The sequence below is a fragment of the Euleptes europaea genome, chromosome 21 (genome assembly GCF_029931775.1).
Source record: "Euleptes europaea isolate rEulEur1 chromosome 21, rEulEur1.hap1, whole genome shotgun sequence".
NCBI classification, from domain to species: Eukaryota; Metazoa; Chordata; class Lepidosauria; order Squamata; family Sphaerodactylidae; genus Euleptes; species Euleptes europaea.
The window spans coordinates 10,163,332-10,233,132 of NC_079332.1; the positions used below are offsets into that span (position 1 = coordinate 10,163,332).

Genomic DNA, 69,801 nt, shown 5'->3' on the forward strand with positions numbered 1-69,801 from the left:
GCGTTCTAGTATTATGGGAGAGGGAGAAAAGCTTCTCCCTGCCCACTCTCTCCAAACCATGCTTAATTTTATAGACCTCGATCATGTCTCCCTTTAACAGTTAAGTGCATGAAGCCAGTACAATTTTTAGGGATGAGGAGATCTCTCTCTTCCTTCTGTTCCTTTACTATTGAGTAAGTCTGCCTTTCTATCTACTACCCTTTAAACCTGAAGTTAGCTAGGAGGGTGGTTACAATTAACTGCGGAACTGGCCCACACACCGTTTGCCACAGGTTTACCAACATCCGAGAGGCCGCACTGGATCAGACCACTGGGCCATCTAGTCCAGCGTCTTGTTTCTCATGCTGGCCAACCAAGATGTCCCTCGAAAAGCCTACCAGCAGGGACCCAGTGGCCACCAAAGACTCCACCGTTGCGTCCCCCAATCAATGGTTTTCCGAGGGTTACTGCCTCTCTACATGGAGGCTCCACTTCACCAATACGGCTAACAGTCACTGATAGACCTATCCTACTTACTGGCAGTCTTTGAGCAGCGGCTGGACGAACGCTCCTCAGGGATGCTGTAGGCTGATCCTGCATTGAGCAGGGGGGTTGGACTAGATGGCCTCTATGGACACTTCCTACTCTATGATTCTATTGTCGACCGTTTCCCCAGCACTGGTATTCAGGGGCAGAGCACAGATGGAATAGCTGCAGATTTTCACTGGGGGCAAAAGCTTCGCTCTTTCTCCCTTCTTTCACTTTACAGTAGCCGTGTGCTTTACAGTTGCTGTCTGTTCTCGAATCAGTGGAGTCTGGTGAAGGGAGATGAGTCCAACCGAGAAGGCCATACCCAAGGCCAGCCAGGGAGTATCCTGACCACCATGAGCCCAGCACATGAGCCAGCGTGGTGTAGTGGTTAAGAGCGGTGGTTTGGAGTGGTGGACTCTGATCTGGAGAACTGGGTTTGATTCCCCCACATGAGCAGCGGAGGCTAATCTAGTGAACTGGATTTGTTTCTCCACTCCTACACACGAAGCCAGCTGGGTGACCTTGGGCTAGTCACAGCTCTGATAGAGCTCTCTCCGCCCCACCTACCTCACGGGGTGTCTGTTGTGGGGAGGGGAAGGGAAGGTGACTGTAAGCCGGTTTGATTCTGCCTTAAGTGGAAGAGAAAGTCGGCATATAAAAACTAACTGTTCTTCTTCTTCTTCCTCTGGGTACACAACGCACCACACCGGGATCATCTCTCTTCCTCCCCCAAACCTGTGTCCAAGACTGGCGAGAGCCAACATGGGCAACCCCACATATACCCCACATCCAAACCTACTGTCATTACTAAACAAATCACCTGGCTTCCTGAGGCCATGGATCTATAATCGCAAAAGCCTCAGCGTGTCCATCTGTCCATCTATGGCAGCCATAGCACACCAGAAAATAAAGCGAAGAGTCTTTAAACAGGCTGCCGCCTGGTTCATTTCTGCCTCTTTCCCAGCCCCTGAGCACTATGCAGCTACCCTGTCGAGATATCTGAGTCCTTCTACTTCACCAAGCCAAGTCTGAATGTGTGTGTGTGTAAAGTGCCGTCAAGTCGCAGCCAACTTATGGCGACCCCTTTTTGGGGTTTTCATAGCAAGAGACTAACAGAGGTGGTTTGCCAGTGCCTTCCTCTGACCAGCAACCCTGGTCTTCCTCAGTGGTCTCCCATCCAAATACTAACCAGGGCCGACCCTGCTTAGCTTCTGAGATCTGGCGAGATCAGGCTAGCCCGGGCCATCAAGGTCAGAGCTCAAGCCTGACTACCTAACTGTTATTCTCCTGCGGTAGAAAAGAGCCGGAGTCCAGAAGCACCTTAAAGACTCACAAAATTTACAGCGGGGCACGGGCGCTGTCATGAGTCACAGCTCCCTTCTTCGGATAACTGTGACTCACGAAAGCTCGTAACCCTGCCATAAATTTTTGTGCGTCTTTACGGTGCTGCTGGACTCTGGCTCTTTTCTACTGCTGCAGACAGACTAACACGGCCACCCATCGCAATCTGCTATTTTCCTGGTAGTTTCCCCTGTTTCTCCGTTGCTTCCCCAAGCCCTGTTGGAGGCAACGATGGAGTTTTCCTGCATTGGACTTTACTCTCCCCACCCACCCTGATTCCACAGCCTCTCATTGGCTGATGCCACTTAATATCTGCCTCCTCCCTGTGTGGGCAGTGGTATGCCAGGGGGGGGTCAATGCAGAGCTGCGCTGGAGGCCGTCCGTCACAGGGGTGACGGGCGGAAAGGGAAGGAACCACCGTCACCTTTTGCTGCACCCTCAGGCCCGCCCGTCTGAGCAGATCCCACTGTCAGAACAACCCAGAAGAACAGTCACCCCAAAAGACGGCTCCTCTCGCAGGTTCTCGGCTGACTCCTAACCAACGAGAAGGCAAGCCTGACAAGGTTATTTGTTCAAGCTCCTGTTTTCCCTTTCCCTGCTGCTTGATGTTGCAATGGAGGTAAATCCCCGGCTGAGAGCCCTTTATCTGAGTCAATAGGCAGGCCTGCAAAGAAACGCTTCTGGTTAAGCTCAAGACGGACGCACAAGGCTGGTCTTTGTCCCAATATACAATTCTGCTAGTGCCTAAACTTTGCTCACCCGCCTGCTCAACCCCATTATAATAGCTCAAAGGTTCACCAAAAAAATTGAGATTTAGGGTTCCCTGAGGGCCGGGATGGAGGGAGCTTGTCTGACCCCGTTCCATACCAAATGCAATCTTTTTTTATAAAAGAAAGAAACATGCAAAAACATTAATGCTAGGAGTGATCCTTGCTTCCATTCTCCCTTCTCTTTTTTTTCAGTATTGCATGGCTGATCTCAGAAACACTGGAACCCCCCACCCCAGGACTCTCTTAAACTTTCTAACAAATACCCTGAAAAACTTTTCTGTGTCAAGTGCCGTCGTCGCAGCCGACTGATGGCAAGCCCAGAGATGCACAGAGGTGGTTTGCCAGCGTGGTGTAGTGGTTTAAGAGCAGTGGTTTGGAGCGGTGGACTCTGATCTGGAGAGCCGGGTTTGATTCCCCCTACTCCTCCACATGAGCGGCGGAGGCTAATCTGGTGAACTGGATTCGTTTTCCCGCTCCTACACACAAAGCCAACTGGGCGACCTTGGGCTAGTTATACTGTCTCAGCCCCACCTGTCTCTCAGGGTGTCTCCCTTAAGTGGTAGAGAAAGTCGGCATATAAAAACCAACTCTTCTTCTTCTTCCTCTTCCTCTGCACAACAACCCTGGCATTCCTCAGTGGTCTCCCATCCAAATACTAACCCTGCTTACCTTTCTGAGATCTGATGGCCTGGAAAACTTACTCTGCATGAAAACACAGCAAAACAGAATCAGAGTATGCGTTCAAGAGAATCTGTGTGATGGCTTGCCCACTAGTACACCCTCGGAAAACAGTACAAGCAGATACAAGGGATGAGCGGATGTCCCTGAGTTTGTTTCTTTTCATTTATGATTTGTTTATTTCAAAATTCTGTGCGGTACCCCTTGAGAGACCTCCTAGGGGTAGTTCACAAAGTCAACACAATGCAAAAACACCTACATAAAATGAGCAATACGAACACACGCCATGAAAAATAGTCCAGAGTCCATCGAAGCATAAAAACTGCCTGGAAACAAACAGGCTGTGTGGTGCAGCGGTTAGAAGGTTGGATGACCGGGAAGACCCAGGTTCAAATCCACACCTGCCATGTCACTCCCTAGGCGACATTGGGCCAGTCGCTTTCTCTCAGCCTTCCTAGCAGGGGTGCTGTGAGGATATAATGAGGGAGGGGAGATGTCTGTTCACCTCTCCTGAGTTCTTTGGAAGAACAGTAGGATAAAAACCCCCACAACCTTAAACTGAACCTTGGAAGCCAAGGCCAACCCTTGAGAACAGGTATAATATAGCCACGCATTCCATGTCATAATTAAATCTTTAAAATTTGTTACAGAGGAACTACGCCGATCAAAGTTTTCAAATTGTCTTACGAGCTAGCGCCATGAAGACTCTCTTAAAATTCTTCTGGACTCTGCCGTCCCCTCGCCTGCTCCTCCGCCACCAAGCCAAGAGATGCTCCACCTCTTCGATTGTCTCATACTATGAAGCTATAAACCGGAATGAACAGGAAGTGCCCGAATATTTCAATTTTGCAAGCGATGTTTTGGACCAATGGTCTCAAATGGAAAAGGTACGACGCTTCTTTTGCTTTGGGGAAGCTGCAACTTTGCTGATAGGAAACTGGTTGCGTATGCGATTTTGTCGGGTTGCCAGTCCCCTGGTGGGAATGGGAGATTCCCCACCCCACCTTCCGTTTCCTGCCCACGTGGAGGAGTGGGGAAACAAATCCAGTTCACCCGATTAGCCTCCGCCGCTCAGGTGGAAGAGTGGGGAATCAAACCCGGTTCTCCAGATCAGAGTCCAACGCTCTTAACCACGACACCACGCTGGCTCTCAGAGCTTCCAGTGGTTCCGATATGGGCTTGTCCCCACATGTGGCATTACCCCATTGCTGATGGCCACGCACCCCATGTTTCACCCCTCCCCCTTGTTTTCCTGCCGGTTGCTGGCCCTGGCAACCCAATAGATTTATCATCTATAGACCTCAGCCCGCATGGAGCACTGGACTCTGATCTGGAGAACCGGGTTCGACTCCCCACTCCTCCACATGAGCGGCGGAGGCTAATCGGGTGGACTGGATTTGTTCCCCCACTCTTACACACGAAGCCAGCTGGGTGACCTTGGGCTAGTCACAGCTCTCCTAGCCCCACCTACCTCCCAGGGTGTCTGTTGTGGGGAGGGGAAGGGAAGGTGATTGTAAGCCGGTTTGATTCTCCCTTAAAGGGCAGAGAAAGTCGGCATATAAAAACCAATTCTTCTTCTTCTTCTTGCTGTCCCTATTACAAAATCCAATCAGATGCACACAACACTGTTCCTTGGTCATGCTCTTTAAAAATAAAAACCTGGCCAACCATCTTATTTTCTGGACTTCTTGAATTGTCCACTAGGATGGAGAAAAGCCTCAGAACGCAGCCTTCTGGTGGGTCAGCGATCAGAAGGAAGAGGTGAAATGGAGCTTCGAGGAGTTGGGAGTCCTGTCCAGGAAAGCCGCCAATCTACTGACCGGCCCGTGCGGCTTGCAAAGAGGAGACAGAATTATCACGGCTTTGCCTCGGGTCCCGGAGTGGTGGTTGCTGACCGTGGCTTGCATGCGGGCAGGTGAGCGAGTGAGAGAAATCTCCCCCACTGTCAAATCTCAAGAGCTGGAAGGCCTGGATTCCCACACGCACACACCCGGAGGCAATTCCTACACACCTTCAATGGGTTTATATGCACTTTAAGGGGCAAAGGACACACGGGCATCCAAAGTATGCGCTACCAACCCCCAAAAATGTTTCACAAATGAAAAGCTGCACTGTGGAGGCTGTGATTTCGAGTGGAGAAATGGAGGCCAGACTAACCACTTTTCTATTCCGCACCTCTACAAACAAGACTGCTGCTTCCCCCACCCATGCACATTTGCAAGGGTCATTATACAAGAGTAAGTATTCCATTTGGAGAAAGAAGCTTGGACTAAGAAGGGGGATTAGGAGCAGAGGCCAGATTGCGAGGCACGGGGTAAAGCATCTTCTCGCGACTACTATTTCCACTCAAAATCACAGCATCTTACGGCTGCTTCAAACAAAAACCTCAAGTCTTGTGACGTCACCGTAATGTGCCCTGCAGCTCTTCCACCAGTAGAGAAGAAGAAGAAGAGTTGGTTTTTATTTGCCGACTTTCTCTACCACTTAAGGAAGACTCAAACTGGCTTACAACCACCTTCCCTTCCCCTCCCCACAACAGACACCCTGTGAGGTAGGTGAGGCTGAGAGAGCTGTGACTAGCCCAAGGTCACCCAGCTGGCTTCATGTGTAGAAGTGAGGAAACCAACCTGGTTCTCCAGATGAGCCTCCGCTCCTCATGTGGAGGAGTGGGGAATCAGACCCGGTTCTCCAGATCAGAGTCCACCGCTCCAAACCACCGCTTTTAACCACTACACCACACTGGCTACACACCCACCAAACTGCTCAGCTTGGCACTCAAGTCAGGTGCCAAACAATGATGGTGACTGGAACTGACCAGGGATTGGGCCCACAAGCAATGGCAGCTCACAAGAACGATATGTCCGCCTCTCAAATGTGTTTGCCAGACTTCGGTGACATGTGTGACGTCGACACACATGAACACATGAATCTGCCTTCTACTGAATCAGACCCACAGTCCATCAAAGTCAGTATTGTCTACTCAGACCGGCAGCAGCTCTCCAGGGTCTCAGGCAGGGGCATTATACATCACCTCCTTGCCTAGTCCCTTTAACTGGAGATGCTTGGGATTGAACCTGGGACCTTCTGCATGCCAAGCAGATGCTCTACCACTGAGCCACAGCCCCTCCCCTGACACAGAATCTCCTTGACTTCAATCGGGGACACAGTATGATAATCCCCTCCAGTTAGCCAACTACTGGCAACTGACGGTTTAGATTTAGAGATCCACGGAAAGTAAGCCCCCCCGCCCCCCCCAATTAACACCAGCCACTTAAGTTTTGAAGGGAGAAGGAGAAAGCCCTGCGCACAGCCACCATATCTCAGAGACTGCACATCTGGCTCTTGGCTCACTTTACCCCCTCCCTCTATTCCAGGCATCGTCCTCATTCCAGGGACGTCCCAACTGACAGCTAAGGACCTTTCCTACAGGCTCCAGGCTTCTAAAGCCAAATGCATCGCGGTCACCGACTCGCTGGCTCCCGCCGTGGACTTGGTCGCGCCCGAATGCAGCTTTCTGAAAACCAAACTTCTTGTGTCCGAAGGCAGCAGAGAGGGGTGGCTGACCTTCGAGGACCTCTTCCAGTAGGTATTGCCACAGCAATGGGCAGAGATACAGGCCACAAACCCATCATCTCAATGTTGTTTGGAGGAGGGGGTTGAGGACCGGTCATAAGCACCGCCCCCCCGACCTGTATGGTCCAGGCTATACATGTTGAGATGGAAAGGTTAAATTCCCTTCCCTCCCCCCTCCCTCCCCCTGCTGTTGCCCTTTAAGAAATGCTAGGAACATCATAGATCTCCTGGCTTCTTATTCGGGTTTGGCCTTAGATGATTTTAAAGAAGGGTTCAGATGCATAGATACATACATTGGGAGCATGTCTTATTAACAGCCATGTTAGCTAAATGGAGCCTCCAAATCTAGATGCAGTATATCTCTCAGTGTCAGACCTCAGAAGCTGAGCAGGGTCAGCCCTGGTAAGTGGATGGGAGACCTCCGAGGAACACCAGGGTTGCTATACAGAGGAAAGCAACGGCGAACCACCTCTGTTCGTCTTTGGCCTCGAAAACCCTACTGGGTTGCCATAAGTTGGCTGCGACTTGGCTGCCAATGTGGGGGGGGGGGAGAATGGCCAACCACAAAATGGCTGTCATGGGGGGGGGTCGGGGCCAATCAAATAATGCTGGGAACGTCCAAGCCCAACTTCTGTGGTGGAGGCCTCTGTTTCCAAATGAATGATCCATATTTCTACTCCGCCTTTCTTTGCTCCAGCAAACGCAAGACTTATTTTAAGACAGAGGTTTTAAAGGGAACAAACCCACCCCCCCAAAGGCAGCCTGATGAAAACTTCGCCAATGTGGAATCATAGAATCATAGAGTTGGAAGGGACCACCAGGGACATCTAGTCCAACCCCCTGCACAATGCAGGAAATTCACAACTACCTTCCCCCCCCCACACCCCCAGTGATCCCTACTCCATGCCCAGAAGATGGCCAAGATGCCCTCCCTCTCATCATTTGCCTAAGGTCATAGAATCAGCATTGCTGACAGATGGCCATCTAGCCTCTGCTTAAAAACCTCCAGGGAAGGAGAGGTGGCAGATACATAGCAATGCCTACATGTGCTTGATTTTAAGAGCAGCGCCCGCCAAGCACGACTGCGTCAAAACCAAGAGCCGAGAACCCATGCTCATCTACTTCACAAGCGGAAGCACGGGAGCTCCCAAAATGGTCGAGCATTCGCACTGCAGTTACGGCATCGGCTTCACGGCCACTGGCAGGTAAGGTCCACAGCGAATGGTGCAGACATTTGTCACGGATTTAGGCTTGCCAGGTCTTTCCTGGCCACCAGCAGGGGATGGGCGGGGGGAAGGATTACCAGATCCAGATTGGGAAACTCCTGGAGATTTGTGGATGGAGCCTGGGGGGGGAGCAAGGACCTCAATGCCACAGGGTCCACCCTCCAAAGTATCCATTTTCTCCAGGGGGAGCTGATCTCTGTGGTCTGGAGATGAGCTGCCATTCCTGGGAGTCCCCAGGGCCCACCTGGATGCTGGCATCCCTATATGGATTGGGGAGATAGACTGACATGAAAGAGTGTGGGTCAGAAAGACCAGATGGGATCGAAAGCACTGTGCATGATTTATAAAGCAGAGTTAAGCAATTGCCATTTCAGTGACGTGATGCTCACATGAACACATGAAGCTGCCTTCTACTGAATCAGACCCTTGGTCCATCAAAGTCAGTATTGTCTACTCTGACCGGCAGCGACTCTCCAGGGTCTCAGGCTCTCCAGGGTCTTTCACATCATCTACTTGCCTGGTCCCTTTAACTGGAGATGCCGGGGGTTGAACAGGGGACCCTTCTGCATGCCAAGCAGATGCTCTACCACTGAGCCACGGCCCCTCCCCTGAACTAAGTAAAGCCATGAACACATGAAGCCACCTTATACTGAATCCATGGTCAATCAAGGTCAGTACTGTCTACTCAGTCTGGCAGCGGCTCTCCAGGGTCTCAGGCAGGGGTCTTTCCCATCACCTACCTGCCTAGTCCCTTTCACTGGAGATGTCGGGGATTGAACCTGGGGCCTTCTGCATGCCAGGCAGAGGCTCTTCCATTGAGCCACGGCCCCTCCCCAATGAGTACACTCATCAATGAGTACACCTTTCTACCTTGTACCCACCCTTCTTTCCCGGGGTTCCTCCCAGAGCCTCCTGCAGCCCGGCTCTGAAATGTGACTCCAGATACCCTTCTTTTTCCCTGTACAGGCACTGGATGAAACTGACCCCCTCAGCCGTCTTCTGGAACACGTCTGACACGGGGTGGGTGAAGTCCGCCTGGAGCAGTGTCTTCGCCCCCTGGATGAACGGGTCGTGCGTCTTTGTCCATCATTTGCTGCAATTTGAACCTGCTGTCATACTGGATGTAAGGACAACGGTTCAGACCGAGGGCATGTGCTAGTGAAGCGCAGAGCGATTGTGGAGCTCCCTGCCCCAGGATGTGGTGATGGCTGCCACCTTGGAAGGCCTTAAGAGGGGACTGGACATGTCCATGGAGGAGCGGGCTATCCATGGCTACTAGTAAACATGACTACTAGTCATGATGCAGACCTATTCTGTCCAGGATCAGATGAGCATGCCTATTCTATTAGGTGCCGTGGAACACAGGCAGGAGAATGCTGCTGCAGTCACCTTGCTTGTGGGCTTCCTAGAGGCACCTGGTTGGCCACTGTGTGAACAGACTGCTGGACTCGATGGACCTTGGTCTGATCCACCAGGGCTGTTCTTATGTGGTGATGGCTGCCAACTTGGAAGGCTTGATGAGGGGAGTGGACATGTTCATGGAGGAGAGGGCTATCTATGGCTACGAGTCAAAACGGATACTAGTCATGATGCATACCTACCGGTATTCTCTCCAGTATCAGAGGAGCATGCCTATGATATTAGGTGCTGTGGAACACAGGCAGGAGAATACTGCTGCAGTCGTCTTGTTTGGGGGCTTCCTAGAGGCACCTGGCTGGCCACTGTGTGAACAGACTGCTGGACTTGATGGGCCTTGGTCTGATCCAGCAGGGCCTTTCTTATATTCTTATACTCTTGAAAAGCAAGGACCATGACCAGTCTCTCTACCCTTGGAGAGCTTGGAGAGCTACAGACACTCAGTAAACCATCGATCTGATTCACTATCAGGCAGCTTCAACTGCATTACCAAAGCAGACTCTGATACCAGCTCCCTATGGTTGGATCCCGGTAGAAAACCTTTTCCGAGTCTCTTGGTCCTCAGTCTATTTCAGGCCTGGGATGCACCCAGTTAAAAGCCGCCCATGCCTCATGCTCAGCAAATGCACAGCTGCAAAGCTGCATGGTGGCCCTTGCATGATGCTGACGTTTGTGTTTCCCCCTGTCATACAGACCCTGTCAAGGTATCCGATTACCACTTTCTGCACGGCTCCGACAGCGTACCGTATGCTGGTTCAGCATGATAGCAACAGGTACCGTATTTCATAGAATCATAGAGTTGGAAGGGGCCCCCAGGGTCATCTAGTCCAACCCTCTGCACAATGCGGGGAATTCACAACTACCTCCCCCTCCCACCCACCCCAGTGACCCCTACTCCATGCCCAGAAGATGGTCAAGATGCCCTCCCTCTCATGAACTCCCTGTCATAGAATCAGCATTGCTAACAGATGGCCATCTAACTTAAAAACCTTCAGTTTAGTCCAATGCAACATGAAGTCCCGTCCCCCCATGTACAAGGAGGAGTCTTACGTTTGTCTACCCTCCAAAAAAAGGGGGGAGTCTTGCATTTGTATACCAGATACCATTATGTCAAGTCTTATTATTTCGGGGGAGCAGCGTAATGATTTTTGGGAGGGTCATCTTACCTTCGGGGTTGCCTTCCTTTCAGGTGGATACAGCAGTTTTCATTGGGTACACCTGGGGGGTGGGGGGAATGAAAGCAAGAGAAAACTCGATACAGGAATTGAGATTTGGTGAACGTGCCCCCTAGACTATTTATGCATTTGTACTATCGCTCAAATAATTATGCCAAGGAAAGAATCTCATGCTGCCTTCCACAGAATCAGAGCTCGCTGTGATCCCATAATGCAGAAGTGATGGCATCACAACTTTCATATTGTGGCTGATGATGTTTAATGGGCACACGCCATCTCGAGCAATCTAAGAGAGATCGCCAGTCGTCAGCCAGCCTTCTGTTCTGTGGTGCTGTGGGGTTACTGACTGCCACCTTTCCCTTGCAAGCTACCGATTCAAGAGCCTCCAGCACTGCATGACGGGAGGAGAACCCCTCAACCCCGACGTCAGGGAACGCTGGAAAGCCAAGACAGGCCTGGAGATCTACGAAGGATACGGTCAAACTGAGACGGTATGTCAGCCCTCGCTCTCCCAGGGTGGGGTCGCAGGGCAGTCCCTCTGCGCTTGCCCTGTTTTGTGCAAGCTTTTAAACAGATGTTGCACATCGATGGGGCGTCTCGATACAGAGTGAGTGCACGCCACTGAGTTGACGTCTTCCAAAGTACTTGCGATTGTCAAACGGCAACCTGAGGCCTTTGGATCAGTCGCACAGGGAGAGTTTTGCGCCTCCCAGACTCACACGTCTCTTTTCCTCCTCACGATTGGGGTGGTTGGCAGAAGCAGCTGCAGCCGTTCCCTCTGGCCCGGCTTTTCTCCTCGTAAAATAGCCCCACAGAGCCACTATTGGCGCCGCTTCTGTGCGGCCATATGACTGAAGTACTCCCCCTCCATCCTACCCTCCCAACAACAGTGCGAAGTAGGGGAGGCTGAGAGAGAGAGAGAGTGATTGTGACTGGCCACCCAGTAAGCGCGGTAGAGCCTCTGCTTGGCATGCAGAAGGTCCCAGGTTCAATCCCCGGCATCTCCAGTTAAAGGGCCTGGGCAGGTAGGTGATGGGAAAGGCCTCTGCCTGAGACCCTGGAGAGCTGCTGCCAGTCTGAGTAGACAATACTGAATTTAATGGACCATGGGTCTTATTAAGTATAAGGCAGCTTCATGTGTTCATAGCTAAGGATTTGAAGCTGGGTCTCCCTTGTTTTAATCCCACCTGGGAGCATACATACTATAGGATGGGTAGCTGTGTTAGTCTGTCAACAACAGCAGAAAAGAGCCAGAGTCCAAGTAGCGCCTTAAAGACAAACAAACTTTTTGGCAGGGTATGAGCTTTCGTTATCTACAGCTCACTTCTTCAGACTGGGCAGTGGAGGAGGTGAACATATATGAAGCTGCCTTCTACTGAATCAGACCCTTGGTCCATCAAAGTCAGTATTGTCTACTCAGACTGGCAGTGGCTCTCCGGGGTCTCAGGCAGAGGTCTTTCCCATCACCTGCTTGCCTAGTCCCTTTAACTGGAGATGCCGGGGATTGAACCTGGATCCCTTCTGCATGTCAAGAAGATGCTCTACCACTGAGCCACAGCCCCTCCTCTAGGTCTGGCAGCACTCGAATCCTTCTCCACTCTAGCAGGCGTCCCGACTCTAGCAAATCTCACCAACATCTCCTAGGCCCGTGCAGAATATGTTTGCTATTGGGATATTTGCTTAATGTTCGCCCAGTCATAGAAGCGTGATATTGAGTGCAGTAAATAAATCTCCCAAGGAGTATATAATCAAAAAGTAAAACTTACATTTATTCAAGTAGAGTCTGCTCACATTCAGGGGTTGCCGCATTTGCTGTCTGTGCAGGCCATGAAACAGACGTGGAGACAAAACCAGCCCCAGCCTCCTCTTGATTGCTGGTCTCTCTTGCAGGTCACAATCTGCGGTAACGTCAAAGGGATGGAGATTAAATCGGGCTCCATGGGCAAGGCATCTCCACCGTATAATGTTCAGGTACGAGGAGACATTTCCCATACAGCCGTCAATGAAGACTGGCAGGAAAGTGCGCCATTTGTCCCGTTGCTTCCCTGTCCCTAGCAAAATGTCAAACCACTGGGACGATGGGTGTTCATGAAAGGCAGGTGCGTCTACGGTATTGCACAAAATCTCTAGGAAGTCCACGAGTAGGGCACTTTGAAGAAGAAGAGTTGGTTTTTATATGCTGACTTTCTCTACCACTTAAGGAAGAATCAAGCCGGCTTACAATCACCTTCCTTTCCCCTCCCCACAATAGACACCCTCCGAGGTAGGTGGGGCTGAGAGAGCTCCAAGAGAGCTGTGACTAGCCCAAGGACACCCAGCTGGTTTCCTGTGTAGGAGTGAGGTTCTCCAGATTAGCCTCCGCCGCTCACGTGGAGGAGTGGGGAATCAAACCTGGTTCTCCAGATTAGAGTCCACTGCTCCAAACCACCGTTCTTAGCCACTACACCACGCTGGCTCTCTTTGCATTCACTTCCAAATGTTTCTCGGTTGATCTGTCCATTTTCTTTGTGCCGCAAAGCCTAACATGAACTATTAAGAACTGAGCCAACAGACATCTACATAGTTCCCCGCTGTGGAATTCATCCCTTGGTGTGACCCTAGTGAGCAACAAAAGCCTGGGAATTGGCTGTGACATATGGTTTCCTTGGTTCCACAGAACTTAGTGGGAGCCATTAAGCACTGCCCCAGCATCCCTCAGTGTGTGTCATTGATTTTAATGCTACACATGAATGTTAAAGCATCAACACCAGTCAGTGAAAATAACATCTGCATCCATTTCCCCAGATCGTAGACGAACATGGCGACGTTCGGCCCCCAGGAGAAGAAGGGGATATTGCCATCCAAATCCATCCCAAGAGGCCATTTTGTTTCTTTTCACAGTATCTGGTAATTATAATTAAAGTGACAGCCATTTGGAGCGCGCTGCAATGAAGAGTTACTCAATTCTAAGCACACTGATTTCCACTCTGCATAAGAATCCACTTGACAGTTTCACAGGCGTTGAATTAAGGGCTGCCTCCCCACCCCCCACACACTTAAAGACAGCTTAGTCCATTAATCATACTAGTGATCGATAAAATTTGCATCAGTTGGCATTCGCATAAAAGTCAGAGTTCTGAAGAACAAGAATGTGTGTCCTGGATCCACCTATGTCGAAACAAGTCTGGCTCACTTCATCTGCAGAACTGCAAATTGCACCAAACTGCCGGTGAGGATGTAGTGCTGATGGTCACGGGACCGTAGGAAGCTGCTTTAGACAAACAGCTGGGGCATCTAGCTGGGAAACAGCTAGTGACCAGCTAGTGACCAGCAGCGACTCGCCATGGCCTCTAGCAGAGCAGGTCTCTTTCAAGACCTCCTGCAGTGCTTTAAGTGGAGATGCCAGGAATGGGCCATGGGGGTGGTCATGTGATCTACCACTGGAATCTACATCTGGCCCCATGTTTCTTGACAATATTTTTGTCCTGCCTGTCTTCCATCGTGGAACTCAGAGCTGGCATATCTAGGACACCAAAGAGACCTCCCTTTTCATCACTGACTAGCTCCAGAACTATGTAGCTTGGGGGGGGGAGGAGGGGGAGGAGGTTTTTATATGCTGCCTTTCTCTACCACTTAAGGGAGACTCAAACCGGCTTACAATCGCCTTCCCTTCCCCTCCCCACAACAGACACCCTGTGAGGTAGAGAGCTCTAACAGAGCTGTGACTTGCCCAAGGTCACCCAGCTGGCTTCGTGTGTAGGAGCGGGGAAACAAACCCAGTTCACCAGATTAGCCTCCGCCGCTCCTGCGGAGGAGTGGGGAATCAAACCCGGTTCTCCAGATCAGAATCCACCGCTCTTAACCACTACACCATGCTTGCTCTCTGATCATACCTGGCATCCAGGTAGATGCCTACTAGCATGCGGCTTCAAAAAAAAATAGAGTGCCTTGGATTTACTTGGGTGCACTATTTGCAAAACAGAAATCACCTGCTTAGAATTCTGCCCCATCTCGGTTCCTTGTCTTGCCAGGATAACCCTGAGAAAACTGCAGCCAGCCAGCGGGGAAGCTTTTATATCACCGGAGACAGAGGGATCATGGATGAAGACGGCTACTTTTGGTTTGTCGGAAGGTCGGACGACGTCATCAATTCTGCCGGGTAGGGCCCTCTTCCCGCAGATTTCTACAGATTCAACAACAAAAGGAGCGCCGTTTAGACAGCCACAAGTTGAGAGCCCACGAGGGATCTGGGGGAGGCCGATAAATGACTAAGAAATGTCCCTGTAGCACAGCGCTGCAACATTTCTGCACTTCTGGAAAACGGAACTTCCATGTTTAGAGGCAGTATACCTCTGAATATCAGTGGCCAGGAAGCAACAGGCACAGGCTTTAGCCTCTGTCCTTCTCTGCTTGTGGGCCTTCTAAGGTGCCTGGCTGGCCACCTGGGAAACAGGATGCTGGATTAGATTAACTTGCAGTCCGATCCACTAGAGCTCCTCTTATGCTCTCGAGGAGAAATGGGGCACTTCCTCAAAACACGTAGCGGGCTCCAGAAAAGGTGTCGGCAGGTGCCACGGCACCCACGGGCACCATGCTGGAGACCCCTGCTTTAAGCTATTAAGAGTTCAAGCATCCTAAAATTTCCCCTCCCATCACTATCTCCCCCATCCCAACTTTAATAAATGCTCAACTGACCTCAACTTTCTTGCGGAGGGCAACAAGCATGCTCAGTGCTTGCTGGGTTGCTTGAAGGGCCCTTTTCATTTCATTTGACCAACTAAGTTTTTGGCATCCCTAGGCCGGCCGCTACTACTACCATCTCAGAGTGGCTGCACTGATAGATATGGGGCCATCAAGTTCGCTTCTCAGGAGGACTGGTTTGCGCAGCATTTACCCAGACTGAATCTGTTCTCTCTTAGGTATCGCATCGGCCCGTTTGAGGTGGAAAGCGCCCTGATCGAACACCCGGCCGTGGCAGAATCGGCTGTCGTCAGCAGCCCAGACCCCATCAGAGGAGAGGTACAGGGACATTCAAAACATTCTTTAAACTCAGACACACCGGCATGGAACACACTGGCCATTTATGCTTGGTAATGTTTGAGTTTTTCATGCTGAACCGTCGTTCAGGAAGTGACTGTGAAGCCGGCGCATACCTGCTTCGCATTTCTTAAGAGCCCCTTTAACGCGACCTCTTGTGTTTGCTCCACCCTGCCTCGAAGAATCCCCTCAAGGAAGCATGCAAAATCACAGCCTCGCGTTAGCTAGGCAAACGGCAGTTGCTAATGGAAGGAACGAAGAAGCAGACGAGTGGGGGTCTGGAATCTCTCCTTTTGCATCGGGACCGTGAATAGGCATTTTAAAGGTCGCATTTTTAAAAAAGCTTTGAGCGAGCATCAAAATTGACCCTGCATAAATGGCCCATGAGACTGAAACGTTTGCCTTTTAATATGGAGGCTGCGAAGGCAAGGCCTCCGTTCTGGCTTGAGCTCCGCTTCCTCTAAGTCCTCCACGCCTCTCTTTTCCCATCTTCTAGGTGGTGAAAGCCTTTGTCGTTCTGTCGCCTGCTTTTCTGACACACGATCGGGAGAAACTAACCCGGGAGCTTCAGGATCACGTGAAACGAATCACTGCTCCCTACAAATATCCTCGAAAGGCAGGTATCTTCCCAGTCTAACTGGAGCACAGTCCCCCCCCCCATCTGCAAAACCAAACTGTTGCCATCAAGCTTCCTTATCAAACGAACGAGACGCGTCTTCAGCAGACAGGGCTGAGTTGGAAACATTTGGGGCCGGCTGTCTCTTCCCGCTGCTGCTGCCCTTACGTTAGGGCTGATTTCAAATTTCTCCTTCCTGTCATCTTGACCTGCAAAACTCCCTTTTCTATTTTGCATCCGAATCAAAACCCATGACTCTTCATTTTCATATTGCTCTCTTTGCATGAAGAGGAGAAGACTGAGAGGGGATATGATAACCATCTTCAAGTACTTGAAGGGCTGTCATAGAGAGGAGGGTGCCGAGTTGTTTTCTGTTGCCCCAGAAGGTCGGACCAGAACCAACGGGTTGAAATCAAATCAAAAGAGTTTCCGTCTAGACATTAGGAAGAATTTTCTAACAGTTGGAGCAGTTCCTCAGCGGAACAGGCTTCCTTGGGAGGTGGTGAGCTCTCCTTCCCTGGAGTTCTTTAAGCAGAGGCTAGATGGCCATCTGACAGCAATGCTGATTCTATGACCTTAGACAGATGATGAGAGGGAGGGCATCTTGGCCATCTTCTGGTCACTGGGGGTGCGGGGGGGGTGAGGTAGTTGTGAATTTCCTGCATTGTGCAGGGGGTTGGACTAGATGACCCAGGTGGTCCCTTCCAACTCTATGATTATATGATTTCCCCATAAAAGCTATGTGCACCCTCATTGAGAAACCAAGAATATAGTAAGAGCCGTAATGGATCCGAGCGAAGTGTCCACCAAATCCAGCATCCCGGTTTCCTACGCTGATAGACTAGGTTGCCTGGAAGGCCAACAGAGCGAGGGCATAGAGCCATCGTCTCCCCCCGCCTTCTGCACACAGAAGTTCCATATAGTCCCCATAGCTAACAGCCCCCCGAGGGACCTCTCCTCCATTAATTTGTCTCACCCTCTTTTAAAGCCAGCACAGGCCTGGTTAAGTATACATCACGTGAATTTTCTGAGCCATGGATACCGCTGACCACATTTTTGGCATGCAGGCGATGGGGTTGGATTTGCACAAGGGAGAAATTAAAGCAGGTGGGGGATTTCCAGGTTGAAGCCCCTCAGGTGAGATCTCTGAAAGCCTCCCTATTGCTGATTAGAAGCTATTTTTTCCAAAAGTCCTGCTCGCATCAAAAGAACGTTTACAAAGAACAAAGAACTAAGCTTTTCACTTCGCACATACAGGTGGAGTTTGTCCAAGAGCTGCCCAAAACCGTTGCGGGGAAAATCCAAAGGAACGTCTTACGGATCCAGGAATGGAGAAAAGCCTAGCCGTGGCTGCCCGTTTACGTACAAAGAACCTCCGTTCTAATCTGTCAACAGTTCAAAATGAGACCCACCCTCCTCCTTTACCTATTTCTGAAGAGGACTCTGGAGAACAGGGCTTTGAACAGGACTCTGGAGAAGTGGCATGGAAATAGTCTAAATAAATCAGTGCTTCTAAGTCTTCCTTTCTTACTGAGACTCATGGCGGATTACAAAATAACCCAAAAACTATGCAATAAAAACGGTATAACCTTAAACCACGACCAGTGCAACAACCGGGGTCACGCAAATCAGAACCAGCTCGCACATAGAAAAAGGGCAATCATTCTGGAGGAAAGCGCCCGCCTGACCCTGGAAGGCTTTTGCTTATAAAAGGCACTCAATTGTGCTGATGTAATAATAGAGTGACTGTTTTTTATTACAATAGATGTAAAAAATTTGGCAGAGGGCATCATTTCAGCATTAATCTGCTGATAAACAGAAAATCGCAAAACTAGACCGTAAATTTATTGCAAGTGTTCTTTTTACTTTTTGTTAATTTACAAAGTTATATTTTTCTGCCTACTTGGAGAGTCCCCCCCCCCCCCATATGCACAGAACCCCACCATGTCTGCCAGCAGCCTAATTTTGCCTCTTTCAGCCAGTTACTCTTAGCGGAGGGCTGTAAATTACAACATCGCTGATGTATTGTCACATGCCTGTTAAGAAAAGGTGACATTTAGAACCGAGGAAGCCACTGCCCTAGAGGTTTCTCCCTTTTGGAAAAGAGCAGCCCAGAGAACCCGGAGGTCTTTCTCGTTGCTCTAACCAGTCTCCATTATCGTCCTGTCATCCTTTGGCTAGCCCAGATTTCTTGACACGTTACGATGTTGCTGGAACCATCCAGGATTACGTGGTCAGCATGCTGTGTGGTCAGGAACAGCCGTGGATGTCTGTCCAGAACGCTGCCAGCTGGGGGTACTTCAACACCACCCCAAAAAACTGGAATATGGACTTGTAAGTAAGAGCCGAGAGCCAGTGTGGTGTAGTGGTTAAGGTGTCGGAGTAGGATCTGGGAAACTCAGGTTTGAATCCCCACTCTGCGTTGGATACTTGCTGGGTGACCTTGGGCCAGTCACACACTCTCAGCCCTGACCCTGGCTAGTATTTGGATGGGAGACCTCCAAGGAATACCAGGATCGTAATGCGGAGGCAGGCAATGCCTTAAGGACTTTGGTCAGAATGTACCACCAGATTTTGAGAAGCAGTTGCAATACTCTTGTCTAGAAAAATCAATGTTGACATAATACTTTTCTTTTAAGAGAAATGTGGACCTGATGTTAAGAACTTGGTCTCTTTCTGTCTGTTCTTTTTCCTTTGTACTGTAAATAGCCTCTGACCAGCCTTGATAAGTTCTAGCTGCCCTATACAATGAGGAGTATTGACTACTGTAGTACAGATTCTAAAACCTTTCTGATTTTAATATTTTTGTACATTTTTATCACTTATTAAACCCGGTGCTTGCACAGGGGACCTTTACCTTTTTTAAATCTTGTCTTCTAAAAAAGAAGAAGAAGAGTTGGTTTTTATATGCTGACTTTCTCTGCCACTTAAGGAAGACTCAAACCGGCTTACAATCACCTTCTCTTCCCCTCCCCACAGCAGACACCCTGTGGGGTAGGTGGGGCTGAGAGAGCTGTGACTAGCCCAAGGTCACCTAGCTGGCTTTGTGTGGAGGAGCGGGGAAACAAATCTAGTTCACCAGATTAGCCTCCGCCGCTCATGTGGAGGAGCGGGGAATCATACCCGGTCCTCCAGATCAGACTCCACCACTCCAAATCGCCACTCTTAACCACTACACCACGCTGGAAAGAAAGCGCCCTCCTGACCAATGCCCTCGACCACAACCCCACTGCAATCCTGTCAAATTGCAGGCTGGGTGCAACTCAGCACATTACTGCACCTCTGCCTGCGTTCACAGCTGTGCCGGATAGAGGCAATATGTCTCCACCCCTCCAGCAGTCATCAATTATCTCCAGGTTCTGCGTGCCAAAGTAATCACACCTGCGCATGAAACAGCAAAGAGGCTTGTGGTGGCTCAAAGACACAGGATGGCATTCGTTTTTGTACACCGTAGGTTTCACCTGCTCAGATGAAGGAACATTTCCCCGTGATCCTAGCCTTGTATATTTTCTAGCTAAGAACAACACAAAGTCTTATTGACTGCAATGGTGTTGTGTTTGCAATGGAGTTCAAGAACACTGCAATCCTGTGCAGAGTTACTCCAGTCTAAACCCACTGAAATCAATGGTGCAGAGTTACTCCAGTCTAAACCCACTGAAATCAATGGACTTAATCTGGAATAAGTCTCTTTGGGATTGCACTGTAAGAAAGAACAAGACTTTCCAATTATCTGGGAAAACAGGAGGCAATCGGCTACAGCATCCCTGTAGGGTCTCCACCAGCCACAGCCCTCAATTTGCAAGATCTGAACAAGGCTGTCAAAGATAGGACATTTTGGAGGACATTGATTCATAGGGTCGCCATGAGTCAGAAGCGACTTGACGGCACTTAACACACACACACACACACACACACATACACACACACACACACACACACACACACACACAGGGTCTCCACATTTAGGACGCCAATAAAATTCATGCAAAGTAAATTGGCTGGAAGAACGAGGGCTTTGTGGCGATTATTGAAGAACTGGATTCAAGCGTGGCCAACTTTGCATGAAATAATATTATGAAAACCCTCAACCAGATGCATTTGGGTAGACGTTTCAAACCCGAGTTGGCAAGGCAGGAATTTTGGTCAGAAATTGAATGGCATCAGTCGCGACCTCACCCAGAATTTGGGTTTCTTGTCTCAGGTTAAGAGCTGAGACTAGTGGCGCAATCCTATGCAGAGTCGCTCCAGTCTAAACCCACGGAAATCTCTTTAGGATCGCGCTGTAAATACTTTTGAAGCAAGAAGCCTTTAAAAGTACCTGGGGGGGAAACGATGGAGCACGACCGCCACCTGGTGGTCGAAACCGGCTACAGCATCCCTGTAGCATCGATAACATGTGTGTGCGTTAAGTGCCGTCAAGTCGCTTCCGACTCATGGCGACCCTATGAATGAAAGTCCTCCAAAATGTCCTACCTTTGACAGCCCTGCTCAGATCCTGCAAACTGAAGGCCGCTAAACATTTAGGATGGCATAAAATTCATACAAAATAAAACAGGCTGGAGGAAGGAAGGCAGCATCTCAGATCTCAGAAGCTAAGCAGGGTCGAGACTTGGAAGGGAGACCACCAAGGAGGACTCTGCAGAGGCAGGCCATGGCAAACCACCTCTGCTTCTCCACTTGCCTTGAAAGCCCCTTGCTGGGGTTGCCATACATCAGTTTTGACTTCACAGCACTTATGCATGCATTGATACAGATACACGCTCCGTGAACCTGTCTAACCGGCGTTTAAAGCTATTTTCTGGCAGCAGAAATTGTGGAACTCCCTGCCCCAGGATGGGGTGAGGGCTGCCAAATTGGAAGGCTTGAAGAGGGGAGTGGGCATGTTCATGGAGGAGAGGGTTACTCATGGCTACTAGACAAAATGAATACTAGTCATGATGCATACCCATTCTCTCCAAGATCAGAGGACCATGCCCATTATATTACGTGCTGTGGAACACAGGCAGGAGAACGTTGCTGAAGTTGTCTTGTTTGTGGCACCTGGTTGGACGGTGTGTAAACAGACTGCTGGACTTGATGGGCCTTGGTCTGCTCCAGCGTGGCTTCTCTTATGTTCTTATGTTAAGAAACAACCATCATAGACCAAGCACTTAGGAGTCAATCCTATGACTCCCTTCTACAATGTTGGATCATACATTTATTGTTATGGCCATTGGCCAGCACAAAGCAACAGAGACAATGTTGGATCCTTCTACCCCCTTCCACGAAGTCTTCCTCCAACAGAGAATCCTTCAAAGAAAGAAAGAAAGACTTTTTGCCACCAGAAGAAGATTTTCTCCACTGCAGGAAGTCTTTTCCCCATGAAGGAAGAACCTCAAGAAGATGATCACACAGGATCCAGCTTTACAGTAGGGCGTTACAGGGCCCAACCCTTCCTTTCCACAATGCTTACATATTTTTCCAGTGTATGCAATTATTATTGTCGTTGCTATTGTTATCATCAGTATTTTTATTACGAACAACGTGATTTTTACCCCAACCCTGTTTTTCGGTCCCCATAGGGCTACAAAGGCAGCGAACAACAAACATGCAAATTAAAATCTCAAAAGCCATTACATCCAACACACAAATCCGTCATTAAAACAAGTTAAACCCAGAGCTTAAAACAGGCACAAAAGAAAACAGCAGCAGTTAAAACATCGGGGAGGAAGGAGAGGCTCACTGAGGGAACGCCAAGCCTAAACAAAGGGCGAAAAAGGGAGGTTTTGCCTTGGGTTTGGCACTCTCTAAATGCACCTTTCCCCCAGCCAAATTCTCAGAACTCAACAATAAGCCCCCATGCAGAGTTCTGAGATTTCAGGTGGGGAAAATGTGCATTTAGAGAATGGCAAATCCAAGGCAAAAACTCCCATGTGTTTTCTCCCAAAGTCTCCCACAAAGTCTCCCACAGCCAGCAACAGAAGGGGACAAGCGAATCGCCCTGGGGAGAGAGTTCCAGAACTTTGGTGCCAACACCAAGAAGGCCCTCTCCCAGTTTGGCACCTTCCTCATCTCAGAAGGTGGGCACACCCAAAGCAGGCCCTCCAAAGATGACCAAAGTGTCCAGCTGCACATTAGAATACACCATGTCAAGCGGCACTTTCTTAGGCCTGTCCTGAATCTGTCGCTAATGGACATGCGACTGTTGAATGCATAGCTCGGAGGGTTTTTTCCCCAGCTCTCGGGAGGCAGGATCCTATTAGTTCCTGTTATACGCACACACCCCATAAAATGTGGGCGAAAAGGGAAGGAGAGGCAAAGTCCCGAAGGTCAAGGTACTGCTGTGTCTTACTGACCGTGTAAATTATTTGAGGATGCTGGCATGCGATGCCTTGCTCTCCTGCGTACTTTTGACCGCGGCCATCGTTCTACCAGGGCAGCATGTGCCAAGGCTCGCGCGTGCGGCGGGTCCCGTGTTTCCCCAACCGCAGCGGCAAAGCTCCTTCTTCGGAAGCCAGAATAACCGGCGGAGGAGCTTTTTCTCCAGAGGTCTTCGGCTGCCATCGCTCTAACAGGTCAGTACTGCCATCCCCACTGGCATCTCACAGGTAAAAACAGGGACATCGTGGCTGCTGAGAGACACCAGCCTTAGAGGGAGGATTGGCTACAAATCTGAGGATAACTCGATAAGAGTTGCCTATAAGATTAGAACAGCAATGACCATTCCCGAAATCTCATTGTGTGCCAGCGTGGGGAGGGGCTGTGGCTCAGTGGTAGAGCATCTGCTTGACACGCAGAAGGGTCCCAGGTTTGATTCCTGGCGTCTCCAGTTAAAGGGACTAGGCGAGGAGGTGATGTGAAATACCTCTGCCGGAGACCCTGGAGAGCCGCCGCCGGTCTGAGTAGACAATACTGACTTTGATGGACCGAGGGTCTGATTCAGTAGAAGGCAGCTTCATGTGTTGTGTTCATCCTCTAATAATTTACATTGTGTGCAGTTCTGGAGGCCTCATTTAAAAAAGGATGTGGACAGAATGGAGCGGGTGCAGAGGAGAGCGAAGAGGATGATCAGGGGCCTGGAGACCAAGCCCTACAAGGAAAGTCTGAGGGAGTTGGGAATGTTTAGTCTGGTCTGGAAAAGAGGAGGTCGAGGGGGGACATGATTGCTCTTTTTGAGTATTTGAAGGACTGTCAGAGGAGGGTAGGGAGCTGTTCCTGTTGGCAGCAGAGGATTGGACTGCAATAATGGGTTTAAAATGCCGGAGGAAAGGTACCAGCTGGATATTAGGAAAAGGTTTTTTACAGTAATTGTTCGACAGTGGAATCGGCTACCTAGGGAGGTGGGGAGCTCCCCCTCACTGGCAGTCTTTAAGCAGAGGCTGGACAAACACTTATCAGGGATGCTCTAGGCCAGTGATGGCGAACCTTTTAGAGACCGAGTGCCCAAACTGCAACCAAAAACCCACTTATTTATTGCCGAGTGCTAATGTGGCAATGTAACCTGAATACCACCCCCAGAGGGGGCCCAGAGGGAGAGGCTAGGGTTGCCAAGTTCCTCTTCACCATGAGTGGGAGGTTTTTGGGGTGGCGCCTGAGGAGGATGGGGTTTGGGGAAGGACTTCAGTGCCATAGAGTCCAATTGCCAAAGTGGCAATTTTTTCCAGGGGAAATGATCTCTATTGGTTGGAGATCACCTGTAATAGCAGATCTCCAGCTAGTACCTGGAGATTGGCAACTAGTTCCTTAGTCTTTTCTCTCTACATATCAAGACAAATGGAAAGGTGTTTGGAGGATGGCTTGTGGGCACTTCAAAGGTGGAATAGGACTGCACGCCCCTCCGCCCGCACAGTCCCAGAGGGTGCCGGAGAAGCCGCTGGAGGGAAAGAAGGAAGGAAGGAAGGAAAGAAGGGAAGGGAGGGGAAAAGGGAAGGAAGGGAGGGAGAGAAATAAAGAAAAAGAGAGAGAAAGGGAGAAAGAAATGGAGCAAGGGAGAGAAAGAAAAGGACAGAGGGAGACAGAAAAAGAAAGAGGCCATTTATGCATGGGAGGTTTTGCCTTGGATTTGCCACTCGGTGGGGCGCGGCGGCAGGCTTGTGAGAGGCGAGCAGGGTGGGGCAGAGGGCGCCTCCTTCGCACCCACCGACCAGCCATGCCCCTCCGCCCGCACAGGCCCAGAGGGCGCCGGAGAAGCCGCCGGCCATGCCGAGTGTGAGCGCTCGGCTTCTGTTCCCCGCTCTCCCACCCGCCTGGCTGGCCGCGCACGCTCCAGCGGCGGCAATGGCGGCAGCTTCTGTGGGAGAGTCCGGGGGCCACAGCCAATGATGTCGGATGTTCCCCACCCCTGGGCTACAGCCTCCCCCATCCGGGGTGGGGCAGAGCCGGAAAGGCCAGCGGCTTGGAGGAACCGTGCGTGCCGGCAGAAAGGGCTACGCGTGCCGGAAGTGGCACCCGTGCCATAGGTTCGCCAACACGGCTCTAGGCTGATCCTGCATTGAGCAGGGGGTTGGACTAGATGGCCTCTTTGGCCCCTTCCAATTCTATCATTCTATGATTCTATGATCACAGACACTTCCTTTGGCATTTCACTGTTTGCCCTGTTAAGCCTGTGGGTACATCACCAAGGAAGGTGTTTTCTGCACACTCCGTGCAAGGCCCTTTCTGTAAAACTGGGGCGCTTACCAAACACGTGCATGCATTTACAGTGGTTTGATCAGACAACCTAAGTTGGTATGTGGATTGCTCTATTGATAAAACAAATAAACAGATGGTGGAATATAGAATAAGCTGCCTTATACTGAAGCAGACCATCGGTCTATCGAGGGCAGTATTGCCTCTTCAAGCAACTCTCCACGGTCTCAGGCAGAGGTCTTTCACATCACTTATTACCAGACTTTTTAACTGGAGACGCCAAGGATTGAACCTGGGACCTTCTGCAGGCAAAGCAGATGTTCTACCACTGAGCCACAGCTCCTCCCCAGGTATTGTCAGAACTAATGCCTCTGTTCTTGCAACAATACAGGCAATTACTGGGGGGTGGGGGAGGAGAAAAGGGAAAAGAAGCATATAGTGTACCACGTATATAAAAGAATTCCCAAAATATTCTCTACAAGCTAAACAGGGGCAGTGATTTACAAGGACCAGCACTAGAAATGGCTTTAAACAAATAAACGATCTCATGAGAATCAGACATCTGGTTACTTGTAGACATATGACAAAATAATTTCTCCTTCCCTTCAATAAGTGTTCCTAGATGATTTTGCTTACCTTGGTGCCGAGATCTAACTGTTCTACCATGAAGACTTTACTGAGATCAGCGATCCTCACATCCTTCGGGAGAATTCAGCCGCTTCCTGGGTCGCTCCACGGACACCGTCGGCTGCTCAGCGCTCCGATTTCTGCCAAGTCCGGGGTCCTAAGCAGCGGGGGGCAGCAACTGCCGGAGTACTTCAACTATGCAAGTGACGTGCTGGATAAATGGTCGCAAATGGAAAAGGTAGAACTGCTCTCCTTCTACAGCAGATCACTTGTAATAGCAGGAGATCTCCCACCTGGATTTTGCCCACCCTAGGTGTCACTGAAAGCAGTTGGGTTATCATTTGCATCCTAGCCGCGCTAAGATATCACGACCCTGTAATCAATAAAGTTGAGGCTCGATTCTCCTCGGCACAGTGTTATCTATGTCGTCGCCATTCCCTTCCCCCAGCGGCTGGTCCAGGCACAATGGCACGGAAGGCACTGGTGTACAAGACAGGTTGCGAGCCCTTGGATGAGGGTTAGGCATGGTATGGAAAGAGTGGACAGGGAGAAGCTTTTCTCCCCCTCTCATAATACTAGAACGTGGGGTCATCTGCTGAAGCTGGAGGGTGAGAAATTCAAAATAGATAAAAGGAAGTATATCTTCACACAACGCATAGTTAAATTGCGGAACTCCCTGCCCCAGGATGTGGTGGTGGCTGCCAACTTGGAAGGCTTTAAGAGGAGAGGGGAGTCGTTCATGGAGGAGAGGGTTATCCATGGCTACTAGTAAAGACTTTTGAAATGTGGTGTTGGAGGAGAGTGTTACGGATACCCTGGACAGCCAAAAAAAAATCAGTGGGTTTTAGATCAAATCAATCCTGAACTGACCCTAGAAGCTAAAATGACTAAACTGAGTCTGTCGTACTTTGGACATATTATGAGAAGACCAGAGTCACTGGAAAAGACAATCATGCTAGGAAAAGTTGAGGGCAGCAGGAAAAGAGGAAGACCCAACAAGAGATGGTTGACAGATCGTACCCAAAGAGTGCTAGTTAATGGTTCCTCGTCCACTTGGAGAGAAGTGACTAGTGGAGTTCCTCAGGGATCTGTGCTGGGCCCTTTGTTGTTCAACATCTTTATAAATGATTTTGATGAAGGAATAGAGGGGATGCTTATAAAATTTGCAGATGATACTAAATTGGGAGGGGTAGCAAATACAGTAGAAGACAGAGCCAAGATGCAAGATGATCTTCACAGGCTGGAGAAATGGGCTAGAACTAATAAAATGCACTTCAACAAAGACACATGTAAAGTTTTGAATTTAGGTAGGAAAAATCAAATGCATAATTATAGGATGGGGGAGACTTGTTTGAGCAGTAGTGTGTGTGAAAAGGATCTTGGGGTCTTAGAAGACCAAACACTGAACATGAGTCAGCAGTGTGATGCTGTAACTAAAAAGGCAAACGCAGTCTTGGGCTGCATCAACAGAAGTATAGTGTCCAGATCACGCGAAGTGATGGTATTGCTTTACTCTGCTCTGGTTAGACCTCAACTAGAGTACTGTGTTCAGTTTTGGGCACCACAATTTAAGAAAGATGTAGACAAGCTGGAACGTGTCCAGAGGAGGGCAACAAAGATGGTGAAGGGTCTGGAGACCAAGTCCTATGAGGAAAGGTTGAAGGAGCTGGGTATGTTTAGCCTGAAGAGGAGAAGACTGAGAGGGGATATGATAACCATGTTCAAGGACTTGAAGGGCTGTCATATAGAGGAGGGTGCCGAGTTGTTTTCTGTTGATCAAGAAGGTCGGACCAGAACCAACGGGTTGAAATTAAATCAAAAGAGTTTCCGTCTAGACATTAGGAAGAATTTTCTAACAGAGCGGTTGCTCAGTGGAACAGGCTTCCTTGGGAGGTGGTAAGCTCTCCTTCCCTGGAGGTTTTTAAGAAGAGGTAAGATGGTCATCTGTCAGCGATGCTTATTCTGTGACCTTAGGCAGATGATGAGAGGGAGGGCATCTTGGCCATCTTCTGGTCACTAGGGGTGTGGAGGGGGGAAGTAGTTGTGAATTTCCTGCATTGTGCAGGGGGTTGGACTTGATGGCCCTGGTGGTCCCTTCCAACTCTATGATTCTCTGATTCTCTGATTCTCTGACTTTATAAAGAAAGCCACAGCCCTCAATCTGCAAGACCTGAGCAAGGCTGTTAAGGATAGGACACTTTGGAGGACAGTGATTCATAGGGTTGCCATGAGTAGGAAACGACTTGACGGCACTTCACACACACACACACACACGAGTAAAAATGGTTACTAGTCATGAAGCATCCCTATTCTCTCCAGGATCAGAGGAGCATGCCTATTGTATTAGGTGCCGTGGAACGCAGGCAGGATAATGCTGCTGCTGTCATCTTGTTTGTGGGCTTCCTAGAGACACCTGGTTGGCCACGGTGTGAACAGACTGCTGGACTGGATGGGCCTGGGTCTGATCCAGAATGGCCTTTCTTATGTTCTTATGTGGGTCAAGAAAGGGACCAGAGGGAGCACTGGGGGGTTACTTGTACACACAATGTTGTCCATGTGTCAAGGTGCTCCATTAAGAACCCAGCAAACCATCTCTTTCCACACCCGTGTGTGTCCACCGTACAGGATGGAAAGAGACCTCCCAACCCAGCGTTATGGTGGATAAACGGCAGAGGAGGGGAAGTGAGGTGGAGTTTCGAGGAGCTGGGGGCCCTGTCCCGGAAGGCGGCCAACGTCCTCTCAGACCACTGCGGGCTGCAGAAAGGAGACAGGGTCGTCGTCATTCTCCCCCGGATCCCAGAATGGTGGTTGGTGACCGTGGCTTGCCTGAGGACAGGTCAGTAAAAGGCAGAAGCTCACAGAACATAGCAGGACGTTGGTTTGCTGAGGCAGGGGACAGTTCTGGGAGTCACACGTCAAGTGTAACCACCACTGGGCAAGCTGACTGCTCAGGGCAACTTATGCGCAACCGACTTCTGGCGACCCCAGCAAGGGGCTTTCGAGGCAAGGGAGAAGCAGAGGTGGTATTCTGGTGCCTTCCTCGCCCAAGGACCGACCCTGCTTAGCTTCCGAGATCAGGCTATACCATGCCACCTTCCTTCCCGTGACGTCAGAATCTGGCCCAATAATACTAGTTATAATAATTGTGTGCCATCAAGTCCCAAACGACTCATGGTGACCCCGGCAAGGGGCTTTCAAGGCAAGTGAGAAGCAGAGGTGGTTTGGCCATTGCCTTCCGCTGCAGAGTCTTCCTTGGTGGTCTCCCATCCAAGTTCCGCCCCTGCATCGGGCTGTACCATTCTGCCTTCCCATTAATCTGCTCAATAAGGGCGTAGAAACAGGAAGGAGGAGGTTGTTTAATTTTCACGCCCAAGCCATTACCTTCGGGAGAATTTCCCATTTTAATCTTTTGTTTAGGTGCAGTTTAGATACCAACACAGCCAACAATTTAAACCTATCAAATAATGCAATTGGAGGGGAGTTGGGGGGGAGAGGGAAGAATGACAGCCATTCTGCTCAATGGCCGAAGGTTCGCCAACGATGAACCACTCAAACTGCGGGGGGCCGCGACGTCAGCTGTCTTCCGCGCTTCTGTCTTGCTCCGCTAGGAGTCGTGGCCATCCCGGGGACAACCCAGTTAACGGCCAAGGACATCCAGTACCGGCTCCAGGCTTCCAAGGCCAAGTGCCTCATCACCACGGACGCTTTAGCGCCGGCGGTGGATTCCATCGCGGCGGAGTGCCCCTTCCTGAAAACCAGGCTGATGGTCTCTGAAGGCAAGAGGGACGGGTGGTCGAACTTCAGCAGCCTCTGCAAGTGAGTCGTCCTCGTTGCGTCTCCTCTGAAATGACAGCTCCACGATACACGGGGGCCCGTCTGCCCTGATCTACCGACCTAATCTAATTGTGTCCTGGCCTTTTTGCAAGTCAGTTCTCCTTTTCTCTCTTTTATCCTCGCAACAACCCTGTGAGGTTGTTTAAGTGAAGAAACAGAGACTGGTTAAAGGTCATCCAACCAAGCCGAGTGGGGACAGTCCTCTCTCATGGGCGACAGCTCCCCAAATCTTTTTGCCAAAATTTGCCCATGAGTTCACGCGCGGTCCCCAGCCCGGCAAACAGCACCCCCTGAAGCCCTTTCTGGGTCACCAAAACAGTGTGGAGGGGGGAAGGCTGGAGTCCCCTTCTTCCCCCCACCCCCAGTGTGGCCCCACTCCAAACTGGGAGCCCGATGTACTTGGGGAAAGAGTTCCACCGGACCCGATGTTTATCTGAGTCAAAGTCCGCTTTGGGGAACTCAACCGTTAACATGTCAAGTGTCGTTCAGGCTTCGATCTTGAAGCTCGCCCAGGGCATTTCCACTCAGCCTCGCCTACCTCACAAGGATGTTGTGAGGATCAAATGGAAGAGGGGAACGGATGTACACACACACACACACACACACACCGAGCTCCGTGGAAAGACGGATACTTCAACCACCGTGGTGCTGTTTCTTTCACAGAGAGGCGTCTGCCGACCACACCTGTGTGAAAACTAAACTTCTAGACCCGATGATGGCTTTCTTTACCAGCGGGACGACGGGTTCGCCCAAGATGGCCGAGCATTCTCAAGGGAGCCTGGGTTTCAGACCCGTCTGGAATGAAAGGTATGGACAGGCGCTTTCTTTTGACCTGTGTCCAATACTGCAAACCTCCTCGATCACAAACCGTCTTTCCTTCCGTTCTGTCAGATACTGGCTGGACTTGACTCCTTCGGATACGATGTGGTGCACGGCAGATACGGGCTGGGTGGTGGCCGCGATAGGATCCCTGTTTGACCCCTGGGCTCTTGGGTCTGGCGTCTTTGTCCACCCTCTGCCCCAAGTGGAATCAACGACCATCCTGAATGTAAGATGACCGTGCCCAGACTCCTTTTGTGTTTCTGCCAGCAGTCAGGATTCAGTGGGGAAAAGGAATAATGACATTTGTGCTCTTGTAATTTCCATTTGTTCGTCTCCCAGAGCCTCCAAGATGCTCCTAACCCACAGATGGTTGAATTTAAGACTCCTCTGTTTGTTCACCTGCTTTTATGCCCTGGCTTGTTTTTTGATTAGTTTGGCTTGTTTTTATTGGTGGGATTTCTTTTATTGACTTGTTTTTTATTGTCTTGGTTAGTTTTGTTTTATTGCTCTAGCTGTGAAGAAGTTTGGAAAGGTGGTGTACAGATTTTCCTAGTCCAACACTCCATCTTGGTGAGAATATTGTGGGATGTCAGAATATAAAACTAAGAAAATCTGTGTACCGCTTCTCCAGACTAATGGGGGTAGTATTAGTCTGGAGAGGCAATATACAGATTTTCTTAGTCTAACACTGGCCATCTAAGCCAGAATTATCCTGGGATGTCAGAATATTTAAGAATACCCCATTAGACACCCCACTTCTTATGTCCAATACTTCTATGCCTGTTTGTAACTCTAGTGTGATGACTCAGCATGGTTAGCATGATGCTCTACTGTTTCAGCAGTTAGAAATATAGAGAGCTGGAAGAGACACCAAGGGTCATCTAGTCCAACCCCCTGCACAATGCAGGAAATTCATGGCTATACCCCCCTCCTCCAGTGACCCCTGCTCTATGCCCAGAGGAAGACAAAAAATTGACAAGTTGGTTAGATCAGCCCATGTAGTTCACGCACATATTTTTGCTTTCCTCTTTAGACTCTCTCCCGATTTCCCGTCACTGCCATCTTGGGAGCTCCGACCTTGTTCCGCATGTTGGTGCAAAATGATCTCACCAGGTACCTGGGGAAACTGCTTTCTGGAAAAGGCTATATTTCACTATGCATTAGCTGGCTCCATAGCCCAGCATGGCTGTTCTTATCTTCCTTCCCTCCCTCACTCCTTCCCTTCTTCCTTCCTTCTCTCCAGTATCAGAGGAGCATGCCTATTACATTAGGCGCTGTGGAACACAGGAAGGATGGTGCTGCTGTAGTCGTCTTGCTTGTGGGCCTCCTACAGGCACCTGGTTGGCAACTGTGTGAACAGACCACTGGACTTGATGGGGCTTAGTCTGATCAAGGAGGGCTGTTCTTATCTTCTTTCCTTCCCTCCTTCCCTTCTTCCTTGCTTTTCTCCAGTATCAGAGGAGCATGCCTATTATATCAGGTGCTGTGGAGCACAGGCAGGAGAATACTGCTGCAGTCGTCTTGTTTGTGGGTTTCCTAGAGGCCCCTGGTTGGCCACGGTGTGAACAGACTGCTGGACTTGATGGGCCTTGGTCTGATCCAGCAGGGCTTTTCTTTGGTTCCTATGTGCTTATGAAGCTTTGATGTCGAGCAGAGATTTCAACCTCTAGTCCCAACCCCTTTCACATTGCGCCACCTGCCAATTTGATGCTAACGTAAACCCCAGAAGGTTAGCCTTACCCGGCCTATGCTTCCTGTTTAAGCTACAGGTTCATGAGTCTGAAGTACTGCGTCAGTGGAGGGGAGCCTCTGAACCCTGAAGTGTTGGAGCAGTGGAAAAGCAAGACGGGGCTGGACATCTTTGAAGTGTATGGACAGACAGAAACAGTAGGTGCACACAAACTCAGTCTCTTCTTATGCCTTGGGGGAAGGCCTTTCATGCCATCTGATGCAGCTTATTTCTAGTGAGATGGCCTGGTTCTGTCTACATTGAAGGGTGGCTGCTCTCAAGTCAATTCACTTGAGTTTAAATTGAACATGCCAAGGACCAAAATGGGCCAGTCACAGCTCTCTTAGAGCTCTCTCAGCCCCACCTACCTCACAGGGTGTCTGTTGTGGGGAGGGGAAGGTGGTTGTAAGCCGGTTTGAGTCTCCCTTAAGTGGTAGAGAAAGTCGGCATATAAAAACCAACTCTTCTTCTTCTTCTTCCCTTGCTGCTGCTTCGTGGGGCGCGTGCTCGGCTTGGGGCCTTGCTACAAGGCCAGCCCTGTTCAGAGACATTAAATAGGAAGTAGGAAAAATGAAATGCCTATTTGCCTAAGCCCTATGCTAGCTAAATATTCTACAGCTCTATGCATACTTACTTTGGACTCAGGGTAAACCCTGTTGAAATAAGAGTAAATGTGCTTGGGATTGGCCTTCGCATGTCCTTGAGACCACTGAGAAAAAATGCTCTTCTCTCAAATAGGGTATGACTTGTTCGACTCTCAGAGGGATGAAAATCAAACCTGGCTCAATGGGAAAGGCATGTGCCCCATACGATGTCCAGGTTAGTTAAATATATTTACTTTTTTTTTAAAAAAAAAAAGTGTATTAAATTTTAACTGGTCTTAACAGGCTGGAACAAATGGGGTTTGAACCAGTTCTGTACTTCTCTTCTTCCAGATCGTAGATGAAGACGCAAACGTTCTGCCTCCGGAAAAGGAAGGGACTATTGCCATCAAAGTGAAGCCCGAGAGACCGCTCGGTCTTTTCTCATGCTACGTTGTAAGAAATCCAGCATGGTGTAGTGGTTAAGAGCGGTGGTTTGGAGCGGTGGACTCTGATCTGGAGAACCGGGTTCAATTCCCCACTCCTCCACATGAGTGGCACACACTAATCTGGTGAACTGGATTGGTTTCCCCACTCCTCCACATGAAGACAGCTGGGTGACCTTGGGCAAGTCACAGCTCTATCAGCCCCACCTACCTCACGGGGTGTCTGTTGTGGGGAGGGGGAGGGAAGGTGATTGTAAGCCAGATTGATTCTTCCTTAAGTGGTAGAGAAAGTTGGCATATAAAAACCAGCTCTTCCTCTTCTATACACTGGAGAATAGCAACATTATAGGACATGTGAAGGACCTGTACATTTTCTAGCTTGTTGTGGTTGTGGGTTAATGCCAGGTGCAGAAACGATACCAGTACGCATGCCATCTTCAAGGACCTCAGATGGATCCAGTTCACACTAGTGATAACACTATGATCGTCACATCCTTCCATCTCCTAAGTACAATACGGTTTACAACTTCCAAAACAGAGGAAAACTTGCAGTCGTTCAAAAAAAAAAATCCTAAGATTTTCGATTTTTTCCTCCCCAAATGAAAATGATACATGGGTTTCTTGATTTATCTTAGAGATAACTCGGCTTTTGCGACCCTGTCCTTTTCGCCCTAGAGGTTACGTTGTCCACAGATCTGAGCTGTGGGTGCCTGACTCTGTTTTAGAGAATGATTTGGCCATTTGGAAATGCCTCGCGGCTGCCTGTTCCAGCGGCACCGTGGACCCGCGGGCTTTTTAAATGACCAAATACTTCTCTGCATTGGGGTCCACAGCTCAGACCTGTGGATGTCATAACGTCTAATTTGGACAGACAAAGCATCTAATTCCTTGGGCTGGGCCATTCCAGTTTTACACAGACTGCAACTGAGTTGGTGATTCAAATGTGCTGATGAAGCTTTGATGTCGATGGTTTGATGGTTAATCCTCCCCTTTCTGACATGTTTCATTAGGACAACCCAGAGAAAACCGCGGCAACAGAACGTGGGTCTTTCTACATTACAGGGGACAGAGGAAAGAAAGATAAGGATGGATACGTTTGGTTTGTTGGAAGAGATGACGATATCATCAATGCTTCAGGGTTCGTTTTAGTCATATAGAAGGGTGGGTTTCCTTTGGGGGTGTTTGCGTAACCAACCTAGTGTTTTCATATTTCACTTTAGATTTATTTGTGTGTTTCAAAACACTTTTATACCACTTTTCTTCGCCCAAAGGAAATTCAAGTTGGGCTGACAATAAACAGGATGTCCTGAAGTACCATAACAATAATTCAGCCCAACACATGAACACATGAAAGCTGCCTTATACTGAATCAGACCCTTGGTCTATCAAAGTCAGTCTTGTCTACTCTGACTGGCAGCAGCTCTCCAGGGTCTCAGGTAGAGGTCTTTCACATCACCTACTTGCCTAATCCCTTTAACTGGAGATGTCGGAGATTGAACCTGGGACCTTCTCCATGCCAAGCAGATGCTCTGCCACTGAGCCACAGCCCCTCCTCCAGCAGCAATTATCAGATTTTTAAAAGTTTCAAAATCTGTTGTGTGACCACATCTTTAAGGTAACACCATAAATTAACTTTTGGATCCTGAGGAACCTGTCTTCTATACTTTCATAAGGACATAAGAACATAAGAAAAGCCAATGCATAAAGAGCATATGAAAAGCACAAAACGAACATCAAGATAATGAAACTAACTTAAAACAAGTGTGTAAAACTCATTTTAGCCAGAAGAGAATGGACATTTCCTTGATTAAAAAATACCATTGAGCTCTCAACTAGCTCAACTCATGATTATCTCTTCCCCCCCACCCCAAATTCTTGGAAACATCTCGGGTCTTCCCAAGCTTTTCCATGAATACTGAGCCTCTTGAAGCTTCTCCTTGGGACCCCCCACCTGATCCCCCCTTCCTTTGCAGTCAAACATTCTTGGAGAGGAGGAACTAGTGGTAGAAAAAGGACACTGCAAACTGCAGGAACCATGTAGACCTCGGAGCATTCAGTCCAGAGAATCATAGAATTGGAAGGGACCACCAGGGATCATCTAGTCCAACCCCCTGCACAATGCAGGAAATTCACAACTACCTCCCCTACACACACACATACCTCCCCAGAAGATGGCATGAATCCACAGCCTGTTTAGCACCAGGCTGGTCTGCAAAATGGAGCCACAATTCCTTTTGGACATAACACAACTCTGTAGGGCCCCTACGCCTCCCAAGGTGTAACAAACGCCGCCGAAAACATTCTTCCTTTTTAAACCTCTGTCAAGATACATGCTCCAGATAAAAAGGTAAAAATGCTGCACATTTCCTCTAGCTCGTCGATTTCCCCTCCATGTCGATTGTGCTTCCTTTCCTTTCTTAGGTATCGCATCGGACCATTCGAGGTGGAAAGCGCTCTTCTAGAGCACCCGGCGGTCACCGAAGCGGCGGCAGTGAGCAGCCCCGACCCGCTCAGAGGAGAGGTAATGAGCATGCCCAGTGGCCCCTCTGGCTCTCTGCTCCACCCTCTGGCGCTAAACCGGGAAGAAACGCGGGCGGAAACCCACCTCATCCTCATGCTCAAATGCCTGGGAACCAATGGTGCAAATGACACTTGGTCCCAGCTTGCTGGGGGTAAAGTGTCAACGACCGGGGAAGGCAATGGCAAACCACTCTATAAGCATAGTCTGCCTAGTAAATGTCACACATGAAAGCTGCCTTATACTGAATCAGAGCCTTGGCCCATCAAAGTCAGTATTGTCCACTCCGACCGGCAGTGGCTCTCCAGGGTCTCAGGCTGAGGTCTTTCACATCACCTACTTGCCTAGTCCCTTTAACTGGAGATGCCGGGGATTGAACCTGGGACCTTCTGTGTGCCAAACAGAGGCTCTACCAGAGTTGCTTCTGCCAACTTTTTCTTGCAGGTAGTGAAGGCTTTCGTCGTCTTGTCTCTGAAATACACCTCCCAGGATAAGGAAAAATTAACTCACGAGCTTCAGGAACACGTCAAGAAGGTCACCGCTCCGTATAAATATCCAAGGAAGGTAAGTGTGCCCGGCAAATGGGGGCATATCCAGATACAGGGGTGGACAGCCTAGAGCCCATCAGTTCATGACTTCCTTATCAAACAAAGCATCAACGGATTTCCTTTCACCCAAGAAAGCCGGAGGTTGGCATTCCTCTTAAGGCATGCAGAAAACCAGAAGGAATCTTTGCTGCAGGCGGGTAGCTGTGTTGGGTCTGAGGTAGAAGAGCAAAGGTTGAGTCCCTGTAGCTCCTTAGAGACCGACAAAATTTCTATGGCATGAGCTCCTTTCATCAGTTATCTGTCACAGGGAACTTTGACCCTCTAAAGCTGCAAATCTTGTTGGCCTTTAAGGTGCTACTGGGCTCAAACCAATCTCTAAAAGGAATCTTGCGGCATTTCAAAGATGGCCACATTTATTGCAGCATTAGCTTTCATGCACCAGATTCATCTCGGGCCCTAGGACCTCAATTTATTATTATTTTTAATTATTCGAGAAAGCACTGTAAACTGGCATCCCTGCTCCACACACACACACACCTGAAGTTACTTCTGTCCACTATCTATTTAAAATATTTATATCCTCCTTTTCTCCCGATCAACGGGACTCAGAGCGACGCCACCACTCTAGAACAGTGAACCCCCGGGGCAGGCCCACCAGCCATTAGGAACCACGTTTTGCTCAACAGTAATCGTCGGTGGCTCTTTTCTACACGACGAACAGTCAAAAGTATTTGTTCCTTTGTTTTCCCAGGTGGAGTTTGTCCAGGAGTTGCCGAAGACGATCACTGGGAAAATCAGAAGGAACGAGTTAAGGAAGAAAGAATGGGGAGATGTCTGATGTGTGGGCAGATCCCTATAACAAAGGAAATTGTCCGAGTCACGTTGATGTTGGCATTACCTGTCTCTTTCTCCGTTGGGCTCTGGGCTCCGGGCTAAAGGTCAAGGGGGTTATAAATTATGATTAGGGACAAAGAGGGAGGGAGCTGAGCAGTTCCTTTGCTGAGGAAGGATTTGGAATAAAGACGGTGGAATCTGTGGATCTGCTCTGCCAATGACTTCACTGTCCCCTGGCCCAAAGACACTTTTGAGAGAGCCAGCATGGTGTAGCGGTTAAGACCGGTGGTTTGGAGCAGTGGAGTCTGATCTGGAGAACCGGGTTTGATTCCCCACTCCTCCACATGAGCGGTGGAAGCTAATCTGGTGAACTGGGTTTGTTTCCCCCACTCCTCCACATAAAACCAGCTGGGTGACCTTGGACTAGTCACAGGTCTCTCTGTCCCACCTAGCTCACAGGGTGTCTGTTGTGGGGAGGGGAAGGTGATTGTAAGCCGGTTTGATTCTGCCTTAAGTGATAGAGAAAGTCGGCATATAAAAAACCAACTCTTCTTCTCTTCTTCTCATGCAAGAGGTCTCTTGCGCCAAGGATGGAGGCTGCCTGAGCCAAAGTTAACTGAGCCACCGTTAACAGAGCAGATCTATCTGATCCAACCCAATCAGCTTTTGCATCGCTCTGGTTAGCAATGCACTGAGAAGCAGGGATGATTCTGAGTTTCTCACCTCTGCTACTTGTGTCCCTGTTTCGATCTCGCTTCTCCCTCATGCAAATTGTAGTCATCGTTCTTTATTTTCACCCAACTGCTTCCTTGTACCTTGTCAAAGGCATGCATTTTCCGACATTAAACACAAGACAAGAAATCAGAACGACATCTGCCTATTGTGTATATAAGTTATGTATGACAAGAACTACATAAATTGCATATAATACCACACAGCGTACACACACATGGCTATTGCAGCGTAGTGGTTTCGGGTGCTGGACTAGGACTAGAGAGACCTGGGTTCAGACCCCCACTCAGTCACAAAGCTTGTGACTGGTTATTCTCTCTCACCCAGGTCTGCCTCGCAGGGTTCTTGTGAGGACAAAATGGAGGAGGGGGAAAACATTGATGCAGCTCTGAGCTCCTGGGAGGAAGGGAGGGATAAAAGTGTCACAGACAGACAAATACAATACGGACAAAACCAAACCAAAAGTGAAAAGTCAAGAACTGAACTGATGAAATAAGGAACTCTGGATTGTTCCTGGTTTTGAACACGCCTTAACCGTTTGTCCATTTTCCCCTTGTCAGAAACCTGTTTACTGGTATGCAAATGTGAAATTTTCCTTGTCACCTCAAATCTGCATCAAATGGCCTTGCGCATATTTAATTTCCCTCTGCCAGAATTCCCCAAGTGCAAATGATAATCCAGGACCTCACAGGGCTGTAGTGACAGCAAATCAAAGAAAGACTGACTGTTAGGTATGCCAGCTTCCAGATGGGACCTGGGAACCCCCCGGAATTACAGCTCCCCTCCAGACTACAAAGATCAGTTCCCCTGGAGGAAATGGATGTTTTGGAGGGTGGACTCTACGGCATTGTACCCCGTGAGGTCCCTGTCCTCCCCAGGCTCCACCCCCAAATCTCCACGAGTTTCCTAACCTGAAAACACTACTCCCCCCCCCCCATCCCCTGCCGGAGGCCAGGGAGTACCTGGCAACCCAACAAACTGTGCAATTCCATGCAGAGATCTTCCAGGCTTAAATCTGCTAAGGCTTGCACTGGAAGGCTTTCTCCTGCTGCATCTTCCCACAGTACAGGAGAGGGGAGCGGCGTACAGGGCAGGTGCCATCTTCCGACCTCCCCGTGGCTCAGGGGTGCCATCTTTCCTATTCCCTGCAACGGGGGGGGGGGGAGGCAGCTTGGGTGCCCTACCTTCGGGCACCCAAAATCTTTGGCCCAGCCCTGCCACCGATCTCCCCGTAGGGTCTGAGGGCGGTGTGTTCCGGCGGACGCTCATCTGCAGTTCCCCCATTTGAACTGGGGCAAAAAAAACCCGAGTCATGCTCGGCATGAGCAAGATGTTATGCAAACGTCCCCTTTAAACACAAACCCTTCTTGCTGGGGGTGGCTGGGTGGGATGTCCCAGTGTGGAAGCACCCTTTCTCCACTTTCTCCGCATGGTCAAAGTCTGACCGGTGACATTTTCCAGCTGTCTCTCTTTCAAAAGACGTCTGCATTTTTTTTTTTGAAACCGTGACTTGGAGAACAGACAAGGAATGGGTATTTCAGTCCCGAATAGCTGACCCGGCGGTTCTGAACTTTAGACGCAGAGCTGTTCCAAACATTAACAGGGGCGAAAGGAAGACACCTTCGGCCCATGTAAGGAAGGATACTAAGACACGGAGCCTCGAGGAGGAGTCTACCTCGCAAAAGGCTCTGATCTATAACCTTCGCCAGTTTGATTATTAAATATCAGTAACCGAGCACGATCGAAAGCAAGAGGGAGATTAAAAGGCAAGGAATGTTGGACAAAATCAGGACACAGGTCCAATATTCTGTCTACATCTATGCCTGGCGCCATGTATGTCAGTTCAAACGTCACATAGCCTAGGCTGCCAACCTCCAGGTACTAGCTGGAGATCTCCTGGGACTACAACTGATCTCAGAAAAACACATAAAGCTGCCTTCTACTGAATCAGACCCTTGGTCCATCAAAGTCAGTATTGTCTACTCAGACCGGCAGTGGCTCTCCAGGGTCTCAAGTGGAGGTCTTTGACATCACCTACTTGCCTAGTCCCTTTAACTGTGGATGCCGGGGGTTGAACCTGGGACCTTCTGCATGCCAAGCAGATGCTCTACCACTGAGCCACAGCCAGGGTCTCAGGCAGAGGTCTTTCACATAATTTACCTGCCTGGTCCCTTTAACTGGAGGTGCCGGGGATTGAACCTGGGACCTTCTGCATGCCAAGCAGATGCTCTACCACTGAGCCACGGCTCCTCTCCAGGCAACAGGATCAGTTCATCTGGAGAAAATGGCCGCTTTGGACGGTGGACTCTACAGCATCATACCCCACTGAAGCCCCTCCCCTCACCAAACCATGCCCTCCTCAGGCTCTGCCCTGAAAATCTCCAGGTATTTCCCAACCCCAGAGCTGACAACCCTACCTACAAAGTTATCAAAATATCAAAGGACAAGGGGGGATTATAACATCATGGGTTGGATCTAGCCAGCTTTTCCAGTCTCACTTAATTCATCAACTTCCTACAGCGCCCATTCCACATGGCTTTTGTCTATGGAGCCCCCATAATTCCCAGCACAGCCTTTTGGTTGGCCAAAGGGGACCCATTCCTCTCCCTAGAGAGGAGACGTTTGAGAGGTGATATGATAGCCATCTTCAAGTACTTGAAGGGCTGTCATAGAGAGGATGTTGCTTTCTGTTGCCCCAGAAGTTAGACCAGAACCAACGGGTGGAAATTAAATCAAAAGAGTGTTCAGCTAAATATTAGGAAGAACTTCCTGACAAAGTGGCTCCTAGGTGGAGCAGGCTTCCAACAAGTGGTGGTGAGCTCTCCTTCTTGGAAGGTTTTTAAGCAGAGGCTAGACGGACATCTGATAGCAAGGCTGATTCTGTGGACTTAGGCAGATCGTGAGAGAAAGGGCAGGAAAGGATGAGGCAGTGCTCGGCTCTCGTGGCCCTTTCTTACATGCCCAGGGTAATGCCGATTCCACTTTGGGGTCAGGAAGGAATTTCCCCCCAGGCCAGATGGGTCAGGGACCCTGGAGGGTTTTTGCCTTCCTCTGGGCATGCAGCAGGGGTCACTGGGGGAGAGGGGACCTTCCACATGCAAACCAGATGCTCCACCACTAAGCTGGTAAATGCCGATCTGAAAGCATGCAATGGGAGGCTTGCAAATTTCACAGCTACATGTATGCACAGGCGTGCACACATGTGCCCCCAATGGCCAGCCCCTCCCTTTCCTCGAGCTACAAAACTTACTTTTCCAAAGGGACAGAGGAATAACTTCCCATTAATCTGGTAAATTCTGGTCTTCCAGACAATTGCTTATGTGATGATAAAATCTGCGGATGCAAACACACTAAAAACACTGCTCGTTTTAAATTGAATAGCATGTAAATTTGAACTTCACCCATGCTATTTGCCCGGATCTGCAGCAATGAGGAATTACAACTGTGGTTGGACAAGGGAACTGGAATTGCAACATAAATTAATATAAAATTTAACCAGTACAGTTAGGGAAAAGTTGGGGAACAGGGGGTGGGCGTGTGGTCAAAGGTTTACACTGAACTGCAGAACTGTAGACAAGGCAGACAATTTGCCTTTTTTCAGATTACAGATTAAAAGTTAATATTTACTGATTTGTACTGAGTGCTAGCTACTTCTCCAAGTACCTTTCTGCAGATTTTCGTTTTTGGGTCTCTACCATCTGGCATGCGGGACTTGAATATTAGGTAAGATACCTGCACACTTCTTCTTTTTGCTCCAATTTAAGAATATAACCTTTTCTCTTTAGTTTTGGGGTGGGTTGATATAGTAACAACAACCAGAAGAGTCCAGACTAGCCTAAACTCGTCAGAGTTTGGAAGCTAAGCCGGGTTACTGCTTGGATGGGAGACAACCAAGGAAGCCCAGGGTTGCTATGCAGAGGCAGGCAATGGCAAACCACCTCTGCTCATTTCCTGCCTTGAAAACCCCATGAGGGGTTGCCGTAAATTAGTTGTGATTTGATGGAATTCAACTATTACTACTGTATAATAATGTCCTGATTTGTTTCTCAACTAGGGCTGAAATTATAAAGATAAAATGATCTAATGATCCAAAACAAAACATGGGTGCCATTGGACATCTGTCCTTATTTAATGAGGTTTTTAAGGTGCTTTATCCTACTTTATTGTATTATATGTTTATATGCTTTGTGAGCTGCTCTGAGCCTGGCTAGGGAGAGCGGGGTCAAAATTTGATATAATAAATAAATAAAATAAAGTCACAAAAGCAACGGGATTTAACATCCCCATGACGCCATGTAACAAAGCCGGTTGTGCCACGGGCCCAAGCAGAAGGAGAAGAGGGTGGCCGTTACTCATCACAGCCACATGGAGTTAGTGTGGTGTGGCGGTTAAGAGGGGCGGGGCTCTAATCCGGAGAACTGGGTTCGATTCCCCACTCCTCCACAAGAAGCCTGCTGGGTGACCACGGGCCGGTCACAATTCTCTCTAACCTCTCTCAGCCCGCGGGGAGGCAGGCACTGGCAAACCACCTCCCGGTGTCCCTTGCCTTGAAAACCCTACGGGGTGGCCATAAGTCAGCTGTAACTTGTCAAAACACCTACACCCACATAAAGATGCACCATGTATCTTTTGGAGCACGTTCATGGACAGGCGGCTTTCACTCATGCTAACTCTGCCCATATGGTGAACCGGGGGGGGGGGGGGCATGAACAAGCTGAGAGAGCCAGCGTGGTGTAGTGGTTACGACTGGTGGTTTGGAGCGGCGGGCTCTGATCTGGAGAACCGGGTTTGATTTCCCCTTCCTCCACATGAGCGGTGGATGCTAATCTGGTGAACTGGGTTGGCTTCCCCACTCCTACATGAAGCCAGCTGGGTGAGTAACATCAGCCCCACCTACCCGGGGAGGAGAAGGTGATTATAAGCTGGTTTGAGCCTTCCTTAAGCGGTAGAGAAAGTCAGCATATAAAAAAACAACTCTCCTTTTTCTTTTTCCTCTTCAGGAGATTATATTCTAGGGTCAGAATTCCTACCTTTGGTTGACTGGATAAATAAAATGTTTGAACTAGCAGAAATGGCTAAACTTACTGCTTTAGTAAATCAAAAAGACAATGAAGAATATGTGAGAGAATGGGAGGCATGGATAACATATTGTGAAAACGAATTAAATATGGGAAATGTTAAAGGCTATGACTTAATCTAATTCAATTGATTAATGTTGAAAGGATGAAGTATTTAATAATTAAAGTATATAGGATGATAATATGTAGTTTATCGAAATGGTACAATGAATTATAATGAATTAGAAAACAAATACAGAGGGGATTATATAGATATTAATATGATAGAGGAGGGGAGAGGGGAAGTCAGAAAAAGTCAATACTGATTAGACTGATTAGTTTGAAACTGTTTTATTTTATGTAACTTTGAAGATGACAATATTGAAATTGTATGTGACTTAATAAGAAAATTTAAAAAATGTATATATATAAAAAAAGAATTCCTACCTTTGGGAAGCTACCGACTGAAATCCAGTGGAACAAGCTGAATGAAATTACTTTCCAGCTACCCAAGACATCAGAGTTTGGTTTCGAAGCAGAAGAGGGAAGGGAGCTTTCCGTCCTGTCTTCCTCTGAAAGGCCAAATAAGCCACCATGGGTAGTATGAAGCTTCTCACCAGACTGCCGGTCCTCGGGTCTTTCGGTGCCTCCGGGGTGCCTTACAGAACCAGGAGTTGCAGCGGAGTGGCGTCTGCAGGTTTCACAGATTACGCCTTCCTCAGGGACGCGCCTGAGCATTTTAATTTCGCGAGTGACGTGCTGGATGAATGGAGCCAAAAAGAAAAGGTATGCTGGGTTGTTTCCGCTGGTCTTCATGAAAGGTGTGACAAAACCGAACCAACGGGCTGACCAGAACCAGCGGGTTGAAATTAAATCAAGAGTTTTCGTCCAGACATCAGGAAGAATTTTCTAACAGTTGGAGCAGTTCCTCAGTGGAACAGGCTTCCTCGGGAGGTGGTGGGCTCTCCTTCCCTGGAGGTTTTGAAGCAGAGGCTAGATGGCCATCTGTCAGCAATGCTGATTCTATGACCTTAGGCAGTTCATGAGAGGGAGGGCATCTTGGCCATCTTCTGGGCACTGGAGGAGTGCGGGGGGAGGTAGTTGTGAATTTCCTGCATTGTGCAGGGGGTTGGACTAGATGACCCTGGTGGTCCCTTCAACTCTCTATGATTCTATGATTCTATTAACAGCGATATTGTTTTGGGGATTGGCTATGGACCAAGGTGACTACTTACGTTCTTTGTCTACTTCGGAGATACCTGAATTTCACTGTTAAAGGCAGGCATTTTTCTCACTTCAGGGAAAAGAACTTGGGTAATACTACCCCAATTTCGCTTCTGTTAACTCTTTAATTTCAGTTGATGGGCTATTTAAGGTAGGTCAGGCTGAGAGAGGGACGGGACCAAAGTCACCCAGTTTGCTTCCAGGCTGAGCAGGGATGTGAACTTGGGCTTCTCGCAACACTTAACTTTATTTATTTGCTTCATTTATATCCCGTCTTTTTCCCAAAGGGGACTCGAGGTGGCTGATGTCGTTCTCCTCGCCTCTGTCCCTGTGAGGTATGTTAGACTGAGAGTCTGTGAGTGGCCCAAGGACACCCTGTCCTTGAGTCCCACCACCCTAATTTCTCTAGGCCTTTCAGAGTTAAGACCCTACAGCAAGACCAGGCATGGGAACAGTCTGATAACATCAGAGAAGATTTCTTCATTGTGTCCTACATCCCTTTCCTTTAAATACATGAAGCTGACTTATACTGAATCAGACACTTGGTCCATCCAAGTCAGTACTGCCTACTCAGACTGGCAGCAGCTCTCCAGGGTCTCAGGCAGGGGTCTTTCACATCACCTACTTGCCTAGTATGGGCCCCGTGGCACAGAGTGGTAAGCTGCAGTACTGCAGTCCAAGCTCTGCTCACAACCTGAGTTCGATCCCGATGGAAGTTGGTTTTAGGTAGCCAGCTCAAGGTTGACTCAGCCTTCCATCCTTCTGAGGTCGGTCAAATGAGTACCCAGCTTGCTGGGAGTGAAGGGAAGACGACTGGGGAAGGCACTGGCAAATCACCCCATAAAAGTCTGCCTAGAAAACGTCGGGATGTGATGCCACCCCATGGGTCAGGAATGACCCGGTGCTTGCACAGGGGACGTTTACCTTTTTTACTTGCCTAGTCCCCTTAACTGGAGATGCCGGGGATTGGACCTGGGACCCTTCTGCATGCCAAGCAGATGCTCTACCACTGAGTCAGACTCCCCATAATGTGCGTCCGACAGGATGGAAAGAGACCTTCCAAGCCGGCGCTGTGGTGGATAAGTGGCAAAGGAGAGGAGGTGCGGTGGAGCTTCGAGGAGCTGGGAGTCTTATCCAGGAAAGCCGCCAACGTGCTCTCCGGCCCTTGCGACCTGCACAAAGGAGACAGGGTCATTGTCATCCTGCCACGGACACCGGAGTGGTGGATCGTAACCGTGGGCTGCATGAGAGCAGGTCAGCACCTTTCCTTTCCTTTATCCCTTCGAAGCTCCTTGATCCATTGATCTTGAGCAGCGTAAATCTAATGTTTGAGGGATAATAAGGACTGACAGCAATCTTGCCACTGACAACGTTGCCTTGGGATCTCTGTCCCTTAATAAAAAAAGGGATTATGTCAGACACAGAGGCTTTAGATTTATATGTTAAAAGGGGAGAGATATAACGTGATCTTAGTTCCTCATAGAAGCGGCATTCCAAGAGGGCGTGAGCTAATGAATCAATAGAGCCAGAAGAGCAAGGACAGGTCCTGTCTGGGTATGGTATGTTCCAAATCCTGCCCAGCATAACCATAGAGGGGTTGTCATTCAGTCTAGCTGAACAGAAGGCTCTAGAAAGACGAGGAGTTGTCAAATAGTAAGTATAAGCGGGCAAACCACGTGGTGGTGGTACTCCGAAGAACTGAGATGAACAAACGTGGCGAGCACGAAAAGTAGTGATGTTATAATCCAGCTCTTACAGGTCGGTACCAACACCACAAGCTCTGAATTAGGAGGGAGGACCGGTGGGACTGGGTTGCATCGGATCATGGCTTTCTTCCTTTTAATTACACTTTGCTTCGCTTCTAGGCATCGTCTTTCTTCCTGCCACAGTCCTGTTGACTGCGAAAGACGTTCTGTATAGGCTTCAAGCCTCCAAAGCCAAGAGTGTCGTCACGAATGATGCTTTGGCACCGCTGGTGGATTCCGTCGTGTCCGACTGCCACTTCCTGAAAAGCCGGATCCTGATCTCCGGAAGCAGGAGAGAAGGATGGCTGCATTTCCACGACCTGCTCAAGTGAATGTCGCTCCTGTCCCAAATGACATCTCGCTGTGGGGAGGGGAGGGGGGGAGAGGTCAAGAAAAAAAATACCTGGCAACTGTGCGTGCTGATAGCATGCACCAGTCATGAGGCTCGTGAAATGCATGTCTGTGATATTGTCTGAATAGGGTTAGCGCTCCTATTTTGCATGTGTGTACAGCTTGGTGTAGTGGTTAAGAGCAGTGGTTTGGAGCGGTAGACTCTAATCTGGAGAGCCATGTTTGATTCCCCACTCCTCCACGTGAGCGGCGGAGGCTAATCTGGTGAACCGGGTTGGTTTCCCCACTCCTGCACGTGAAGCCAGCTGGGTGACCTTGGGCTAGTCACCCATCTCTTAGAGCTCTCTCATCCCCACCTACCTCACAGGGTGTCTGTTGTGGGGAAGGGCAGGGAAGGTGATTGTAAGTTGGTTTGATTCTTCCTTAAGTGGTAGAGGAAGTCGGCATATAAAAACCAACTCTCCTTCTTCTTCTTTTCTACTTTAAAGAGCCGCGTCTGACAAGCATCAGCCTGTCAAAACAAGGGGCCGGGACCCGATGACCATCTATTTCACCAGTGGCACCACAGGCTATCCCAAAATGGTGGAGCACTCCTGTTGCAGTCTCGGACTGGGACTGGCAGTTGCCGGAAGGTATCGCTTTCCGTTTCCGGAGAGGGGAAGGCCCGGGTAGGGCCGTTGCAGTCCCTTCAAGACCAAAGGATCGATGGTGGCGTGAGATTTGGTGGGCTGGACGCCGCTTTGTCTGATGCTCTGGTCCTTAGATACAGCACAAAACAGGGGCCAGCTATGTTCTGGACCTGGCTACTCAACTGCATGGCTATCGAGGAGCACGCTCAATTGCCTAATCCAGAACCATCCTTGAGTGAAAATTGTGACTGAAAGCTCAAGAGATAGAGAGGAGCGTTTGCAGATATTGGGGTGGGGTGGGGATCCGGTGTGGTGTAGTGGTTAAGAGCAGTGGTTTGGAGCAGTGGACTTCAATCTGGAGAACCAGGTTTGATTCCCCGCTCCTCCACATGAGCGGTGGAGGCTAATCTGGTGAACTGGGTTGGTTTCCCCACTCCTCCACACGAAGCCAGCTGGGTGACCTTGGGCAAGTCACAGATCTGTTAGAGCTCTCTCAGCCCCACCTACCTCACAGGGTGTCTGTTGTGGGGAGGGGAAGGCGATTGTAAGCCGGTTTGAGTCTCCCTTAAGTGGTAGAGAAAGTCGAAACCTCCTCCTCCTCCTCTTCTTCTTCCTCTTCTTCCTCCTCCTCTTCCTCCTCCTCTTCTTCTTACTCCTCCTCTTCCTCCTCTTCCTCTTCCTCCTCCAAACTATGGCCCACCAGTGTAGGGAGCCTTCTCATCCAGAATACAAAAGTTTGTTTGTTTTTAATTAGACTGAATTAGGGGTTGTGAAGGGCTCAGGTCAGCTCCCTGACCCCAATGGAACATCCAGAAGTAAACATGGACATGAAAGGAGAGATTAGCCCCCTTTACAGGTCCGAGGCCCTGACCTGGATGGCCAGGTTGCCCAGACCTCGTCAGAACACAGGAGCCGAGCAGGGTCGACCCTGGCTAGCATTTGGATGAAAGAAAACCAAGGAACACCAGGGTCACTATGCAGAGGAAAGCAACGGCAAACCACCTTTGTCAGTCTCTGGCCTTGAAAACCCTACAGGGTCACCCTAAGTCGGCTGCGACTTGACGGCGCTTTATGCACACACGGGATGGCCCCGGCGAGCCCAGTCTTGCCCCATCTCAGAAGCTGAGCAGCATCGGCCACAGTTAGTACTTAAGACGGGAGACCACCGAGGACAACTGGGGTCGCTATGCAGAGGCAGGCCATGGCAAACCACCCCTTGAAAACCCTACGTGGTCACCACGAGTGACAGCTGCGACTTCATGGCACTTTCCACCACCACCAGACCCCAAGCCTACCTGGCCCACCAATTGCTTAATGTCAAATTGGCCCTTGGGTCAACAAGTTTGGACGTCCCTTTCATAGAAGCTGTCTTCCCACATGAACTGCAGCTCAGTAAAATCACCTGACTGCTGTCAATTATTGATTCAGCTATTGTCACTCCGATGCAAGTTAAGTTGAGAGCCAGCGAGGTATAGTGGATAAGAGCAGAGGTTTGGAGCAGTGGAGTCTGATCTGGAGAACCGGGTTCGATTCCCCACTCCTTCACATGAGCGGTGGACGCTAATCTGGTGAACTGGGTTGGTTTCCCCACTCCTACACATGAAGCCAGCTGGGGGACCTTGGGCTAGTCACAGCTCTCTCAGCCCCACCTACCTCACAGGGTGTCTGTTGTGGGGAGGGGAAGGGAAGGTGATTGTAAGCCGGTTTGATTCTCCCTTAAGTGGCAGAGAAAGCCGGCACATAAAAAACGAACTCTCCTCCTCTCTTCTTCTTAAAAAACCTGCTAACAAAACTCATTGTTTTTGCTTCCTTATCAACAGGGACTGGATGGGACTGGATCCTGAGGGGATGATGTGGGGTCTGTCCGATACCGGCTGGGTAAAGTTTGTGTTTGGCAGCGTGTTCGCCTCTTGGACTCAGGGGTCCTGTGTCTTTGCTCACGGCAAGATGCAGTTTGAGCCAACCACGGTTCTAAATGTAAGGACGCCCTCACCTCCTCGGTTTGGTATCAAGCGGTCAAACGGCAAAACACAGGCTTGGACCTTTAGCACCCCGTTTTCCACTTGCAGAAGGGGAGCGGCACTGTCAGCAGACATGCACCCACAGGAGCCCCCACCCTTTCACTTCTCTGATATTCGTGAAGTGTCCACTGACCCAAAGGGCCACAATTTCAGAGGGCATAGGAGAATGTCGGAGGAAAGAGGTGGGAAAAGTGCCTCATTATGTTAGGGTCCCGCTATTACAGCTGATCTCCAGGCGACAGAGATCAGTTCCCCTGGAGAAAATGGCTGCTTTGAAAGGTGGACTCTATGACATTGTACCCACTGAAGTCCCTCCCCTCCCCAAACCCCACCCACCTCAGGCTCCACACACATACACAAAAAAATCTCCAGGTATTTCCCAGTCCGGAGCTGGCAACCCTACCTTATGTACACACCTCCACTCGAATTGCATTACAGCCAAACCAAATTATTAGACACTCATCGCATTTAGACACACAATTCAGTTTAGTGGGTGTTGTCTTAAGATGTCCTGGTACTGGGATTTAGGAAAGACGCATGCCCCTTTCTAGATGTGGGAACTTCAAGCGTGAAGTCAAACGTGCGCACTCCAAAGCAGCTCACAAAAAAGATTCCATCAACAAAACAGTTATTAAAGCCGACTGCTGAAACTAGTCAGATCATCGAGAGTATCAACATTTTTTTAAAATCCAGAATGACACAAATGTACTGATAATAAAAAACAGGAGTACCAGCCCAATATGTCTGTTCCACCTGACAGCGGTTTACCAACTGCAATTTGACAACCACGGTGCAGATTAAGATATTGCAACAACCCCAAGGTGTGGAAACCCCTGTACTTTTTCAGCCCTGGCCCCTGCCTAGTAGACTAGCTTCTCTAGTGAGACCAGGCCCTGCGGGACCTTGGAGCTATTCCACCTGGCCTATGGTTGAGGCCAGCTACGGTTCCCTTATATATAAACGCCGGCCTCCCCTAACCTCCACTGCGATTACTTTCCCCCCTATATCCAGCTTGGGATCCTAGCCATCTGCTTGCCTGGATATAGCTGTATGTTATACCTCAGAGGCACCTTAGATAATTTAGGACATTTCTGTTTTGTATGACTGTTTTATAGGGCTATTTTAAATATTGTTTGAAGGGTTTTAAAGGCTTTTATCTATTTAATTGGGATGTTATACCCCTTTGTAAGCAGCTCTGAGCCCGGCTTTGGGCAGGGAGAGAGGGGTAGAAAGTTGGAAAACATGAATGAATGAATGAATAAACACACACTGCTAGATTTAAGGCCAGCCCAATCCAGACTCTTCTTTCAGAGGAAATTTGGCATGCCATAAATATGCAATTGCTTGCCATGAACTCTATGCAGTTTGCAGAAAAGGTGAAAATCAAAGTAGTAAAAAGCGAGACCTCTTGAATCATACCGTTTATCAAGCTTTTTCTGTCATTCCCAGACTCTTGCCCATTATCCTGTAACAACCTTCTGTGGCACGCCGACTATTTTTCGCATGCTTCTGCAGCACAACGTGAGCAGGTAGGCATCGTGTGGTAAGAGAACCAAAATAAGACACGCAGCAACGGAAGCCCCGGGGCAATCCTTATTTATGTATTATCCCATCTTTCTGCTCCAAAATAAGTGCCCTCCAAAGCAGCTCACAAAAAAAATTGCATCAACAAAACAGTTATTAATAGGGTTGCCAACCTCCAGGTACTGATTAAATAACACGTATGCTGATATAACGTAGTTGAGAGAACCCACAGCACCAGCTCAATATTTATCCAAAAATTAATAAAAATCAATTCAATTTCAAGTCTCGTATTATTAATATATATCAGAATAAATCACTGAATACATGTAGATAACAACACCACAATATGAAAGGTAAGCAAACAAAAATTGGTTGTTTCACCACAAAATAATCAATCAAGGGTCATGAAATGCACTGGGTGGTAGAAAGTTCACCAGGTTCAAAAAATGAAAGTCCAAACGACTGTTGAAAATCACAGATTTCTATACAAGGTATAAAGTTCATTCTTGTATTCCAAGGAAAATCATTTTTCTTGGAATACAAGAATGAACTTTATACCTTGTATAGAAATCTGTGATTTTCAACAGTCGTTTGGACTTTCATTTTTTGAACCTGGTGAACTTTCTACCACCCAGTGCATTTCATGACCCTTGATTATTTTGTGATGAAACAACCAATTTTTGTTTGCTTACCTTTCATATTGTGGTGTTGTTATCTACATGTATTCAGTGATTTATTCTGATATATATTAATAATACGAGACTTGAAATTGAATTGATTTTTATTAATTTTTGGATAAATATTGAGCTGGTGCTGTGGGTTCTTTCAACCTCCAGGTACTAGCTGGAGATCTCCCACTATTAAAACTGATCTCCAGCCGACAGAGATCAGTTCCCCTGGAGAAAAGGGCCGCTTTGGCCATTGGACACTAGGGCATTGAAGTCCCTCCCCTCCCCAAACCCCTTCCTCCTCAGGCTCCACCCCAAAAACCTCCTGCCTGTGGCAAAGAGAGAACCTGGAACCCAAGTTATTAAAGCCAACAACTGAAACAGCAGATTTGTCAATAGCATTTAGCAAACATCAGATTTGTCAATAGCAACTATTTAGACAACTCTCTATAAAAGCAAAGGCAAAACTTCAACGAATGCAAACAAACAACAAAACGCTTACCTTATTCCAGCTCCTCTTTGGGACCTGGCTTCTGTCCCTTCAGTGGATGACGGCAAACTGTGCCCGAAGGAAGTCCATCGCTTGCTGGCTTGGTGCATACCTGAAATAAAGCATATTTATTGAAAAGGCAGTAAGAGGCAGCAGAATAACTGCATAGACTAGTGCAGGGGTCCCCAACCTTTTTGAGCCTGCGTCCACATTTGCAATTCTGACAGCTCCCCCGGAGAAAATGGCTGCTTTGGAAGGCGGACTCTATGGTATTATGCACCCCAGAAGTCCCTCCCCACCTCAAACTCTGCCCTCCTCAGGTTCCACCCCCCCCCAAACTCCAGGGATTTCCTAGCCCAGAGCTGGCAACTCTATTTACCATAGATAGATGGATAGGGTTGCCTGGTCCCTCTTCAACACCGGCGGGAGGTTTTGGGGGTGGAGCCTGAGGAGGGCGGGGTTTGGGGAGGGGAAGGGCTTCAAGGCCATAGAGTCCAATGGCCAAGGCGGCCGTTTTCTCCAGGGGAACTGATCTCTATCGGCTGGAGACCAGTTGCAATAGCAGGAGATCTCCAGCTAGTACCTGGAGGTTGGCAACCTTATAGATGGATGTTTTTCCCCCTGTGTGTTTATTCAGCTACCACTTCAAGAGTCTGAAGTTCTGTCTAAGTGGTGGGGAGCCAATGAACCCTGAAACGATGGAAGAGTGGAAGGCCCAGACAGGACTGGACATCCAGGAAGGCTACGGGCAGACGGAGACTGTACGTTGACACACACAAATGTTTGCACATTGAGGGCTGCAAAATATCACAGGCGGGCCGGACAGATAATAAACTAAGCAATTCCCCCTCCCTATAGTGCGGTGGCGTAAAATGATTGTAGCGCTCTGGAACAATGTGAGGACATTCTCGCCTAGACCCTAAATCCTAGGGGTACGGTATTTGTTCCCCGCCTCATGCTGTAGGGAAGAATTTGAGAAGATCCATTTGTGATTTTTCCAATGTCCCACCTAGTTTGGTATCCGATTACCCTGTTTGTTATGTTCATGCAAAAATCCAGTTTGGAAGATCTACACCACAAGAGCAGAAGCATTTATTAGACTTGTTGGCAGACATATTAGAAGCAGCATGCATCACATGACACATTAATACCCATGAAGCTGCCGTATACTGAACCAGATCCTTGGTCCATCAAAGTCAGTATTGTCTACTCAGACCAGCAGCGGCTCTCCAGGGTCTCAGGCAGAAGTCTTTCACGTCACCTACTTGCCTAGTCCCCTTAACTGGAGATGCTGGGGATTGAACCAGGGACCTTGTGCATGCCAAGCAGTTGCTCTACCACTGAGCCACAGCCCCTCTATCGGGCTGCACACTAGGGTTGCTAACCTCCAGTTGTGGCCTGGAGATCTCCCAGAATTAGAACTGATCTCCAGGCTGCAGAGATCAGTTGCCCAGGATAAAATGCCGGCTTTGGTGTGGGTGGACTAGACTGCATCCCGTCCCTGCTGAGTCTTTTCTTCCTATCTAAACTCTGACTCCCCACACTCCCAAATCTCCAGGAGTTGGCAACCCTGCTGCACACGCCTGCCCTTTATTTTCACAGACCATGCTATGTGCAACATTGACTGGGATGAAAGTCAAACCAGGTTTCATGGGAAAGCCAAGCCCTCCTTTCGATGTCCAGGTTGGTATTTTTAAAACCAGGGGAACACCTATGATCAGATCACCTTACACTTTACTACATGTCAAGTCAAGTTTATTAATACGGTCAACTGACCAATCACAACTTAACTACATGTGTTAACATATAGTCCACACATGAACACATGAAGCTGCCTTATACTGAATCAGATCCTTGGTCCATCAAAGTCAGTATTGTCTACTCTGATAGGCATTGGCTCTCCAGGGTCTCAGGCGAAGGTATTTCACATCGCCTACTTGCCTGGTCCCTTTAACTGGAGATGCCAGGGATTGAACCTGGGGCCTTCTGCATGCCAAGCAGATGCTTTGCCACTGAGCCACGACCTCTTTCCAAGGCTCTCCGGGGTCTCAGGCTGAGGCCTTTCACATCGCCTACTTGCCTGGTCCCTTTAACTGGAGATGCCAGGGATTGAACCTGGGACCGTCTGCATGCCAAGCAGATGCTCTACCACTGGGCCACAGCCCCTCCCCAAGGTGTAGTAAGGTGTAAGGTGAAATGGTATGGCTGCCCTTCCAATTAACCCACAAACCCTCTACCAAAGGGAGTGGAAGAAACTCCTTGAATGTCCGACTGACAACTCTCCTTCTTTCTAGATAATCGACGAACACGGGAATCGCCTGCCTTCTGGGGAAGAAGGAGACATTGCAGTCAGGATCAAACCTAACAGGCCCTTGGGTCTCTTCACCGGCTATGTGGTAAGAAAGAAGCAGGCTTCAAGAAACAATCATATCTGGAAAGGGGGGCATGCAAGTCAACCATGGAGTGATCGAGTAAAAAGCTCACGAGTTTGGGAAGATCAGTCTGCGAGAAGCCATTTCATTGTTTTTCAGGATGACCCAGAGAAAACAGCCTCGACAGAACATGGAGACTTCTACATTACTGGAGACAGAGGACTGGCAGACGAAGAGGGATATATCCGGTTTATTGCCCGGGCTGACGACATTATCTTATCTTCTGGGTATGCTGCTTTTTGGTCATCAAATCACATGAACACATGAAGCTGCCTTATGCTGAATCAGACCATGGGTCCATCAAAGTAAGCATTGTCTACTCAGACCGACAGCGGCTCTCCAGGGTCTCAAGCAGAGGTCTTTCCCATTACCTGCTTGCCTAGTCCCTTTAACTGAAGATGCCAGGGATTGAACCTGGGACCTTCTGCATGCCAAGCAGAGGCTCTACCACTGAGCCACGGCCCCTCCCCAAAACACAAGGTAGTAGGTGAACACACATGAACACATGAAGCTGCCTTATACTGAATCAGACTCTTGGTCCATCAAAGTCAGTATTGTCAGACGGGCAGCAGCTCTCCAGGGTTTCAGTCGGGGGTCTTTCACATCACCTACTTGCTTGGTCCCTTTAACTGAAGATGCCGGGGATTGAACCTGGGACCTTCTGCATGCCAAGCAGATGCTCTACCACTGAGCCACAGCCTTTAATCATATCAGTCATGCAAGACTTTGCTTCCAGGCGATCGTTGGCCAAGATCAAAACTTTCCCTTTAAAAATCAGGTATCGCATTGGACCATTCGAAGTGGAAAACGCCCTGGCAGAGCACCCAGCCGTGGGAGACTCAGCTGTCGTCAGCAGTCCGGACCCCATCAGAGGAGAGGTAACATGGCCGATGCGATGCTCGGAAAAGCGGAAGGCAGCAGGGAAACAGGCAGACCCAACGTGAGATGGATCGACCCAGTCAAGGAAGCCTCGGCCCTCAGCTGGCAAGACCTGAACAAGGCTGTTGACGCTGTGGACTTTGTGGGGGACATTGATCTGTAGGGTCACCATGAGTCGGAAGCAACTTGACGGCACTTTACACGCACACAACATGACCAATAGGAACGCCAGTGCCAGAATAGTGAATAGGACACCATCACCAAGCTTGTTCTGTGTCCCCCCACCCCAGCTACAGACGGGAAGCAGCTGATCAGGGAAATGCATTTCACAGTTGGCAAACCCTCTTGTCGGGATGTGGAATGGTATCATACAGCCGAGTCTCATCAGATCTTACGAGATCTGACGAGCTGGGTCGGTACTTGGAAGGGAGACCACCAAGGAAGACTCTGCAGAGGAAGGCAATGGCAAACCACCTCTGCTTAATCCCTTGCCTTGAAAGGCCCTCAATGGGGGTCGCCATAAGTTGGCTGCGACTTGATGGCACTTTATGCGCATACACATACCTTCCGGGATCCTGGACCCAAGCAGTATCAGGCTTTAAGCTTAGTGGTACCTACTTATCAATCACATTTTCCTTCTTCCAGTTAGTTCAGGACAGTATCTGTGGTTCTTCCTTCCTCCAGTCTGCCCTCGCAACAAGCCTGTGAGGAAGGTTCAGCTCCATAAATGAATATTGCTAATGTCTAAATAATTGCTAATAAATTGCCAATGGACTAATCCCAAGGGCAGATAGCAAAAGAATCACAACCAGAGTAAACGGGGAGGAAAACTGATTTTTATAGTGTGATAGAGAAAACAATGCTCAAGATCACATACAACCTTGGTTCTTTATCCTCCATTTTGTAGCGGTAGAAATATACTCTTATTAAGAACGAAAAGAAGCACAGATTTCAATGTTACTAATGGATCTTCCGCTTGATTTGGTTCCAGGTAGTGAAGGCGTTCATCGTCCTGTCTCCTGCCTATCAGTCACACGATAAAGAGAAATTAATTCTGGAACTGCAGGAGCACGTCCGAAAAGTTACCGCTCCATACAAATACCCTCGGAAGGCAAGTACAGCACCACTGGTTCTCAGTAGCACGCTGCCAGGGTTGTTGGGCTGGAGGCGGGGCGTGCTCCGTTTGCTGCAGCGGCACACAGAAGCGACTTTTGGAAGCAAAAAGGAAACTGGAACAGAGTAGGAGAAACCTGCCCTCCCCTACTAAAAGCACAGGAGCCTTGCCCGGGGGAAAAGAAGAAACAGTTGGCAATCTTCTTTCATTTCAGCCTCGTCTTAAAGGTCTTTTATGCAAGGTTGTTTCATTCACGGTCACCCCTCCAATGACTTCGGGACATTGTGCTGATTATGCATGCCGTTTCTGACCGTCAGAGGTCTCCTCGCTCTCCCCGAGTTTCCCTGCGTCTCGCCCACGTTTTCAAATTCGAGATAAAACGAGTCTCTGAAAACACGGGATAAACGCAGGGAAAGGCAGAGGGAGAGCGAGGCGACCTCTGACAGTTGGAAATGTAATGCATAATCAACACAAAGACCCAAAATCGTCTGAGGGTTGACTGCGAGGGAAACGGCCATGCATAAAAGACCAAAGACACCTCTAGCCATCACAAACAATTTTTTTTCAAGAATTCACAACTGATGACTGCGACTGCAAATCCAAGTTAATGTGCTCAGATTCTCTCCTTTTTTCCTTTCTCTTTTTTCAAATTAGATAGAGTTTGTTCAACAACTACCCAAGACGATCACTGGCAAAACCCAAAGGAAGCTGCTGAGGAAGAAAGAGTGGGGAATGGCCTAAGTGAACTTCCCTTGTAAAAACGGAATGGAGCAGATATTGCTACGTCCCAGGGTCAGAGACCGCAATGAATTCAAACTACCCCAAGGTTTCTGCCGCTGGCAGATTTAAGATACTTGCTAGCATAAATGTACAAATGCATCTCCGACAAACAATCTGAAGCAAGCAAACCAAGAAACAGGACAGGTTTTTCTCTGCCACTTTGGTTGTCCCTACAGTTATTTTGAAGTTATCATTAACAAATCCGTTATCGGGGTGTGTGTGTAATAGAATATTCATTCTTTATTGACACTAGTCAATTACCATTTGCTAGAGCTGAGCATATGGGAACACATGATTTTCAGTCCTACCAGAGTTGCTCTCAGGCTGTGAGACAGGGCCCCCCACTCAATTGGGGGGAATAGGACACCTCAAAGCGAGGAACGTATCATTGCAGTGGTGGATAATTCCCAAAGCAAATGGGGCCTTCCTCACTTCCTCAGTCAAGATCTGCATTGGTTACATCCCCACAGCAGACCCTCACTGAACCCTCACTGCCCATCATCCCAACCTGATTTGGGGGAAAGGAGAGCTCAAGCTGTGCTTGAAAGAGAATTTCCTTTGAAAAGAGAAGCCCTTTTCTAACCCCCATGTTCTATTAGCGCTCCATCTGCAGGTCCCTTGTGGCAGCAGGTGACTGTGTGCAACAGCATGTGATAATTGCCATACCTACGGAACAATGGGGCACAGTTCAGGGAATAGGCTGTGTGTGTGTTAAGTGCCGTCAAGTCGCTTCCGACTCATGGTGACCCTATGAATGAGAGTCCTCCAAAATGTCCTGTCTTTGACAGCCTTGCTCAGATCTTGCAAACAGGGCTGTGGCTTCCTTTATTGAGTCAATCCATCTCTTGTTGGGTCTTCCTCTTTTCCTGCTGCCTTCAACTTTTCCTAGCATGACTGTCTTTTCTAGTGACTCTTGCCTTCTCATAATGTGACCAAAATATGATAGCCTCAGTTTAGTCATTTTAGCTTCTAGGGTCCGTTCAGTCTTAATTTGATCTAAAACCCACTGATTGGGGGGGGCAGTCCAGGGTATCCGTAACACTCTCCTCCAACACCACATTTCAAAGGAGTCTACTTTGTTCCTGTCAGGCTAGAAGGTGATATTTCCTTTAGATGACACACACTTAGGGGGTATTAGCAATATTTGCTTGCTTGGCAGGTGCAGAGGCAAAGCCTCTTGGAAATGAGCAGACCCCTAAAGACAAGAAGCAGAGAAAGAGAACCCCTGAACACCAAGGGGTTGAAGCCTACCAGGGGGTGTCATCTTGCCCAGTTTCTCTCCTCACTGAGTTCTTGCTTTCTGTCCATGCAGTTTCCCCAATACCCAGCAAAACCTTCCTCTTGAACCAGTGGAAAAGTTGGGAGGATCCAGCGCAACGTGCTTCATCTTCAGCCAACTAGCACTCCTAATGTCAAACTGCAAAGATGGCTCCAAACATTTTCTCCGCCCCTTCCCATTAGCCTGGAGAGTATCGTCTTTCAAATATTCCAGATATTCAATGAAATGAACAGCCTGGAGTAAGACTCCTTAGGATCACACTCGAAAAGAGCAAAAGTCCAGTAGCACCTTAAAGACTAACCAAATTTCTGGCAGGGTATGAGCTTTTTGCACTTTAAACACCTGAAAAACTACACATTAAAACTACCTGGGGGGAAAGGATGGAGCACGGCCGCCACCCCATGGTCACAACCGGCTACAGCATCCCTGCCGAATCTCCATGTTTAGGACTTTATTGAAATTTACTAAAAGAAAACTGGCTGGAGAACGGCTTCATGGGGATTACTGAAGAATGCGATTCAAGTGTGGCATAATATTAAGACAATCCTCAACCAGATGCATTTGGGTGGACATTCCAAACACAAGATTGGCAAGACAGGGATTTTGGTCAGAAGTTCAGTGGTATCCGTCGAGACCTAACCCAGAATTTGGGTTCCTTCTCTCGGCTTCAGAGCTGAGACTAGCAGCACAATCCAGGGTAGAGTTACTCCAGATTCACTGTTAACACTTAAAAGCAAAAACAAGACTTTAATACTACCAGAGGAAACACGGTGGAGCGCGACCGCCAGAATCGACTGGTCGCAATCGGCTACAGCAATCTTATAGAGTCCACATTTGGGGTGCCACTAAATTCATGAAAAGTACACCCGCTGGAGCGCCCATTTGAACCTTTTTGGGTGCACTAGAGTCACTTCTTCGGATGCTAGGGGTGGAATTGCCCTCTGTAGATGTTTTTAGCCAGGAGGTATAAAATATAAAACGCCAAAGTGTGAACTGGTAAAGGCAGGAGGCACAGGGTCAAATGTCACTTGAGCTTGGCATGATTGCTTTATGCCTCCTTCCTGTGTTTGGGCCCTTTGGCTCCACTGTTTGTTTTCTCCAGCCTCTGACATAACATATCTGCCTCCTAGGGGTGCCATCTCTGGGTTGGGACATTCCTGGAGACTTTGGGGGTGGAGCCTGGGGAGGGTGGGATTTGGGGGAGGGAACCTCAGTAGAATCCAGAGTCCACCCTCCAAAAGAGCCATTTCCCTCAGGGCACCTCTGCAATCTGGAGATCAATCGTCATCAGGCTTACCTGGAGTTCGGCAACCTGGCAAAAGATCCAGCCTCCACCTCTGAAGAAGTGGGCTTTGAGATCTGCGAATACTTGCTAGGCTTTAAAGGTGTACCCCCAAGATTTCTGGGGTGTTTTATTGTTTTTTATTTGCTGCAGACTAATACAGCCACCCCACCCAGTTTATTCGGCAAAGCAAGCAGGCTTGTGCGTGTGAAGGGCCGTCAAGTCGCTTTTGACTTATGGCAACCCTATGAATAAATGACCTCCGAAACATCCTATCATTAATAGCCTTGCTTAAGTTTTGCAAACTGAGGGCCTTGATTGAGCCAATCCATCTCATGTTGGGTCTTCCTCTTCTGCTGCCTTCAACTTTCCCCAGCATTATTGTCTTTTCCAGTGTGTCTTTTCTTCTCACAATGTGACCAAAGTACGATAGCCTCACTTTAGTCATTTTAGATTCTAGGGACAGTTCAGGCTTGATTTGATGTAGGAGCTGCTGATTTGTCTTTTTGGCGGTCCACGGGATCCGTAAAGTTCTCCTTCAACACCAAGTTTCAAAGGAACCTACTTTCTTCCTGTCAGCCCTCTTCATTGTCCAACTTTCACACCCAACACATAGAAATCCGGATTAGTGTAAATTGGCTGTTTGCATTTAATTAGAGGAACTGACTGGTACAGGGATTGCCATCTCAATTATGGGCCATTCGCTGGTTTGCCTTTCACCCGCCTAAAGAGGAAGTCAGCTTGCGGCTTGTGTTTTTCACAGCCCGGCGTGCAAGCCCTGAAAACAGAGCCTGGGAAAATGGCAAAACGGGTTTCGATTGCAAAGCCGCCGATTCCCTTTCAGCCCAGTTAATTGAGGGGGTGAACTGGGAAGCCAAGCATGGTTCCCAGGAGAAAGGGTGCCAAGCAGCGGAGCCAAACAGCCCAATCCCTTTGAGCTTTGTCAGGCGGAACACCCTGCTGTGAGGGTGGCTAAGCCTTTAATTGCTGCTGGGGAGGTTGAGTTTCTCCATCGCTGCACCTGGGTGACTGGCCTGGTGGTGCCATGGAAATGGCCCTCACATCAGGCGGGTGAAGGGCCGATTCCCTGAGTTCTGCCCCTTGGACTCCCTCTGAAAGCGTGGAAGGAGAGGAGGAGGAGGAGGCGGAGGAGAAGAAGAAGAAGAAGAAGAAGGAGGAGGAGGAGGAGGAGGAGAGGAGGGAAGGAAGGAAGGAAGGAAGGAAGGAAGGAAGGAAGGAAGGAAGGAAGGAAGGAAGGAAGGAAGGAAGGAAGGAAGGAAGGAAGGAAGGAAGGAAGGAAGGAGAGAGAGTTGGCTTTTATATGCCGGCTTTCTCTCCCACTTAAGGAAGACTCAAACCGGCTTACAAGCATCTTCCCTTCCCCTCCCCACAACAGACACCTTGTGAGGTAGGTGGGGCTGAGAGAGCTTTAAGGGAGCCGTGACTAGCCCAAGGTCCCCCAGCAGGCTTCGTGTTTAGGAGCAGGGAAACAAATCCAGTTCACCAGATGAGCCTCCACCGCTCATGTGGAGGAGTGGGGAATCGAACCTGGTTCTCCAGATCAGACTCCACCGTTCCAAACCACCGCTCTTAACCACTACGCCATGCTGGCTCCCAGAGGGCTGATTCCCTGAGTTCTGCCCCTCGGGCTCCCTCTGAAAGAGCGGAAGGAGCACAGATGAGCCAGAGAGGGACATCCTCACTATTAATGAGTTCCCAGGGGGATGGGACTGCTTATTTGCTACCCAAACTGTGCCCTTTCCTACAGACGCCACCTTAACAACACAAAACAGAAAGGGGGGCTTTAATTCTCCAGCATCCTAGGGCGAGGCAAAATCAACGACAGGACCCAGACTTCAGGCTCATGGGCATTTTGCTGAGAGAGAGCTGCGGCTCGGTAACAAAGCACATCATGATGCAGAAAGTCCCCGGTTCAATTCCCGGGGCCTCCCCTTAAACGATTTCACAGCAGGGCAGGCAAAGACCTGCCAGCGTGGTGGAGTGGTTAAGAGCGGTGGACTCTGATCTGGAGAACAGGGTTCGATTCCCCACTCCTCCACATGAGCACTCAGATGACTGCCCTGGAGTCCAACACACCTATTATACATCAGGGGCTCTTAATGGCCAGCAGCAGATCCAAAGCACGTCCTTCCATGCTGCTGCCGATTATGAAGCCTTTAGGAAGTCAGAAATTCCCTTCACCCATGTGCAAGGTGCTGCATGAAGGCAATCTCCATGTTCCCATGGGACGGGCCCATCATGAAGCTGCTGACGCTTTGGAGCCGCTGACACTTAAAATCACAGAACTGGAAGAGACCACCAGGGTCATCTAGTCCAACCTCCTGCACAATGCAGGAAATTCACAATTACCGGTACCTCCCCCCACACACCTCCAGTGACCCTTACTCCATGCCCAGAAGAAGGACAAGATGCCCTCCTTCTCATGACCTGCCTAAGGTCATAGATGTGCCTTATCCACATCTACTTATGTGTGGCCAGCTGGTCTTCAATATTTGCCACCAACACCGGCACAGATTACTGCCTTAAAAGTTGCAGGTACTAGAGAAGAAGAAGAAGTTGGTTTTTATATGCCGACTTTATCACTTAAGGAAGAATCAAACCGGCTTACAATCGCCTCCCCCTCCCTGCAACAGACACCTTGTGATATAGGCAGGGCCGAAAGCGTGTGACTACCCCAAGGTCACCCAGCTGGCTTCGTGTGTAGGAGTGGGGAAACCAACCCAGCTCACCAGATTCTCCAGATCAGACTCTACCGCTCCGAACCACCGCTCTTAACCACGACACCACGCTGGCTCTCAAACTGAACTGCGCATTTTAAAGAGTCATTATCTCAGGTTAACACCAACAAGCCCCCCTGTTGCAAGCAGCCAGAGGTCCAGGAGCAGATCTCGCAGCCCCAGCTCCTCTTCCTCAGGCCGCTACTCCACAAACTGTCAAAACTGCGGCAGGTTCTGCCCCTACAGCAGTAGGTCCCAAACGTTTTTCGGGCCACTGCCCCCCTTGGTTCCACAAACTCAACCCCAGCACCCCCTTCCCTATCCTCTAAAAAGCATTATCCAAAATAGGGGTTTGCATGACTCACTAAAGAAGATAACGATAGAATTTCAAAACAGTAACAATTAATTGCACGTCTATTCCAAATCAAATTAAAACTTTTTAGTTGAAATTTGGTCAACGAAACTGACGGACGTGACCGAGTGGTACCAGCTCTTCAAAGCCTGGGAAAAAATCCAGATCGTTTCCACCAAATTTGCCAGCATGGTGCCATAGCTTGAACTACTGTAAATTCGTGAACAACACAGTTGAAAGGGCCCACCTCTAGCAGCCCCCTGCTGCCCCCTTGCCTCTTAGTGCCCCCCTAGGTAATCCCACCCACCCCCAGGGGGTGGTACTGCCCGCTTTGGGAACCACTGCCCTACGGAAAAGGCATAAAATGGGAGTGAGGGTGTTTCATCCTCACCTCCTCTGGAGGAAGGGTGAGAAACAGCACAGTACCTGAGATGTCCACCCCAAGAAATGATATGGTTACCACACACACGCTCCTCCTCTTGCCTTCATGGCTATTTATTAACGGCTAATTGGTGAAATGAAAACCTGCCTTCTCAGGGGGGAATAATCCTTCCCTCGGAAAGCCACGTACGGCACACACACAAGGACCATCTGGGTTTTAAAAGCCACAACGAGGAGGGGAGAGCTGGGAACTAGCTATTGCCAACGATCGGAGCAGAGGGACACGAATGAAGTAAAAGGCATTCCACCTACACACACGCCCCCCTCCAGGTAGGAACAGGGTGCTTTCTTACTATTCCTGTATTCCTTGCCCAGCATGCGTTGAAAATCCTTTCTTTCCCCCACAACAACCCTACAAGGTAGGGAGACTGCAGAAAAGGCGAGGTTCGCAAGCGTTACACTACAGCAAATGTAACTGTGCAGTTACGGGTTAATGGGCTTATTCTTGGTTAGTGCAAAGCAAAAAAGATTGCTTCCTATTACCTTTGAGCAATGTGTTATAATTATAGGATTGAACAATTTGAATGGGAAACGCTTTGTATAATGAAAGAGAGCTGAGCCGAAAGCGGGGAAGGGGTCTTTTCAGGGCCAATGATGGGAGCCGCCATGGTCGAGAACCACCCCTTGATAGACGGACCGCTCCTGACTGGAGATACTGGAGCATCTTCGGATCCTCCAACCTTCTGGAGCCTGTTTATGCTTTGGGAATTTTGAGAACAGTTAGAGGGCAAAGCTGCCACATAAAGGCTGCCATGGGTGAGAGGATGGCCAACCTCAAGATCGATGCCATGGGGAAGGGGCTGGTCACAAAATATTTGGGGGTTCCAACCCAGGCATCCTCTAATAGGCAGCTGCTTTAGAGTGGGTGCTCCTTGTGGAGCCAAAGGTGACTCTTTCTGGGGTCCTCTGAATGATCTCCTGCTCCAAAGAGAAGGAGGAAAGCCAGGATTGGCTCTTTGCTTTGAGGAAATTGGAAGTGGGCGCCAGGCACCAACAAACCAGCGGGCACAATGTTGGGGTGACTAGGGCCGACGTTCAATGGAATCAAAGCCTAGGCACCTAGGCAGGGTTTTGCATCGCTCGCCAACGTATTACGCCCAGATTATAGCCGATAATTATTTGCTTTCGGCCCGTTTCTTTTTCTGAAGGCCCCACCTGCACAATTCTGCCTGATCTTGGGGACGGGCGGCTTCGGTGATGAAAACGCTAGCCAAGCTCCAGGCTCTGAGGCCCATTTGGAACGCCAGGCTCCTTCGCAAGACATTCCATAATGACGGCAGGGCGTTTGTGCCGCTCAACCTTTCGAACTTCGAAGCCATTAACCGGTGTGAAAAGGAGGTCCCCGAGTACTTTAATTTTGCAAGCGACGTCCTGGACGTGTGGTCGCAGATAGAAAAGGTAAGTGCTTGCTTCCAGCGGAAGACAAAGAGCCCCCTGCTTTGCAAGGACGAGTTAATGCATTTCCAAATGGATAAGTGGTTTTATGCACCGATAGCGGGGGGGAGGGAGAGGGATTAAGAACGGAGCCAGAATTAAAAGGGGGCCGTGCCGGACCGCTGCCTGGGGAGGGGGCACACTTCTCTCTCAAGCTACCCTTCTCGACCAACGTCGGCGTAGGAAGGCAGGTGCATATGCAGCCACACAAACTCACCCATATTGGGTTCACATCAACCTAAAATAAAGTAGCTTAAACTCGACTCAAAGCCTGACTCAAACTTAACGTTCTCTCTTAGGTAGGGTTGCCGGGCTCCAGGTGGGACCTAGGGATGCCCTGGAACTATAGCTCATCTCCAGACTACAGAGATCAGTTCTGCTGGAGAAAAGGCATGTTTCGGAGGGTGGACCTCTGTGGCATTGTACGCCACTGAGGTCCCTGCATCCCCAGGCTCCATCCCCAAGTCTCCAGGAGTTTCCCAACCTGGATCTGGCAACCCTACTCTCAGGTCACGCTGAAAGAGAGAGAAAGCAACCGGCCCAGGCCAGCAGGTGAACTTTAGAATGACTGGGGATTTGAGCCCTGATCTCTCCCGTGTCCCATTCAGCCATCATGGCTCATAGCCATCAATGGACTTATCCACTGTGCTCAAATTGTGATTCTGGTTTCTGACGCTGCACTGCAGGAGGGGAACAGACCTCCCAACCCCGCCTTGTGGTGGATCAACGGGAAAGGGAACGAAGTGAGGTGGAGCTACGAAGAGCTGGGCGCCCTCTCGAGGAAAGCGGCCCACGTCCTCCTGGATCCGTGCGGTCTACGAAGAGGAGACAGAGCGATCCTCATTCTGCCTCGAGTGCCGGAATGGTGGCTGCTGAACGCCGCCTGCATTCGGACAGGTGAAAGCGGCGGCATCTTGACAGTGGCCGGAGGGGGTGTCTGAACTGGCTCTCCTCGTATGCCTTTTCTGAACTTTTCGCATTCTGTGTATGCGGGGGGTTTTTTTTAAGTGCAGCAACCAGAACCGGACACAGAGGGTTGGATCCTGCCAACAGTTTCTGTGGCTGGATTTTCATCCATGGAAGTGTGACTTCCCCGTCTCTCCCTGCAGCCCAAAATACTGCCCCCCAATACTGCTCAGTGGGGGTTGGAGGGTGCTACGGGGGACGACGACACTCACAGCAATAACAGTATATGTATATATACATGATATGTATGTATGTATGTATGTATGTATGTATGCATGCATGCATGTATTTTGCCGACCCCATAGGGTTTTCAAGGCAAGAGGTGTTCGGAAGTGGTCTGCCATGGCCTGCTTCCATGTCACGACCCTGGTATTCCTTGGAGGTCTCCTTTCCGAATACTTGCCAGGGTCGAGGCTGAGAGTGTCAGACTGGCCTCAGGTCACCCAGCGACCTTCCCTGGCAGAGTGGGGATTTGAACCTGGGTTTCCCAGGTCCTAGTCTGACACCTTAACCACTACACCACACTGGTTCTCATATACATCATCTTTGGGGCCAGGGATGGATGGATGGATGGGTAGGTGGGTAGATTGGATGGATGGATGGATGGACGGACGGACAGATGGCAAACACCTGGCCCCAAAGATGACTGTATTAATTCATTGCCCTCTAGGGGTTGTCTTCATCCCAGGGACACCTCTGCTGACAGCCAAAGACATCCTGTACCGACTCCAGGCCTCTAAGGCCAAATGCATTATCACGAACGAGAACTTGGCCCCCGCGGTGGATTCTGTTTCCTCGTCCTGCCCCTTCCTGAGGACAAAGCTGCTGGTCTCCGAAGGCAGGAGGGACGGGTGGCTGAACTTCAAGGAGCTCTTACAGTGAGTGCGCTGGCACAGTGACTTCCTAAGTAATAAGGAGGAAAGGGCACTCTTGTCAATAGCTGACCCATGAAGGAAAGGTAAAAAGAAAAATGAGGGGAGGGGTTGTGGCTCAGTGGTACAGCATCTGCTTGATATGCAGAAAGTCCCAGGTTCAATCCCCGGCATCTCCAGCTGAAGGGACCAGGCAAGTAGATGATGTGAAAGACCTCTGCCTGAGACCCTGGAGAGCCGCTGCCAGTCTGAGTAGACAATAGTGATTTTGATGGACCAAGGGTGTGATTCAGTATAAGGCAGCTTCGTGTGTTCGTCTTTTACATGTTTGGGAGTTTGCCCTAATTTATCTCCTGTGACATCTCTGCCTAGAGGAGCACAGAGGTGGTAAGTTCTCCTTCCCTGGAGGGTTTTCAAGCTGAGGCTAGATGGCCATCTGTCAGCAATGCTGATTCTATGACCTTATGCACATGAGAGGGAGGGCAATGCTGACTTTGATGGACCAAGGGTCTGATTCAGCATAAGGCGGCTTCATGTGTATGTGACCAAGAATGCCTTTTTAAATATAGTAAGTAAAGGTATGAGGTTCCCCTATCTCAACTACTTATAGCCCTCCCCCTGTGAAGGATTAGTCCCCCCCCCAAAAAAAATTCAACAGCATCTAAAAATGACCAAATTCTGGCATATGGGTTGCGCATGAAGGCTGGGCACGCACATATGCGCAGGGATTTCCAATGGTTGTTCCATGACCAACAGCAGTCATAGGAATAGGCCCCAGAGTTACAGGCTACTCCTTGTTATTCACATTGGGCTATACTATAAAGCTACTCCTTTTGGAGCCTGCAGGAACCTTTAAAAAATGGTTTCCGCAGGAGGCGGAGCCAAACACAATAACTCTCCCCTTGTGTGTGTGTTAAGTGCCGTCAAGTCGCTTCCGACTCATGGCGACCCTATGAATGAAAGTCCTCCAAAATATCCTATCTTTGACAGCCTTGCTCAGATCTTGCAAATTGAAGGCCGTGGCTTCCTTTATTGAGTCCATCCATCTCTTGTTGGGTCTTCCTCTTCTCCTGCTGCCCTCCACTTTTCCTAGCATGACTGTCTTTTCCAGTGACTCTTGTCGTCTCATGACGTGACCAAAATACGATAGCCGCAGTTTAGTCATTTTAGCTTCTAGGGTCAGTTCAGGCTTGATTTGATCTATAACTCATTGATTTGTTTTTTTTGGAAGTCCACAGAATCCGTAACACTCTCCTCCAACACCACATTTCAAAGGAATCTATTTTCTTCCTATTAGCTTTCTTCCCTCTCCCCTTGCTTTGGGGGGGAAAAAAAGCAGGAGAATAAAAAGAAATGAAGGAGAGCCAGACAGAGGGAAGGAGGGAGAAAAAGAAGGAGGAATGAAAAGAAGGAAAGCCTAAAGGGGGATGGATCCTGGGTGCTTAACAGCCCTCCTGATCCTCTAGTAACTAGAGTCTAGTTACTGTAGCTGCTAAGGTAGCCGTGAAGCCCCTTTCATTTGAACGAGGGCAGCCGGTAATAAGCCCCACCTTACAATAACGCCACTCGCTTTCTGAAAAGCTCAGCAGATGCCCGGGGAAGTACTGGTTGAGTGCCACAATGGGGAACCCTTCTAACCAAGTGTCATGAATCAGCTTTGTTAAAAAAAAATTCCATCACACTTCCTTCTCTTCCTTTAAGAGCGGCCCCTTCCAGCCACGACTGCGTCAAAACAAAGAGCGACGAACCCATGACTATCTACTTCACCAGCGGAACCACGGGGCCTCCCAAGATGGCTGAGCACACCCACAGTAGCTATGGTATCGGATGTGCCTTAACGGCAAGGTATGCGCACGCGCTCTGAATCTCTTCCTGCCCACTTCCCCTTGGCCTTGCTTCAAATTGTTGGGGCTTTAATGAACGCGTGCGCCACCTCAGATGCCTTCAAACCTTCCTCCTATCAATGTCCTCCCTTAAGTCCCGCTGGTTTCCTACTGCTGGTGCTAGGGCCTTTTTGGTGTTGGGCCCAGCCTTATGGAATGGCCTCCCGGAGAACCCTGACGCTAACCTGGTACTACAAACACTATCATTTTTATTTAGATGTGCCTTTGTAGGGAATTTAGGACCTTCAGTGTGTGTTCTGGAAGATATTTTGGGACACTTAATTCTTGTAGCCAATGTCTTTTTCCAGGGCGCCGGCTTCTAAGCCTGCCTAGAATTTAAGTCTTAATAAAGTCAATAAATTAGTAAATAAACTGAATAAATCAGCGGTGAATCATTTATCGCGGTAAATAGAGAAATACTTAAATGCTGTGAATGACCTGGCTGAATGTCAACTGTTTTATTTTGTGCCGTCAAGTAGCAATTGACTTATGAAAGCCCCGTAGGGTTTTCAAGGCAAGAGATTTTCAGAGGTGGTTTGCCCTTGCCTGCCTCCATGTCACGACCCTGGTATTCCTTGAAAGTCTTCCTTTCAATATTAACCAGGGCCAGCCCTGCTTAGCTTCGGAGATCTGATGAGATTAGGCTAGCCTGGGGCAATCCAGGTAAGGGCAATTATATATGACAGTTATACCAATAGATAACTAGTATACAAGCCTATCGTGTTGGTACGCTTATATCCTTTCTAAATCTCTCTGGACACAGCTAAACATGCTGGAAGGGGGGTGTTTTATAACTTAGTCAGGCCCCCAACCCATTCCTTTCTGTGTTTCACAGGTACTGGCTGGATTTGAAGCCGTCAGACATCATGTGGAATATGTCCGACACAGGCTGGGTCAAGGCGGCCATAGGGAGCGTCTTTGCTCCGTGGCTTCGTGGCTCCAGCGTCTTCGTACACCATATGCCACAGTTCGATCCAAGAGAGACTCTGAATGTAAGACAAATCCTGTCACGTGGCTGGGTTGACTTTTCACACAGTTGGCCAAATAGGCCAACAGTTGGCCAAGTAGGCCAACATAACTGTCACGGGGGACCTAATCTGAGGGCAAAAATGACGGCCGTGTTGGGACACCCTGATTCATAATTTGCTGCGCAAACTCACAATATCTTTCGCGTGCTCTGTCTCTGAGAGAGCCAGCGTGGGGTGGTGGTTAAGAGCGGCGGACTCTAATCTGGAGAACGGGGTTTGATTCCTCATGCCTCCATGTGAATCATAGAATCATAGAGTTGGAATGACCATCAGGGTCATCTAATCCCACCCACCCCCGCACAAAGCAGGAAACTCACAACTACCTCCCCTACATACACCCAGTGCCCAGAAGATGGCCAAGATGCCCCCCTCCCATGAACTGCCCAAGTTCATAGAATCAGCATTGCTGACAGATTAGAGCGTCGGACTCTAATCTGGAGAGCCAGGTTAGATTCCCTGCTCCTCCATATAAAGCCTGTTGGGTGACACTGGGCTAGTCACAGTTCTCTCTGAACTCTCTTAGCTCCGCCTACCTCACAAGGTGCCTGTTGTGGGGAGGAGGAAGGGAAGGTGATTATAAGCCGCTTTGAGACTCCTTAATGGTAGGGGGGAAAAGGGGTATACAAACCAACTCTTCTTCTTCAGACTCTTGTCAGGTACCCAGTAACTACCATGTGCAGTGCTCCAACTGGTTATCGGATGCTGGTGCAACAGGATCTTACCAGGTACCCCTGACTCATTTACTGGCACCAGGGAACATACAGGCTCTGTTCTTCTGCACAGTTCTTCAGCTTTGCACTTAAAACCAATAAATACACCCCCCTCTTTTGTTGATCTATATCTGACCCACAGACTAATCTGCTCAAGCCCTCCATCTTAAAATACAAAATGAAGATGCCCGAAAATTAATCGGGCCACTGCTGCGGCTCCCTCTGTACCATGTGCATTGAGTGACAGTAGTGGTTAAGAGCGGTAGTTTGAAGCGGTGGAGTCAATCAATCATTTAATCAATA

The 69,801-nt window shown here is 49.1% G+C and overlaps 4 protein-coding genes across 4 annotated transcripts in view; all 4 read left to right on the plus strand.

Annotated features, from left to right (window-relative positions):
* The first annotated feature begins 3,997 nt into the window (after positions 1-3,997).
* On the plus strand, positions 3,998-17,665 carry LOC130492453 (acyl-coenzyme A synthetase ACSM5, mitochondrial-like). Its single transcript, XM_056866201.1, has 13 exons — positions 3,998-4,186; positions 5,004-5,214; positions 6,674-6,881; positions 7,934-8,077; positions 9,065-9,221; positions 10,208-10,287; positions 11,057-11,180; positions 12,580-12,660; positions 13,474-13,575; positions 14,700-14,827; positions 15,588-15,687; positions 16,202-16,321; positions 17,579-17,665. The coding sequence occupies exons 1-13, from the start codon at positions 3,998-4,000 to the stop codon at positions 17,663-17,665; spliced, it is 1,731 nt and encodes a 576-aa protein (XP_056722179.1).
* Positions 17,666-25,550: 7,885 nt separating this feature from the next.
* LOC130492461 (acyl-coenzyme A synthetase ACSM5, mitochondrial-like) lies at positions 25,551-36,871 on the plus strand. The gene is made up of 13 exons (XM_056866211.1): positions 25,551-25,793; positions 28,181-28,391; positions 29,164-29,371; positions 30,053-30,196; positions 30,281-30,437; positions 31,245-31,324; positions 31,975-32,098; positions 32,679-32,759; positions 32,876-32,977; positions 33,978-34,105; positions 35,389-35,488; positions 35,930-36,049; positions 36,785-36,871. The coding sequence occupies exons 1-13, from the start codon at positions 25,551-25,553 to the stop codon at positions 36,869-36,871; spliced, it is 1,785 nt and encodes a 594-aa protein (XP_056722189.1).
* A 6,379-nt stretch (positions 36,872-43,250) lies between these two features.
* Positions 43,251-56,474, plus strand: LOC130492820 (acyl-coenzyme A synthetase ACSM3, mitochondrial-like). The gene is made up of 13 exons (XM_056866605.1): positions 43,251-43,442; positions 44,924-45,134; positions 45,746-45,953; positions 46,465-46,608; positions 48,426-48,582; positions 50,076-50,155; positions 51,946-52,069; positions 52,911-52,991; positions 53,603-53,704; positions 53,840-53,967; positions 54,519-54,618; positions 55,611-55,730; positions 56,388-56,474. The coding sequence occupies exons 1-13, from the start codon at positions 43,251-43,253 to the stop codon at positions 56,472-56,474; spliced, it is 1,734 nt and encodes a 577-aa protein (XP_056722583.1).
* A 7,328-nt stretch (positions 56,475-63,802) lies between these two features.
* Positions 63,803-69,801, plus strand: part of LOC130492460 (acyl-coenzyme A synthetase ACSM4, mitochondrial-like) — a 16,390-nt gene continuing 10,391 nt past the window's right edge. The window contains exons 1-6 of the mRNA XM_056866210.1: positions 63,803-64,003; positions 64,726-64,936; positions 65,676-65,883; positions 67,579-67,722; positions 68,596-68,752; positions 69,434-69,513. Of these exons, the coding sequence (XP_056722188.1) occupies positions 63,803-64,003; positions 64,726-64,936; positions 65,676-65,883; positions 67,579-67,722; positions 68,596-68,752; positions 69,434-69,513 (1,001 nt within the window). The remainder of the gene's footprint in view (positions 64,004-64,725; positions 64,937-65,675; positions 65,884-67,578; positions 67,723-68,595; positions 68,753-69,433; positions 69,514-69,801) is intronic.

Bases quoted from the DNA above. Each gene is read 5' to 3' on its own strand.
- LOC130492461 (XM_056866211.1), top strand. From the start codon at position 25,551: ATGATTTTGCTTACCTTGGTGCCGAGATCTAACTGTTCTACCATGAAG. The intron at 28,392-29,163 runs GTCAGTAAAAGG...TTGCTCCGCTAG, and splicing joins CGTGGCTTGCCTGAGGACAG to GAGTCGTGGCCATCCCGGGG. The intron at 36,050-36,784 runs GTAAGTGTGCCC...TTGTTTTCCCAG, and splicing joins CGTATAAATATCCAAGGAAG to GTGGAGTTTGTCCAGGAGTT.
- LOC130492453 (XM_056866201.1), top strand. From the start codon at position 3,998: ATGAAGACTCTCTTAAAATTCTTCTGGACTCTGCCGTCCCCTCGCCTG. The intron at 5,215-6,673 runs GTGAGCGAGTGA...CCTCTATTCCAG, and splicing joins CGTGGCTTGCATGCGGGCAG to GCATCGTCCTCATTCCAGGG. The intron at 13,576-14,699 runs GTAATTATAATT...TTGTCTTGCCAG, and splicing joins GTTTCTTTTCACAGTATCTG to GATAACCCTGAGAAAACTGC.
- LOC130492820 (XM_056866605.1), top strand. From the start codon at position 43,251: ATGGGTAGTATGAAGCTTCTCACCAGACTGCCGGTCCTCGGGTCTTTC. The intron at 46,609-48,425 runs GTATCGCTTTCC...CCTTATCAACAG, and splicing joins GGACTGGCAGTTGCCGGAAG to GGACTGGATGGGACTGGATC. The intron at 50,156-51,945 runs GTAGGCATCGTG...GTGTTTATTCAG, and splicing joins CTGCAGCACAACGTGAGCAG to CTACCACTTCAAGAGTCTGA.